A 72089-nucleotide genomic window follows, 5' to 3' on the forward strand; every position below is an offset into this window, starting at 1 on the left:
TACACGTTAGGCTAGCAACGCCCTACTAGCTGAGGTCTGAGCTAGATGCATCTAGGTTAACGTCATAACCGCCGTTAACTACGGTTTTCTAGTCAGAGTCTCCCAAACCAATCCAAATTAACTCGCTTATAAAAATCTCTAATGCTTTAACATATTACTAAATTCCATAGTAAATCAAATATATATAAGAATGCATACTAAAACTTAATTAAAATTCAATAAAGTCAAATAAGAAAACAGATATGCTTTACAAAATATATAAATATCATTTCGTGTGTATTTTTATAAAATTATAGGTTTCACAAATCAATACTTATTTCAAAAATTTAAAAATCACAATAATCAAATATTTTTAAAGTCCAAAGATAATGATCCAATTTAAATATTGATAATAATACACTTAAAAACAATTATAGACATAATATCCACTCACAACTTGGTTCTAAAGAACCGGAAGCAACTTTGAGCGCACCACCGAGATACCAATTGATGTCCAATAACTTTACAACTCTAGAAATATGACAATAATAATATTTGTGAGCTACTAATGTTGTCAATTAACATAATCTTACTCACTTTGACAAAAGCTCCAAATTTTCTAACCCTAATTCAGATTTATATATACCCATAAATATAGAGATGACAAAAATTGGGGATATGGCTAATTATTGAGTCAAAGAGTTACCTTGAAGTCTCAATAATAACCAAAACTCAAAGTTAAATGCTTCTTTCACTCATTAAGTTGAAATTCTCTGATTTGGAGATTTTGAGAAAATAAAATTTTGAATAAATAGAGATATAATAGAGAAGAAAAGGAAGCAAGATGATGAAGGTGAGTTTAATGATATTGAGTGATTGGTTGCAAGGAGAAGAGATGAAGAAATCTAATTGGTAAGAGAAGAGAAATGAGGGTTTTTACATTTTTGATTTTTGAAAGAAAATGAAAGTGAAAGAAGAACCCCGGGGGGGGGGGGGGAATGTCGAAGAAGAGGAGAAGAGAGAAAGAAAATTTTAAGTAGGGGCATGTGCTCCCCACGTGTTCTCCCCTATCTTTTTTTTTTCTCACACTCTCTCGGTTATTACAACACGTTGAACGTGGGAAGGAATGTAAGCCCCTAGAGGTGTGGATTGAAAGCACGTTGGACACACCAAGAGGCAAGTTGAATGTCGAATGCAGCAAGTTGGACGTGGGGTGCAAGTTGAAGCCCCTGGAGGTGTCTTTGAGTGGCACGTTCAACGTGAAACCAAGCAAGTTAAACGTGAGGTTCAACATGTTAAATGTAGGGCTACTCACGTTGGATGTAGGAGTGGTGGAAAGCTTTTGGAGGGTCCCTAGAATGGCACGTTGGACGTGCAAGAAGACAAGTTGAACATGAGAATGGAAGTTGATTTTGTGGTTGGCTTTGAACAGAAGCCACTCTATTTGGCTCTTTCCATCTTCGTTCCTAGTGTTTCTCTTGCTTGCTTCTTTTCATCCTTATTCTTAATTATTTTCAACATTTTTTTATACATACCAAAGCTCAAAGCAACTCCAAGAAATATTGATTAAAGTACAAAAATCTAAATTATAACAAGAAAATCACTAACTTTATTCAAAAATTAATAAAGAAAATAACTAAAGATGCTCATGCATCATAACACCAAACTTAATATCTTACTTGTCCCCAAGTAAGAAAAGAACCATGCACAAAAAATCCTCTAAATTGGAGTAGTTTGAAAAATTGCTTGACCTTTCAGTATGTGAAGTGATAAAGTGGCAGTAGGGTGAACTTTGAATTGTGTGATCATGCATGGATTCCAGTGCTTGCTAGGCTTACAATTGAAAGTCTTAGAATTTAGGAATTTCATTTGGATGATATTATAGAGATCTCTTTATATATTTTCATTTTGAAGACTGATGAGCGGATAATTTATACCCTTTTTGGCATTGTTTTTACATAGTTTTTAGTATGTTTTAGTTACTTTTTATTATATTTTTATTAGTTTTTATTCAAAAATCATATTTTTGGAATTTACTATGAGTTTATGTATTTTTCTGTAATTTCGGGTATTTTCTGGCTGAAATTGAGGGACCTGAGCAAAAATCTGATTCAGAGGCTGAAAAAGGACTGCAGATGCTATTGGATTCTGACCCTCCTGCACTCGAAGTAAATTTTCTAGAGCTACAGAAGCCCAATTGGTTCTCTTTAAATTGCGTTGTAAAATAGACATCCTGAGCTTTCCAGCAATATATAGTAGTCCATACTTTGCTCGAGATTTGATGGTCCAAACTGGCGCTCAAAGCTAGCCTAAAACTTCCTGGCATAAAACGCCCAAACTGGCACCAGAATTGGAGTTAAACGCCCAAACTGGCACCCAAGCTAGCGTTTAACTCCAAGAACAGCCTATGCACGAAAAAGCTTCAATGCTCAGCCCAAGAACACACCAAGTGGGCCCCAGAAGTGGATTTCTGCACTTAGTTATTCATTTTCTGTAATCCCTAGTAATTAGTTTAGTATAAATAGCACTTTTTATTATTGTATTCATATCTCTGGACGTTTAGTCCTTAGATCTTTGAGGCTGGCCTCACGGCCATGCCTAGACCCTTTTCACTTATGTATTTTCAACGGTGGAGTTTCTACACCCCATAGATTAAGGTGTGGAGCTCTGCTGTTTTTCATGAATTAATGCAAGTACTATTATTTTTCTTTCAATTCACGCCTACTTCTTCTCCAAGATATACTCTCGTACTTAATTCAGTTAAGTCAGAATAAAGGGATGACCCGTGACAACCACCCAATCTTCGTTACTCGCTTAGCCACGATCCGCGTGCCTGACAACCACAAAGCGGTCTACATGATGTTCAACGTAGTCATTGGACGACATCCGGAGTATATTCTCTTGGATATCTAATACACGGACCGAGTCCATGAGATTAGTATCTTCGTGGTATAGGCTAGAACCAATTAGCAGCATTCCTGGGATCCGAAAAGTCTAAACCTTGTCTGTGGTATTCCGAGTAGGATCTGGGAAGGGATGACTGTGACGAGCTTCAAACCTGCGAATGTTGGGCGCAGTGACAGTGTGCAAAAGGATCAATGGATTTTATTCTGACGCTAGCGGGAACTGACAGATGATTAGCCATGCGGTAGCTGTGCCTGGTATTTTTCATCCGAGATGAGAAATCCGACAGTTGATTAGCCGTGCAGAAACCGTAGAGGACCATTTTCACTGAGAGGATCCTACAGCTTGCCATGGAAGGGAGCACGCATGGTTGGAAGAAGGCAATGGGAAAGCAGAGGTTCAGAAGCAACAAAGCATCTTCAGACGCTTATCTGAAATTCTCACCAATGAATTACATAAGTAACTATATTTTATTTTATGTTTTATTTATATTTTAATTATCAAAACCCCATAACTATTTGAATCCGCCTGACTGAGATTTACAAGATGACCATAGCTTGCTTCAAGCCGACAATCTCCGTGGGATCGACCCTTACTCACGTAAGGTTTATTACTTGGACGACCCAGTGCACTTGCTGGTTAGTTGTGCGGAGATGTGAAAAGTGTGAATCACTATTTCCCACACCAAGTTTTTGGTGCCGTTGCCGGGGATTGTTCGAGTTTGGACAACTGACGGCTCATCTTGTTGCTTAGATTGAGTAATTTTATTTTATGTTTAAGCTTTTTATTTTTAATTTCGAAAAAAAGTACAAAATTTTTTTTAATAAATCATAAAAACCAAAAAATTTTTATGTTTCTCGTTTGAGTCTAATGTCAAATTTTAAGTTTAGTGTCAATTGCATGTTTTAATTTTTCTTAGATTTTCGAATTTCATGTTTATGTTCTTTCTTGATCTTCAAGTTGTTCTTGATGATTTTCCTTGTTTGATCTTTAATTTTTCTTGTTTTGTGTCTTTTCTTGTTTTTCATATGCATTTTCGAATTATTAGCGTCTAAAGTTTAAAAAATTCTAAGTTTGGTGTCTTGCATGTCTTTCTTTTCTTAAAAATTTTCAAAAATATTTTCTTGATGTTCATCATGATCTTCAAAGTGTTTTTGGTGTTCATATTGACATTCAAAGTGTTCTTGCATGCATTATTTATTTTGATCTTAGATTTTTATGTCTTGTGTCATTTTGTTGTTTTTCTCTTTTTTCATTAATTCAAAAAATAAAAAATAATATCTTTCCCTTGTTTTACTCATAAAATTCGAAATTTTGGGTTGACTTAGTCAAAAATTTTTAAATTTAGTTGTTTCTTATTAGTCAAATCAAAATTTTAATTTAAAAATTCTATCTTTTTAAATCTTTTTAAAATCAAATCTTTTTCAATTTTCTTTCATGTTTTTCAAAAATTTTAAAATTGATTTTTTCAAAATTTTTTTCTTATTTCTACTTCATATTTTCGAATTTATCACTAACAATTAATATTTTGATTAAAAAATTTCAAGTTGTTACTTGCCTATTAAGAAATGATCAATCTTTAAATGCTAGAATCATATCTTTTAGTTTCTTGTTAGTCAAGTAATCAACTTTAATTTCAAAAATCAAATCTTTTTAATCTCCTTTTCAAATCTTTTTCAAAATAAATTTCAATCATATTTCAAAACTTAATTTCAAAATCTCTTTCTAACTTCTTATCTTTTCAAATTTTATTTTCAAATCTTTTTCAATTAACCACTTGACTTGTTTGTTTTGATTTTAAAAAGTTTACTATTTCTTATCTTTTTCAAAACCATTTAACTACTTTTTCACTCCTCATTTTCGAAAACTAACTAACAACTTTTTCAAAAATCTTTTTAATTAATTAATTTATTTAGTTTTCAATTTTATTTTATTTCTTTTCTTAAATTTTGAATTCTAACTTATAATCAAAATAAAAACAAAAATATTTTTCTTTTCTTTTAATTAATAATTCGAACCCTCTCTCGCTCTCTGTGTTCAAATTTATTCTTCTACCTCATTCTTCTATTCTTCTATTCTTATACTCACATAAAGGAATCTCTATACTATGACATAGAGGATTCCTCTTCTTTTCTATTCTCTTCTTTTTCATATGAGCAGAAACACGGATAAAGACATTCTTGTTGAAGCTGATCCTGAACCTGAAAGGACTCTGAAGAGGAAGCTAAGAGAAGCTAAAGCACAACACTCCGGAGAGGACCTGACAGAAATTTTCGAAAAAGAAGTAGACATGGCAGTCGAACCCAACAACAATGGTGGAGATGCAAGGAAGGTGCTTGGTGACTTTACTGCACTAACTTCCAACTTCAATGGAAGAAGTGAATTACATGGGAGAATCCTATGGAAACACTTACAATCTTTCATGGAGGAATCATCCTAATTTCTCATGGAAGGATCAGCAGAAGCCTAATCAAAGCTTCAATAATAATAATAATGGTGGGAGAAATAGGTTTGGCAATAGCAAGCCTTCTCCATCATCTTCTGAACAACAGACAGAGAATTCTAAGCAGAGCCTCTCTGACTTAGCAACCATAGTCTCTGATCTATCTAAGACCACTCTCAGTTTCATGACTAAAACAAGGTCCTCCATCAGAAATTTGGAGTCACAAGTGGGTCAATTGAGTAAAAGAGTGACTAAAACTCCTCCTAGTACTCTCCCAAGCAATACAGAAGAGAATCCAAAAAGAGAGTGCAAGGCCATCAATATACCCAACATGGCCGAACCTGGAGAGAGTCAAAAGGCAGTGATTTCCAGTGAGGAAGACCTCAACGGACGTCCACTGACCACTAAGGAGTTCCCTCCTGAGGAACCAAAGGAATCTGAGGCTCATACAAAGACCATAGAGATTCCACTGAACTTACTGTTGCCATTCATGAGCTCTGATGAGTATTCTTCCTCTGAAGAAGATGAAGATATTATTGAAGAGCAAGTTGCTCAATATCTAGGAGCAATCATGAAGCTGAATGCCAAGTTATTTGGTAATGAGACTTGGGAGGATGAACCTCCATTGCTCATCAATGAACTAAATACCTTGGTTCAACAGAAATTACCTCAGAAGAAACCGGATCCCAGAAAGTTCTTAATACCTTGCATCATAGGCACCATGACTTTTAAGAAGGCTCTGTGTGACCTTGATTCAAGTATAAACCTCATGCCACTCTCTGTAATGGAGAAACTAGGGATCTTTGAGGTACAAGCTGCAAGAATCTCACTAGAGATGGCAGACAAATCAATGAAACAGGCTTATAGATTTGTAGAGGATATCTTAGTGAAGGTTAAAGGCCTGTACATCCCTGCTGACTTCATAATCCTAGACACTAGGAAGGAAGAGGATGAATCCATCATCCTTGGAAGACCCTTCTTAGCCACAGCAAGAGCTATGATTGATGTAGATAGAGGAGAGCTAGTCCTTCAATTGAATAAGGACTACCTTGTGTTTAAGGCTCAAGGATCGTCTTCTGTAACCATGGAGAGGAAGCATGAAAAGCTTCTCTCAATACAGAGTTAAACAGAGCCCCCACACTCAACTTCTAAGTTTGGTGTTGGGAGGCCATCATTAAGCTCTGAGTCTCTATGAAGCCCTCTAAGAGCTCACTGTCAAGCTATTGACATTAAAGAAGCGCTTGTTGGGAGGCAACCCAATGTTATTTAATTATATTTATTTATATTCCATTGTCATTTTTTGTTTTCTTTAGGTTGATGATCATGTGAAGTCATAAAAACAACAGCAGAATTAAAGCAGAATCAAAAATAGCATAAAAAACAGCACACCCTGGAGGACAGGCTTACTGGCGTTTAAACGCCAGTAAGGATAGCAGAATGGGCGTTTAACGCCCATGCAAGCAGCATTCTGGGCGTTCAGAAAAACACCCAGTAAAGAAGGAATCCTGGCGTTTAACGCCAGCCAGGATATCTGGCTGGGCGTTTAACACCCAAATAGGCAGTCCAGTGGGCGTTAAATGCCAGAATGGATAGCATTCTGGGCGTTTAACGCCAGAATGACACAAGGGAGGTAATTTTGTTTCCAATTTGATTTTTTTTCAATTTTTCATGTTTTAATTCATAATTTTTTGCATCAAACATATTCTAAACGTTCATCTTTCAATTTCTATTTTAAAAAATTAATAATTTTTCCAATTTCTTTCTCTTTTTTTCTAATTCTTTTTCAATTCCTTCCAAAACGTTTTCAAAACTTACATTTTTTTTCCAAATTCTTTTCAACTCTTTTTAAATTTTCTTGTATACATTCATAAGTTTTCAAAATAAATTGCATCATTCTTCTTCTACTCCCTTCTATCTTATTTTGCTCGAGGACGAGCAAAGCTTTTAAGTTTGGTGTGGAAAAGCTCAGCTTTTTGCTTTCCATAACCACTAATGGCACCTAAGGCCGGAGAAACCTCTAGGAAGAGGAAAGGGAAGGCAGTTGCTTCCAACTCTGAGTCATGAGAGATGGAGAGATTCATCTCAAAAGCCCATCACTAGAAAGAGGATGGAGCAAACAAGAGAACCCACTCATGGACCTTAACAAGAGCACTCCATTATCCTCAATTAAATCAGAGAGGACCAAAAGGCCATCAGAGAGGAGCAACAAAGGCAAGGAAGAGACATAGAGGAGCTCAAGCACTCCATAAGATCTTCAAGAGAAAGAACTAGCCGCCATCACTAAGGTGGACCCGTTCTTTAATCTCCTTGTTCTTATTTTTCTGTTTTTCAGTTTCTATGCTTTATGTTTTATCTATGTTTGTGTCTTTATTACATGATCATTAGTGTTTAGTGTCTATGTCTTAAAGCTATGAATGTCCTATGAATCCTTCACCTTTCTTAAATGAAAAATATTTTTAATTGCAAAAGAATAAGAAGTGCATGAATTTCGAATTCTATCTTGAAATTAGTTTAATTATTTTGATGTGGTGGCAATACTTTTTATTTTCTGAATGAATGCTTGAACAGTGCATATTTTTGAATTTGTTGTTTATGAATGTTAAAATTGTTGGCTCTTGAAAGAATAATGAAAAAGGAGAAATGTTATTTGATAATCTGAAAAATCATAAAATTGATTCTTGAAGCAATAAAAAGCAGTGAAAAGCAAAAGCTTGCGAAAAAAAAAGAAAAAATACAAAAAATAAAGAAAAAAAGAAAGAAAAAGAAAAAGCAAGCAGAAAAAGCCAATAGCCCTTTAAACTAAAAGGCAAGGATAAAAAAGATCCAAGGCTTTGAGCATTAATGGATAGGAGGTCCCAAAGGAATAAAATCCTGGTCTAAGCGGCTAAATCATGCTGTCCCTAACCATGTGCTTGTGGCATGAAGGTGTCAAGTGAAAAGCTTGAGACTGAGCGGTTAAAGTCGTGGTCCAAAGCAAAAAAGAGTGTGCTTAAGAGCTCTGGGCACCTCTAACTGGGGACTCTAGCAAAGCTGAGTCACAATCTAAAAAGGTTCACCCAGTTATATGTCTGTGGCATTTATGTATCCGGTGTTAATACTGGAAAACAAAATGCTTAGGGTCACGGCCAAGACTCATAAAGTAGCTGTGTTCAAGAATCAACATACTGAACTAAGAGAATCAATAACACTATCTGAATTCTAAGTTCCTATGGATGCCAATCATTCTGAACTTCAAAGGATAAAGTGAGATGCCAAAACTATTCAGAAGCAAAAAGGCTACTAGCCCCGCTCATCTAATTGGAACTAAGTTCATTGATAAGTTTGGAATTTATTGTATTTTCTATTCTTTTTATCCTATTTTGTTTTTAGTTGCTTGGGGACAAGCAACAATTTAAGTTTGGTGTTGTGATGAGCGGATACTTTATACCCTTTTTGGCATTATTTTTACATAGTTTTTAGTATGTTTTAGTTACTTTTTATTATATTTTTATTAGTTTTTATTCAAAAATCAAATTTCTATACTTTACTATGAGTTTGTGTATTTTTCTGTAATTTCAGGTATTTTCTGGCTGAAATTGAGGGACCTGAGCAAAAATCTGATTCAGAGGCTGAAAAAGGACTGCAGATGCTATTGGATTCTGACCCTCCTGCACTTGAAGTGGATTTTCTAGAGCTACAAAAGCCCAATTGGCGTGCTCTTAATTGCGTTAGAAAGTAGACATCCTGGGCTTTCCAGCAATATATAATGGTTAATATGTTGCCCGAGATTTGATGGCCCAAACTGGCGCTCAAAGCCAGCCTAAAACTTCCTGGTGTAAAACACCCAAACTGGCACCAGAATTGGAGTTAAAGGCCCAAACTGGCATCCAAGCTAGCGTTTAACTCCAAGAATAGCCTATGCACAAAAAAGCTTCAATGCTCAGCCCAAGAACATACCAAGTGGGCCCCGAAAGTGGATTTCTGCACTATCTGTACTTAGTTATTCATTTTCTGTAATCCCAAGTAATTAGTTTAGTATAAATATCACTTTTTACTATTGTATTCATATCTCTGGACGTTTAGTCCTTAGATCATGGAGGCTGGCCTCACGGCCATGCCTAGACCCTTTTCACTTATGTATTTTCAACGGTGGAGTTTCTACACCCTATAGATTAAGGTGTGGAGCTCTGCTGTTCTTCATGAATTAATGCAAGTACTATTGTTTTTCTTTCAATTCACGCCTACTTCTTCTCCAAGATATACTCTCGTACTTAATTTAGTTAAGTCAGAATGAAGGGGTGACCCGTGACAACCACCCAATCTTCGTTACTCGCTTAGCCACGATCCGCGTGCCTGACAACCACAAAGCGGTCTACATGATGTTCAACGTAGTCATTGGACGACAGCCAGAGTATATCTCTTGGATATCTAATACACGGACCGAGTCCATGAGATTAGTATCTTCGTGGTATAGGCTGGAACTAATTGGTAGCATTCCTGAGATCCAGAAAGTCTAAACCTTGTCCTTGGTATTTCGAGTAAGATCTGGGAAGGGATGACTGTGACGAGCTTTAAACATGCGAATGTTGGGCGTAGTGACAGTGTGCAAAAGGATCAATGGATTATATTCCGATGCTAGCGGGAATCGACAAATGATTAGCCATGCGGTAGCTGTGCCTGGTATTTTTCATCCGAGACGAGAAATCCGACAGTTGATTAGCCGTGCAGAAACCGTAGAGGACCATTTTCACTGAGAGGATCCTACAGCTTGCCATGGAAGGGAGCACGCATGGTTGGAAGAAGGAAATAGGAAAGCAGAGGTTCAGAAGCAACAAAGCATCTTCAGACGCTTATCTGAAATTCCCACCAATGAATTACATAAGTAACTTTATTTTATTTTATGTTTTATTTATATTTTAATTATCAAAACCTGATAACCATTTGAATCCGCCTGACTGAGATTTACAAGATGACCATAGCTTGCTTCAAGCCGACAATCTTCGTGGGATCGATCCTTACTCACGTAAGGTTTATTACTTGGACGACCCAGTGCACTTGCTGGTTAGTTGTGCGAAGATGTAAAAAGTGTGAGTCACGATTTCCCACACCAAAGACAGCTTCCCCCCTTTTTTTTATTGGGTGCTTTGCACCTTGAGTTTAGCCATGACTCTAAAGTTTTGTCTCAAGCTTTGCTCGACATAGAAACACCTTAAGCACTTAACTGGAGAACTCTTTGAGTCTGTGCTTCTTTTTATTCTTCCCAATCAGTGGTGCTCAGAGCCTTTGGCTTCTCTTTTATGGGTTTATTTGCACTTGGCTTTGACTCTCAATGTTCTGTCTCAAAATTTTCTTGACACAGTCACACTACAAGCACATAACTAGGAAAACAACTCTTTGAACTTTGCTTCTTTTTAACTTTCTTAGCCATTTGTGCTTAGAGTTTTGGGCCTTACTCTTTGCTTTTCTTTTTTTTCTTTTCTTGCTGCTTCTTGGTTTTATTGATTTTTGAGATCCTCCATAATACTTCTCTAAACTTCATTCCATGTTTTAGAGCTCCTATGTAAGTTTCCAGAAACATGCAACCTCATGACATACTCACATTATCCGAACCTCCACTTTTCTTAATCTTACTTATCCCATTTTTTTTTAAACAATTTCTTAAACTTTTTTCATTCAAAACCTCTTTGTTGCTTGATTAAAGATATTGAGTGCAAGCAATTTTAAAAGTAAGGTGGTATGAAATATGAATGAATTATGATTATTAACTAATAACAAAAACAGATGCAAGATATAAGAATAAGAGCTCAAGAATAGAGTTACTTCCCTCTTTATAATCTTCAAGGCTGTGTAGAGCATTGCTTCCAATACCAAACTTAGAATAATTGCTTGTTGGTGCACGAAATTGTGATCATCAATGGCGCCAACAACTTGGTACGCACAATTGTAATTCCAACTCTTTTTCACAATTCTGCACAACTAACCAGCAAGTGTACTGGGTCGTCCAAGTAATAAACCTTACGTGAGTAAGGGTCGATCCCATGGAGATTTTCGGCTTGAAGCAAGCTATGGTCATCTTGTAAATCTCAGTCAGGCGGATTCAAATGGTTATGGAGGATTGATAATTAAAAGATGAATAAAACATAAAATAGGATAGAGATACTTATGTAATTCATTGGTGAGAATTTCAGATAAGCGTATGAAGATGCTTTGTTCCTCCTAAACTTCTACTTTCCTATTGCCTTCTTCCAATCATTCATACTCCTTTCCATGGCAAGCTTTATGTTGGGCATCACCGTTGTCAATGGCTACTTTCCGTCCTCTCAGTGAAAATGGTCCAAATGCGCTGTCACCGCATGGCTAATCATCTGTTGATTCTCGATCATGTTGGAATAGGATCCATTGATCCTTTTGCGTCTGTCACCCAACACTCGCGAGTTTGAAGCTCGTCACAGTCATCCCTTCCCAGATCCTACTCGGAATACCACAGACAAGGTTTAGACTTTTCGGATCTCAGGAATGGCCGCCAATAATTCTAGCCTATACCATGAAGGTTTTAATCTTACATTTGAAACCCAAGAGATACACATTCAAGCTTGTTTGCATGTAGAACCGAGGTGGTTGTCAGGCACGCGTTCATAGGTGAGAATGATGATGAGTGTCACGGATCATCAAATTCATCAAATTGAAGAACGAGTGTATATCTTAGAGAAGAAGTAGGCATGAATAGAATAGAAAACAGTAGTACTTTGCATTAATTCATGAAGAACAGCAGAGCTCCACACCTTAATCTATGGTGTGTAGAAACTCCACTGTTGAAAATACAAAAGTGATAATGGTGGTCATTGGCTTCGGCCCCAGAGAGGGAACCAGAAGAACCAAGATGATCCGAAGATAGATGAAAATACAATAGCAAAAGGTCCTATTTATAGAGAACTAGTAGCCTAGGGTTTACAGAAATAAGTAATTAATGCAGAAATCTTCTTCCAGGCCCACTTGGTGTGTGCTTGGGCTGAGCATTGAAGCTTTCACATGTAGAGCCTTTTCTTGGAGTTAAACGCCAGCTTTTGTGCCAGTTTGGGCATTTAACTCCAGTTTTTATGCCAGTTCTGGCGTTTTGACGCCAGAATTTTTATGCTGACTTGGAATGCTGGTTTGGGCCATCAAATCTCGGGAAAAGTATGTACTATTATATATTGCTAGAAAGCCCAGGATGTCTACTTTCCAACGCAATTGAGAGCGTGCCAATTGTGCTTCTGTAACTCCAGAATATCCACTTCGAGGGCAGGGAGGTCAGAATCCAACAGCATCTGCAGTCCTTTTTCAGCCTCTGAATCAGATTTTTGCTCAGGTCCCTCAATTTCAGCCAGAAAACACCTGAAATAAAAAAACACACAAACTCATAGTAAAGTCCAGAAATATGATTTCTCAGGTCCCTCATTATGTTGATGGCCTTGCACTCTCTTTTTGGATTCTCTTCTGTATTGCTTGGGAGAGTACTAGGAGGGAGTTCAGTAATTTTCTTACTCAGCTAACCCACTTGTGCCTCTAAATTTCTAATGGAGGACCTTGTTTCAGTCATGAAACTTTGAGTGGTTTTAATTAGATCAGAGACTATGGTTGCTAAGTCAAAATGGCTCTGCTTAGAATTCTCTGTCTGTTACTGAGAAAATGATGGAAAAGGCTTGCTATTGCTAAACCTATTTCTTCCACTATTACTGTTGTTGAAGCCTTGTTGAGGCCTCTATTGGTCCTTCCATGAAAGATTTGGGTGATTTCTCCATGAAGGATTATAGGTGTTTCCATAGGGTTCTCCCATGTAATTCACCTCTTCCATTGCTGGGTTCTCAGGATCATAAGCTTCTTCTTCAGATGAAGCTTGTTTGGTACTGCCTATTGCTGCTTGCATTCCAGACAGACTCTGAGAAATCAGATTGACTTGTTGAGTCAATATTTTGTTTTGAGCCAATATGGCATTCAGAGTGTCAATCTCAAGAACTCCTTTCTTCTGATTCGTCCCATTATTCACAGGATTCCTTTCAGAAGTGTATATGAATTGGTTATTTGCAACCATTTCAATGAGTTTCTGAGCTTCTACAGGCGTCTTCTTCAGATGAAGAGATCCTCCAGCAGAGCTGTCCAATGACATCTTGGACAGTTCAGACAGACCATCATAGAAGATACCTATGATGCTCCATTCTGAAAGCATGTCAGAAGGACACCTTCTGATCAATTGCTTGTATCTTTCCCAAGCTTCATAGAGTGATTCACCTTCCTTCTGTCCGAAGGTTTGGACTTCCACTCTAAGCTTACTCAATTTTTGAGGTGGAAAGAACTTTGCCAAGAAGGCATTGACTAGCTTTTCCCAAGAGTTCAGGCTTTTCTTAGGTTGTGAATCCAGCCATATCCTAGCTCTATCTCTTACAGCAAAAGGAAAGAGCATAAGTCTGTAGACCTCAGTGTCAACCCCATTGGTCTTGACAGTGTCACAGATTTGCAAGAATTCAGCTAAGAACTGATGAGGATCTTCTAATGGAAGTCCATGAAACTTGCAATTCTGTTGCATTAGAGAAACTAATTGAGGCTTAAGCTCAAAGTTGTTTGCTCCAATGGCAGGGATTGAGATGCTTCTCCCATAGAAGTCGGGAGTAGGTACGGTAAAGTCACCAAGCACCTTCCTTGCATTGTTGGCATTGTTATTGTTTTCGGCTGCCATGGCTTCTTCTTGTTTAAAAAGCTCTGTTAGGTCTTCTACAGAGAGTTGTACTTTAGCTTCTCTTAGCTTTCTCTTCAAGGTCCTTTTAGGTTCAGGATCAGCCTCAACAAGAATGTCTTTGTCCTTACTCCTGCTCATATAAAAGAGAGAGAAGAAGAAAGTATGGAATCCTTTATGTCACAGTATAGAGATTCCTTGAGGTTTCAGAGGAAAAGAAGAATAGAAGGAGGAGGTAGAGAGGAGACAATTCGAACTTATAGAGAGAGAGTCCGAATTGCTGATAGTGGAGGAGTGTTAGTCCTTAAATAGAAGGATGTGAGAAGAGGGGAAGAATTTTCGAAAACAAATTAAAAAGATTTTGAAATAATTAAAAGAAATTTTTTAAAAAAATGGTTGATGATTTTCGAAAATTGAAATTGAGGTAATAGTTAATTGATTTTGAAAAATATTTTGAAATTAGAAATAAAAAAGATATAATTGAAAATTATTTTGAAAAAGATGTGATTGAGAAGATATGATTGAGAAGATATGATTGAAAATCAAATTAAAAAAACAAGAAAGTTTTAAAATTAAAGTTGATTACTTGACTAACAAGAAATTAGAAGATATGATTCTAGAATTTTAAAGTTTGATCCTTTCTTAATAGGCAAGTAACAACTTGAAAATTTTGAATTAAATAATTAATTATAGCAAGGATTTTCGAAAATAGTAAAAAAAAAATATAAAATGGAAGGAAATTGATTTTGAAAAGATATGATTGAAAAGATATGATTTGAAAAAGATTTGATTTTGAAAAATTATGAAAATTTGCAAAAGATTTGAATTAAAAACAAAATTTTACCTCTTGTGCCATCTTGGCGTTAAACGCCCAGAATGGTATCCATTCTGGCGTTTAACGCCCAAAATACTACCTTTTTGGGCATTTAATGCCCAGCCAGGTACCCTGGCTGGCGTTTAAACGCCAGTTTTCCTTCCTCACTGGGCGTTTTGAACGCCCAGCTTTTTCTGTGTAATTCCTCTGCTGAATGTCCTGAATCTTCAATTCTCTGTATTATTGACTTGAAAAGACATAGTTTTGAAATTTTTTTTTGAATTTTTAGAGAATAATAACAAAATGAAACTACATCATGAAGAACTAAGATCAAATAAACAAAGCATGCAAGACACCAAACTTAGAAATTTTCATATTAGAAACACCAACAGATTGAGAATGCATATGAGAAACAACTAAACACACAAAACAAGAGAATTTAAAGATCAGAGCAAGGAAATCATCAAGAACATCTTGAAGATTAATGAAGAACATAATGCATGTAATTTTCGAAAATTAGAAGAATGCAATTGACACCAAACTTAAAATTAGACACTAGACTCAAACAAGAAACATAAAATATTTTTTATTTTAAGATTTAAAAAAAAATTTTCTGTGATTTTTCGAAAATTATATGGAAAAGAAAAATAAGGTTTTCAAAATTTTTAACAAGAATTCCAGGAATCATGCAATGTTAGTCTAAAATCTTCGGTCCAGGAATTAGACATGGCTTACTAGCCAGCCAAGCTTTCAGTGAAAGCTTCGGTCCAAAACACTAGACATGGCCAATGGCCAGCCAAGCTTCAGCAGATCATTACTTTCAACAGCAAGATTGATAGAAATCATCAAGCTCTTGTGATGATAAGTTGAAACCTCGGTCCAAAAGATTAGACATGGCTTCACAGCCAGCCAGACTTCAACAGATCATCATGAAACTCTAGAATTCATTCTTAAAAACTCTGAAGAACAGAATAGAAAATTTTTTAATATTTTTTTCGAAAATTAAAAGAAAAACAAGCTTAAAAATAAAATAAAATTACCTAATCTGAGCAACAAGATGAACCGTCAGTTGTCCAAACTCGAACAATCCCTGGCAACGACGCCATAAACTTGGTACACGAAATTGTGATCATCAATGGCGCTAACAACTTGGTACGCACAATTGTAATCCCAACTCTTTTTCACAATTCTGCACAACTAACCAGCAAGTGTACTGGGTCGTCCAAGTAATAAACCTTACGTGAGTAAGGGTCGATCCCACGGAGATTGTCGGCTTGAAGTAAGCTATGGTCATCTTGTAAATCTCAGTCAGGCGGATTCAAATGGTTATGGAGGATTGATAATTAAAAGATGAATAAAACATAAAATAGGATAGAGATACTTATGTAATTCATTGGTGAGAATTTCAGATAAGCGTATGAAGATGCTTTGTTCCTCCTAAACTTCTGTTTTCCTATTGCCTTCTTCCAATCATTCATACTCCTTTCCATGGCAAGCTTTATGTTGGGCATCACCGTTGTCAATGGCTACTTCCCGTCCTCTCAGTGAAAATGGTCCAAATGCGCTGTCACCGCATGGCTAATCATCTGTCAGTTCTCGATCATGTTGGAATAGGATCCATTGATCCTTTTGCGTCTGTCACTACGGCCAACACTCGCGAGTTTGAAGCTCGTCATAGTCATCCCTTCCCAGATCCTACTCAGAATACCACAGACAAGGTTTAGACTTTCCGAATCTCAGGAATGGCCTCCAATAATTCTAGCCTATACCACAAAGGTTTTAATCTTAGATTAGAAACCCAAGAGATACACATTCAAGCTTGTTTGCATGTAGAACAGAGGTGGTTGTCAGACACGTGTTCATAGGTGAGAATGATCATGAGTGTCACAGATCATCACATTTATCAAGTTGAAGAACGAGTGTATATCTTAGAGAAGAAGTAGGCGTGAATTGAATAGAAAACAGTAGTACTTTGCATTAATTCATGAAGAACAGCAGAGCTCCACACCTTAATCTATGGTGTGTAGAAACTCCACCGTTGAAAATACAAAAGTGATAATGGTGGTCATTGGCTTCGGCCCCAGAGAGGGAACCAGAAGAACCAAGATGATCCGAAGATAAATGAAAATACAATAACAAAAGGTCCTATTTATAGAGAACTAGTAGCCTATGGTTTACAGAAATAAGTAATTAATGCAGAAATCTTCTTCCGGGCCCACTTGGTGTGTGCTTGGGCTGAGCATTAAAGCTTTCACACGTAGAGACTTTTCTTGGAGTTAAACGTCAGCTTTTGTGCCAGTTTGGGCATTTAACTCTAGCTTTTATGCCAGTTCTGGCATTTTGACGCCAGAATTTTTATGCTGACTTGGAACGCCAGTTTGGGCCATCAAATATCGGGCAAAGTATGGACTATTATATATTGCTGGAAAGCCCAGGATATCTACTTTTCAACGCAATTAAGAGCGCGCCAATTGTGCTTCTGTAGCTCCAGAAAATCCACTTCGAGTGCAGGGAGGTCAGAATCCAACAGCATCTGCAGTCCTTTTTCAGCCTCTGAATCAGATTTTTGCTTAAGTCCCTCAATTTTAGCCAGAAAACACTTGAAATCACAGAAAAACACACAAACTCATAGTAAAGTCCAAAAATGTGATTTTTATTTAAAAACTAATAAAAATATAATAAAAACTAACTAAAACATACTAAAAACATACTAAAAACAATGCTAAAAAGCGTATAAATTATCCGCTCATCACTTGTCCTCAAGCAAAAAAAAAAATTGTGGTGATAAAAATATGAATAATCTTGATTATCTAGAGAAAGCAATTAAGTGATGCAAACGCTTATTTAAATTAAACAAATAAAATTAGAAATAAAATAAAATTAGAGACAAAATAAAAGGTTACCAACAGTTGGGTTGCCTCCCAACAAGTGCTCTTTTAACGTCATTAGCTTAACGGTTGATTCTTGCTAAGGTGGAGGTTGATTATAATGCTTCAATGCCTCCTCTCTCACTGTGAATTTTCATCTTGTTTCTTCATTTATGAGCTCAATATGCTTAAGAGAAAGAATTTTGTTTACTGTATATGATTGCAATGGATGGTGAGTTAACATCACTTTCTCCCCTGGCTTATTTTTTCATTTCTTGGGTACCTTCTTGAGAACTTTCTTTTCTTCATTTTGTGATACACTCCCAGCACCAAACTTAGGTTTGATGTCAGGAGGTATTTTGTTGATTTCAAAAGAAGACTTTGGTTGCAAATTCTTATTAGCTTCATCAGAGAGTTCTTGGAGGTTTGGATCAATTGATTCAACCTTTATGCAATCCTCCTTGTCACTTGAGTGATGCATGATTTTGAAAACACGAAAAACTAAATGCTCATTATGCACCCTCAACATTGATTCACCCTTTTCAACATCAATGATGGTTCTCCCAGTGGCTAAGAAAGGTGTTACTAAAATAATAGAGGTATTCTCATCTTCCTCCATGTCAAGAATAACAAAATCTACTGGGAGAAAAAAACTTTTTCACTTTGATCAAGATATTTTCAACTATTTCATGTGCATGTTTTATTGATTTGTCTGCCATTTGTAGAGCTATTCTTGTGGAGTTCATCTCTTGAATTTGTAGTTTCTTGATAACAGAGAGAGACATCAAATTGATGTTTGCCCCTAAATCACGCAATGCTCTTTCAAAGAATGTGTTTCTAATGGTGCATGGAATTTGAAAAGTCCTTGGATCTTACATTTTTCTTGGCAAATTTTTTAGAATAATTGCACTACATTCCTTAGTCATTACCACTGTTTCATCTTTCTTCAACATCCTTTTCTTGGATAGAAACTCCTTTATGAATTTAGCATAAAGAGGTATTTTTTGCAAGACTTTTATGAATGGGATATTGATGTGAAACTTCTTGAACACCTCTAAGAATTTGGAGTATTACTTCTCTTGGTTCTCCTTCTGAAACCTTTGAGGAAATGAAAGTTTTGGTTGATAAGGGGTTAACGTTTCCTTTTTCTTTGGAGTTTTAATTATTGGTGCATGAATAGTGCTCTCCTTTTCTTGTTTTTCTTTTTCCACGTGGGCTTCCTTTGATGCCTCTGTTTGAGTTTCATTTTATTGCTAACCACTCTTCTACTTCTCAAGCTAAATGACCTTACATTTTTCTCTTAGATTGAAAATCGTATCACTTGAAAAATTATTGGATGGTGGTCTCTCTATGAGTTGCTTGACAATTTGTCCTACTTGCACTTTCAAGTTTCTAATGGATGCATATTGATTTTGGAAGTTGTATCTTGTGTAACACCCTAGTTACCATCAACCTTACCTCTAGCCGTAAAGCAAAGGTTAATCAAAGATTATGACAAGTCTAAGGCTTAATACAATAAAATATATAGAAAGGAGTAGTAATTCTAGAAGCCCGATGAAGAAATAAGCTCAAAAACAGAGTTTTAAAAGTGCAAAACGTTCACACAAAACTACAAGATTATGGCACAAGATATAGATACAAGATAGAAAGACATATGTTTACATAAGAGTATAATAATCATAAGATACTAGTCTCGGCCTGCGGAGTTTAGGCCAACTAGTTATATATTGACATACAGAGTCTTTGAAAGTTAAAACAGAATACAATATATCTCTCTCAAAGTTAGCCTCTAAGGCAAAAATAAATACAAAAGTGAGAGAACTAATCAAAATAACCAAAAAGAAAACAAAATGGAGTAAGGTCCTCCGCTCTGCCACCATCAAACAACTCACTGGGGTGGGTTGCGACCTGCATCTGAAAAAGAATAACAAAGTATGGAATGAGAACCGGAGATTCTCAGTATGGTAACAGTGCCCAGTAATATAAGATATAAGACTCCGGGATGCCAGAGGCAATCCTAGAGCTTTGTATCAATCATGAGATTCAACTTAAAGTATAACTAAATATAAAACCATCACTTTAAAACCATAACTAAACAGGGGTAATCTAACTTAGGGAATTCTAAACTATCATTTCACTGCTGTCCCACAGCCTTCACCGGCCTAACCGCCATGCGATCCCATCACCACCTCCTAACGAACCTCCTCAATCCCAGTAGAAAACATAAGTAATTCATACAAGTAAAGCACAAGTAATTATTATGTATAACAAGTAAATCAAGAAGCAATTAAGCATGTTATACAATTAGTCATAATATGCAAGTAAACAAAGCAAACAACCATATAGGAAATGCACATGATGAATGTCTGTCCTATTGGCTATGATATCACATTGTTGGTTCAACTGCCAACCTGACACATCGCCCCGGGATGTTGCCTTTCGGTCACGAATAAAATGGGTACCCCCAGGGATATCGTGCCCGGTACACGATCCAGTGATATAGTGCCCGCGCACACTCTTATGATTCCAAAAGGATGCGAGCGGGATATACTCAGCCACAGACCTCACATCTCAACGTAAGCGGGATGAGCCACCTCCCTTATGCCGCCGACGCGACCTCGATAGGCGGATTAACCTACCGTCCCTACCAAGCGCAGAGCATCTCAGTAATACCAGTAGAAAACAATATTTTAGTTGTTTTCAAAAATTAGTTTCAGTAAGACCATTACCAAATCCATAACTCCCCAATTCATTACACCAATCGTCTTTACAACACTCTACCACCTCACTCAACTAATCCACCCTCAGTACTCCAGAAACCTAAAGCTCCATCTTCTAAACTTTTTACCAGAAAATATCTAGTTAAACTCACTTAGGGTATTCTCTATACTTCAAAGTCTAAAAACAAGTTAAGACACCTTAGATAAGCATTACGGAAGTTTACAAGCTTGCTAGGAAGATAAAATGGTTAAAAACAAAGTTTTCATTGAAAAATAGGACAATGTGCATACGCACGCCCAGAAGAATTTCACAAAGTGTGCGTACGCATAGAGGTGTGCGTACGCACAGCAGATAAAAGTTTTCATTTTAAATGCATGCATAGATACGTGCGAACACCATCAACAGGAGGCACTTCTCCTAGCATGTGCGTGCGCACGATGTTGTGCGTACGCACAACTTGCAAATTTCGCAGGGTGTGTGTTGTGTTTGGTGATGAATGAGATGAATGGGGCTCATTTAATGAACTTATATATGTTGGGCCTGGGCCCAACTTGGGCCCGATCCAACCCGTTAGTATTTTGGGCCCATTTGGCCCAACTTTGGGCCAAACCCTTAAAATTAGTGCCAGATTTTCAATTTTAATTTATTTCCTAACTTTTTCTACTGTTTTTATCTTTCTCGTACAGTAACGGACAGATTTAAGCCGATACTGTCGGTTAATTTACTAGTACGTATTTTTACGCAATTTTTCAAAGAAAATTATATTTTTTAACTCAGAGAAATCTACTGAGTCCAAATATCATATTTATGTTTTCTAATTAATATTCTAAATTTTTGGATCCTATTTTGGGTAATTAAATTATTATTATTTTACGTTAATTAATCGTTAATTATTTCTAGTTCTTACATCTTGTCTCATCCATAAAATTTTATGTTTACTGAATGAAGGTGGAGGTAATTTGGACTAGTGTGGTAGTAGATTGGGATAGTTTTTCAATAGTGGTTTCAAGGGAGAAAAATTTAGTTTCTGAAGAAGAGAATTTGGTTTTCAGAGAAAAACGTCTTTAGTGAATTTGTGGTTGTATGGGTTGAGATTGTTGTTGGTGAGATGCGGTAAATTTGTTTGGCTTTTGGTTGTCCCAATCAAAATTGGGTGGTTCCTCCATCCTGGATTACAAGTTTTTGAGAAGTGGTCACTGGATGGTGGCTTTTAAAAATTTTTCATGTAATTTACTTGTTCTTCCTTGAGCAACTCACATTCTTCCTCCTTGTAAGCTCTTCCACACAAGTTATAACTCACTTGTGTAGTCATTGTTGAGACTTGCGTATGTCCCATTTACTTTGTGAGTGAGACAATTTATTGAGATATCATCTTATTCTGTGCCAAAATAGTGTCCAAAGTGTCAAGTTCTATTACTCCTGTCTTCATGGTTCTTTCAGAGGAATACAAGTACTAATTGTTGGCTACAATCTCAATCAATTTCAAAGCTTCTTTAATAGTCTTCATATGCATGGATCCTCCAGCTGAGAAATCCAATGTTCTAAAAGCATCAGTGAGTCCATCATAGAAGATTTAGAGTTGCATCCAATCAGCAAACATATTTAGAGGGCACTTTCTCAATATTTTTTTGTACCTTTTTCAAGCTTCATAGAGAAATTTTCTATCTTTCTGAATGAAAGTCTGAGTATCATGTTTCAGCTTTGTCAACTTCTGTGGTGGGAAGAACTTGATTAAGAACTTATTGACTAAATCATCCCATGTTATAATACTCTCCTTTGGTTGAGTTTCAAGCCATCACTTGGCTCTGTCCCTTACAGAGAATAGGAACAACATCAAGCGATAACCTTCAACAGAGAAGCCATTGGATTTGACTGTGTTACATATTTGTAGGAAGTTAGAGATGAACAAATTGGGATCTTCTTTAGGAATCCCACTGAATTGGCAATTTTGTTGCATCAAAGTGATGATTTGAGGCTTCAACTCAAAGTTGTGTTGCCTCTACAGTGGGCCTTACTATGCTACTCCCACAACTATTGCTTGTGGGGGGGGGGGGAGGGGAGGTAACAAAGTCTCCAAGAGTCATCCTAGCATTGGCATTATTATTGTTGTTTGTCAAGCTTTCTGACTCCTTAATTTCTTCTAACAGCCTTTGATTTTGAGACTTCTTTCTCAATTGGTTGAGTGTTCTTTCAATTTCAAAATCAAAGAGGAGTGGTTTCTTGTCTTTATCCTGCATGCAAAATAGAAAAAAACAGAAAAAAGGTAGAATCCCCAACGTCAAAGTGAAAAAAGTTCTAGTGAGTAGCAAAAGAAAATAAAAAGGTCTAATTTAGAGAATCAATTAATGTGGTAGTTGTTAATCTCAATTAATCCCCAGCAACGGCGCCGAAAACTTGATGTAGAATTTTACAAAACTACAACTCGATAAGTGTACCGAATCGTATCAAGTAATATTATGGTGAGTGAGTTATCGTTCCCATGAGCATTAAGGAACGAAGCAATAATGATTAATTGATTATTCTAACTAGACAAATCAAATAAACAGAGGAATGAATGGGAAATTCAAAACATGTAACAAAAACCAATAAAAATGATGGTGAGAATGTTAAGGTTTTAGAGATGTTCACCCTCTAGAAAAACAATCTTTATGTTCATTTATTTGAAGCGTGCAATGATCAATCACAACAAATCACAATAAATCAAATTCCAATTCCTTGGTAATTCAATTTCTCTTTAACCTAATTAATCGTTAATTCTTTAGTCAATTATTTAAGAAAAGAGGTGAAGTGTAAATCTGATTTAATTTCAAATAAGATTCAAGAATAGTCCTTAGGTTGAATTATATGTCACATATCCAAGCTAGTCCTAAACAAGGAAAACTTACAAAAAAGAATAATTTTCAAAAGTTTTCTAATCCGAATTTTATGTCACTTATTCAAACTAGAGCAATTGAAAATCAATACGTGTCTCACATTCTTTGAAATACTATTCCTAGTTAAATAAAAAAGTAGTGAGAAATAGTTTTTAAGCTATTTCCAATATTACTTTTTCCAAAACAATATTTAGAATTTAAAATAGAGTTAGAATATTTTTCAACAATTCTAAATCTTTAGGAATGAAGAACGAAAACTCAATCATGAAATAGATCAAAGCATAAACCTCAAATAAAGTAAAACACTTAGATTAATAATCCATAAAAAAAGTTGAACAAAGCTCCTAACCTTAACAAAGGAGATTAGTTGCTCATGATGAAAAAAATGCTAAACTGTAAAGTGGTGTATTGTGATGTCCCTCCCCCAAAGTCTTCGGACTTTTTTTTTTTGAAAGGAAAAGCTCAACACACAAGTGGAGCAAAGTAAGACAAATACAAGAACGATAAAGACATAACAACACCTATATCATCTCTGGCATAGCCATCGACAATATGAGTTATTTACCACACCACTATGTAGCGCATAAAAATGATTGTTCCACATAGTCGCCAATTCCTGTTGTCTTACTGCGAAAAATGACATCATTTCGGTGTAACCAAATAATCCATATAACTGAGAAGAACCCAATTAGCCAATACTTGCACCTCTCTTTTCTCATCGGCACGGATCTCTAGCTCTTAAAGTGGTCTTTCAAAGTACCAGGGACAATCCACGCCTGTCTAAACGCCGAGAACCAAGCACACCACACCTGCCAAGAATACTCACAATTTATAAATAAATGTTGTATATTTCCAACATCTTTCTTACACAGTATGCACAAATTATCATTTTGTTGTACGATTCCCAATCTATTCAGCCGGTCTTTTGTATTGACCCGGCTCATCAATACAAACCACGCGAATAACTCCACTCGAGGCGGAACTAGGCCTTTCCAGATTGCGTTTGTGAACTTTTATCTCAGAAGCTCCTCATCCAAGGTCTCTTCCTGCAGAACCTGCACAAACGAATTAGTAGAATAAACGCCTTCCTTGTCAAATTTTCACACCACTCTATCTTGCACATCTGCTATCAATCTAACCGATTGCAAGACATGAAATAGTTGGTTCAATGTATCTGTCTCCTATTGTCATAGTTTCCTTCTCCATTGGAAGTGCCAAACCCACTCTATCCCATCCCATAACCCACAATCCCCAATTACTGATCCTTTTTGGTTTGAAATCAAGAAGAGTCTCGAAAAAGAGTCTTTCAGCATCCCCACTTGAAGCCATGTATCCTCCCAAAATCTGGTGGATCTTCAATCTCCTACTTCCATAGCAAGGCCATCAATCATCTTTTGCCTGACATGTTGCTCCCTTATTTGCACTTGACATATGTCCTTCCACAGACCACCCCTCCTTGGTAATGTCTGAGTTGACAACAAGTAATTTGGGTTCAAGTTATTGCAGGAGCATACAATCTTCTTCCATAAAGGACAGTCCTCCTTAGAGAATCGCCACCACCATTTAAACAGTAAAGCCGTATTATGGATCACCGTATCACCCACCCCCAAACCTCCTAGTTTCCTTAGTGCCTGGATCAACTCCCACTTCACAAGGGCCATACCAGGTCTACCATCATCCTTCCCCCAAAAGAACCTTCTTTGCAAGGAGATAATTCTTCGTGCAACCACATTAGGCATCTTATACAAACTCAGGTAATAAATAGGTAGGCTGTTAATTACCGACTTAATAAGTACCAGCTTACCAGCCTTACTAAGGATCTTTGCTTTCCACAAACTGAGTTTCTCCTCCACCTTATCTATAACCGGCTTCCAAGTTTTTACCAACCGCAAATTTGCTCCTAGGCTAATACCAAGGTACCTCACCGGTAGAGCTACCTCTTGACAACCTAGTGGCTGACACATCCGGTTAACCCACTCCTGGCTGTAGTTCACTGGTATCAAGTTAGACTTCTCAAAGTTGATGCTCAAACCAGACATTATTTCAGAGCACCTCAGAAGCCTCTTATAATTTCTCACTGTCTCCTCCTCCGACGGACAGAATAATATAGTGTCGTCAGCAAATTGTAGATGTGATAACTCTATATTATCCCTACCGACTAAGAGTGACAATATCTGACCATTTCTAACTGCCTCCTCGATCATCCTGTTAAGCACATCTACCACCAGCACAAACAAAAATGGCGATAATGGGTTGCTTTGACGTAGTCCCCTCTCCATTTTGAATGGTTTCGATGGAGACCCATTAACCAGAACAGAGATAGAATGCCGATGTAACACACTCTCTAACCCACGCCCTCCATTTTCTTCCGAAACCCATCTTCTCTAGCACAGTATCAATAAAGCACCACTTAACTCTGTCATAGGCTTTCTGAAAATCCAATTTAATAATCACTGACTCCTTCTTCTTCAATTTCAGCCATTGTACCGTTTCACATGCAATTAAAGCTCCATCATGTATCTTTCTCCCCTTCACAAAGGCACTCTGTGATTCCCCAACTAAGCCTGGCATTACACTCCTCATTCTTCTTGTCAACAATTTAGAGATAACCTTATAGACACACCTAATCATACTGATAGGTCTGAGATCTTTTATCTCCCTAGCCCCCATGAATTTCGAAGCCAAAGTGGTGCACGAAATTGTGATCTCAGGCAACGGCGCCAAAAACTCTGTACGCACGTCTTAATAAATCGTTTTTCATTCACAACTTCGATACAACTAACCAGCAAGTGCACTGGGTCGTCCAAGTAATAAACCTTACGTGAGTAAGGGTCGATCCCACGGAGATTGTTGGTATGAAGCAAGCTATGGTCACCTTGTAAATCTCAGTTAGGCGGATATCAAATGGTTATGGAGTTTTCAAAATTAATACTAATTAAACAGAAAATAAAGATAGAAATACTTATGTATATCATTGGTGAGAATTTCAGATAAGTGTATGGAGATGCGTTCGTTCCTCTGAACCTCTGCTTTCCCGCTGTCTTCATCCAATCAGTCTTACTCCTTTCTATGGCTGGCTTTATGTAAGGACATCACCATTGTCAATGGCTACTTTTCATCCTCTCTGGAAAATGGTCCGATGTACTGTCATTGCATGGCTAATCGTCTGGAGGCATCACCGTGATCAATGGCTGCATCCTATCCTCTTGTGAAAATGGTCCAAATGCTCTGTCACAGCACGGCTAATCATCTGAGGTTCTCGATCATACTGGAATAGGATTCACCCTCCTTTTGCGTCTGTCACTATGCCCAGCACTCGCGAGTTTGAAGTTCGTCACAGTCATTCAATCCCAGAGTCCTACTCGGAATACCACAGACAAGGTTTAGACTTTCCGGACTCTCATGAATGCCGCCATCAATCTAGCTTATACCACGAAGATTCTGATTAAGAGATCCAAGAGATACTCATTCAATCTAAGGTAGAACGGAAGTGGTTGTTAGGCACGCATTCATAGGGAATGATGATGATTGTCACGTTCATCACATTCATGTTGAAGTGCGAATGAATATCTTAGAAGCGGAATAAGTTGAATTGAATAGAAAAACAGTAGTACTTTGCATTAATTCTTGAGGAACAGCAGAGCTCCACACCTTAATCTATGGAGTGTAGAAACTCTACCATTGAAAATACATAAGTGAAAGGTCCAGGCATGGCCGAATGGCCAGCCCCCATGACCTAAGAACCAGACGTCCCAAGATGTCTAATACAATAGTAAAAAGTTCTATTTATAATAAACTAGCTACTAGGGTTTACAGAAGTAAGTAATTGATGCATAAATCCACTTCCGGGGCCCACTTGGTGTGTGCTTGGGTTGAGCTTGAATGTTACACGTGCAGAGGTTCTTTCTGGAGTTGAACGCCAGGTTGTAACGTATTTCTGGCGTTCAACTCTGGCTTGTGACGTGTTTCTGGCGTTTAACTCCAGACAGCAGCGTAGAACTGGCGTTCAACGCCCTTTTACGTCATCTAAACTCGGCCAAAGTATGGACTATTATATATTGCTGAAAAGCCCTGGATGTCTACTTTTCAACGCAATTGAAAGCGCGCCATTTTGAGTTCTGTAGCTCTAGAAAATCCACTTTGAGTGCAGGGAGGTTACAATCCAACAGCATCAGTAGTCCTTCTTCAACCTCTGAATCTGATTTTTGCTCAAGTCCCTCAATTTCAGCCAGAAAATACCTGAAATCACAGAAAAATACACAAACTCATAGTGAAGTCTAGAAATGTGAATTTAACATAAAAACTAATAAAAAATCCCTAAAAGTAACTAGATTCTACTAAAAACATACTAAAAATAATGCCAAAAAGCGTATAAATGATCCGCTCATCACAATACCAAACTTAAATTGTTGCTTGTCTCCAAGCAACTGAAAATCAAATAGGATAAAAAGAAGAGAATATACTATAAATTCCAAACTATCAATGAAACATAGCTCCAATCAGATGAACGGGACTTGTAGCTTTTTGCCTCTTGAATAGTTTTGGCATCTCACTTTATCCATTGAAGTTCAGAATGATTGGCATCTATAGGAACTCAGAGTTCAGATAGTGTTATTGATTCTCCTAGTTCAGTATGTTGATTCTTAAACACAGCTACTTTATGAGTCTTGGCCGTGGCCCTAAGCACTTTGTTTTCCAGTATTACCACCGGATACATAAATGCCACAGACACATAATTGGGTGAACCTTTTCAGTTTGTGACTCAGCTTTGCTAAAGTCCCCAATTAGAGGTGTCCAGGGTTCTTAAGCACACTCTTTTTTTGCTTTGGACCTTGACTTTAACCGCTCAGTCTCAAGTTTTCACTTGACACCTTCACGCCACAAGCACATGGTTAGGGACAGCTTGGTTTAGCTGCTTAGGCCAGGATTTTATTCCTTTAGGCCCTCTTATCCACTGATGCTCAAAGCCTTGGGATCCTTTTTATTTACCCTTGCCTTTTGGTTTTAAGGGTTATTGGCTTTTTGCTCTTGCCTCTTGGTTTTAAGAGCTTTTGGCTTTTTCTGCTTGCTTTTTCTTTTTTTTTTTCGCCTATTTTTTTTTCTGCAAGCTTTGTTCTTTGCTGCTTTTTCTTGCTTCAAGAATCATTTTTATGATTTTTCAGATTATCAAATAACATGTCTCCTTGTCATCATTCTTTCAAGAGCCAACGTATTTAACATTCTTAAACAACAACTTCAAAATACATATGCACTGTTCAAGCATTCATTCAGAAAACAAAAAGTATTGTCACCACATCAATATAATTAAACTAAGTTCAAGGATAAATTCGAAACTCATGTACTTCTTGTTCTTTTGAATTAAAACATTTTTTTCATTTAAGAGAGGTGATGGATTCATAGGACATTCATAACTTTAAGACATAGTTACTAATTATTAATGATCATGTAATAAGACACAAACATGGATAAGCACTTAACATAAAGAAAACAAAAAACAGAGAATGTAAGAACAAGGAATGAGTCCACCTTAGTGATGGTGGCGTTTCCTTCTTGAGGAACCAATGATGTCCTTGAGCTCTTCTATGTCTCTTCCTTGCCTTTGTGGCTTGATCCCTAGTAATTTTTGGTATTTCTATCCTCAGTTGCTTCCAATAATTATGTGGAGGGAAGTGCATCCCCTGAGGTATCTCAGGGATCTCTTGATTTGCAGCCACATGTTCTACCACTGAGCTATAGATCCTTGAGATGAATCTTTCCATCTCCCATGACTCGGAGGTGGAAGCCTTTGTCTTCCCTTCCCCTTTTCTAGAGGTTTCTCCGGTCTTAGGTGCCATCAATGGTAATGGAAAAACAAAAAGTTTATGCTTTTACCACACCAAACTTAGAATGTTGCTCACCCTCGAGCAAAAGAAGAAAGAATAGAAGAAGAAGAAGAAGATATGGAGGAGATGGAGGGATGTGTGTATGGATGTGAGTGGTGAATGGAAAACAGAAGGGATGACCATGAATGGAGAGAGAGAGAGGGTGAGGTGGGTGGGGATCCTGTGAGATTCACAGATCCTGAGATGATCCTGTGGTGTCCACAGATCCTGAGGTGTCAAGGATTTACATCCCTGCACCCATTAGGCATGTAAAATGCCTTTGCATGCAATTCTGGCGTTTAAACGCCGAATTGATGCTTGTTTTGGACGTTCAACGCCCAAATGCTTGTTTCTGGCGTTCAGCGCCAGCTCTTCCTCAGTGTGCATTTCTGGCGTCTGAACGCCAGGATGCTGCTTGTTTCTGGCGTTCAACGCCAGAAACATGCTCTGTTCTGGCGTTGAACGCCAGACAGATGCTCCTTACTGGCGTTTAAACGCCAGTGAGATCCTCCTCCAGGGTGTGATTTTTCTTCTACTATTTTTTGATTCCGTTTTCAATTTTTATATTTATTTTGTGACTCCACATGATCATGAACCTAATAAAACATGAAATAACAATAAAAATAAATTAAAATTAGATAAATAAAAATTGGGTTGCCTCCCAACAAGCGCTTCTTTAATGTCAATAGCTTGACAGTGGGCTCTCATGGAGCCTCACAGATGTTCAGAGCATTGTTGAGACTCCCCAACACCAAACTTAGAGTCTGGATATGGGAGTTCAACACCAAACTTAGAGTTTGACTGTGGGGGCTTTGGTTGACTCTGTTTTGAGAGAAGCTTACTGTGCCTCTTTTCCATGTTTACAGAAGGATGTCCTTGAGTTTTAAACTCAAGGGAGTCCTCATTCAATTGAAGGACTAGTTCACCTCTGTTAACATCAATCACAGCTCTTGCTGTGGCTAGGAAGGGTCTTCCAAGGATGATGGATTCATTCTCATCCTTCCCAGTATCTAAGACTATGAAATCAGCAGGGATGTAAATGCTTTCAACCTTTACTAGTACGTCCTCTACTTGTCCATAAGCCTGTTTTCTTGAATTGTCTGCCATCTCTAATGAGATTTTAGCAGCTTGCACCCCAAAGATTCCCAGTTTCTCTATTACAGAGAGGGGCATGAGGTTTATCCCTGAACCAAGGTCACACAGAGCCTTTTCAAAGATCATGGTGCCTATGGTACAAGGTATTAGGAATTTTCCAGGATCCTGTTTCTTCTGAGGCAATGTCAGTTGATCCAGATCACTTAGTTCATTGGTGAACAAGGGAGGTTCATCTTCCCAAGTCTCAATACCAAATAATTTGGCATTCAGCTTCATGATTGCACCAAGGTACTTGGTAACTTGCTCCTTAGTAACATCCTCATTCTCTTCATAAGAGGAATACTCATCAGAGCTCATGAATGGCATAAGGAGGTTCAATGGAATCTCTATGGTCTCTAGATGAGTCTTAGATTCCCTTGGTTCCTCAGAGGGAAGCTCCTTATTGATCACTGGACGTCCCAGGAGGTCTTCCTCCTTGGGATTCACGTCCTCCCCTTCCTCTCTAGGTTCGGCCGTGTTGACTATGTCAATGGCCTTGCACTCTCCCTTTGGATTTTCTTCTGTATTGCTTGGGAGAGTACTAGGAGTAATTTCAGTGATCCTTTTACTCAGCTGGCCCACTTGTGCCTCCAAATTTTTAATTGAGGACCTTGTTTCATTCATGAAACTTACAGTGGCCTTAGATAGATCAGAGACTAAGTTTGCTAAATTAGCTGTATTTTGTTCAGAGTTCTCTGTCTGTTGCTGAGTGGATGATGGAAAAAGTTTACTATTGTTAAACCTATTTCTTCCACCACTATTAAAGCTTTGTTGAGGCTTTTGTTGATCCTTCCACAAGAAATTTGGGTGATTTCTCCATAAGGGATTATAGGTGTTTCCATAGGGTTCACCCATGTAATTCACCTCTGCTATTGCAGGGTTTTCAGGATCATAAGCTTCTTCTTCAGAAGATGCCTCTTGAGTACTGTTGGATACAGCTTGCATTCCATTCAGACTCTGAGAAATCATATTGACTTGCTGAGTCAATATTTTGTTCTGAGCCAATATGGCATTCATAGTATCAATTTCAAGAACTCCTTTCTTCATAGGCGTCCCATTACTCATAGGATTCCTCTCAGAAGTGTACATGAACTGGTTATTAGCAACCATGTCAATGAGTTCTTGAGCTTCTGCAGGCGTTTTCTTTAGGTGAATGGATCCACCTGCAGAAGTATCCAATGACATCTTAGCTAATTCAGACAGACCATCATAGAATATATCCAGGATGGTCCATTCTGAAAGCATGTCAGAAGGACACTTTTTGGTCAGTTGCTTGTATCTCTCCCAAGCTTCATAGAGGGATTCACCTTCTTTCTATTTGAAGGTTTGAACATCCACTCTAAGCTTACTAAGCTTTTGAGGAGGAAAGAACTTAGCTAAGAAAGCTGTGACCAGCTTATCCCAAGAGTTCAGGCTATCTTTGGGTTGAGAGTCCAACCACACTCTAGCTCTGTCTCTTACAGCAAAAGGGAAAAGCATGAGCCTGTAGACTTCAGGATCTACTCCATTAGTCTTAACAGTATCACAGATCTGCAAAAATTCAGTTAAGAACTGAAAAGGATCTTTAGATGGAAGTCCATGAAATTTGCAGTTCTGCTGCATCAGAGAAACTAATTGAGGTTTAAGCTCAAAATTGTTTGCTCCAATGGTAGGGATGGAGATGCTTCTTCCATGTAAATTGGAATTAGGTGCAGTAAAGTCACCAAGCATCCTCCTTGCATTATTATTATTTTCGGCTGCCATCTCCTCTTCTTGTTCGAAAATTTTTGAAAGGTGCTTGCTGGATTGTTGTAATTCAGCTTCTCTTAGTTTCTTCTTCAGAGTCCTTTCAGGTTCTGGATCTGCTTCAACAAGAATATTCTTGTCCTTGCTCCTGCTCATATGAAAAAGAGGGAACAGAAAAATAATAATAATAGGGATCCTTTTTGCCCAAGTATAGAGGTTCCTGTGTGAGTAGAAGAAAAGAAGAGTAGAAGAAAAGAAGAGAAAAAATCTGAACTCAGAGAGAGAGAGGGGGTTCGAATTTTTAGTGAATGAGGAGGAGATGTTAGTAAATAAATAAATAAATAGAAGAAGATGAGAGGGGGAAGTGTTTTCGAAAATTATTTTTGAAAAAGGGTTAGTGATTTTCGAAAATAGTTTTTGAAAAAAGGTTAGTAATTTTCGAAAATTAAAATAAAAAATTAGAATAATTAGTTAATTAGGAAGAAATTTTGAAAAAGAGGGAAGATATTTTCGAAAATTAGAGAGAGAGAGTTAGTTAGGTAGTTTTGAAAAAGATAAGAAACAAACAAAAGTCAATGAGTTAGTTGAAACAAATTTGAAAATCAATTTTGAAAAGATAAGAAGATAGGAAGTTAGAAAGGATATTTTAAAATCAAATTTTTTGAAAAAGATATGATTTTGAAAAAGATAGGATAAAAAGATATTTTTGAAAAGATATGATTGAAATTAGTTTTGAAAAAGATTTGATTCTTAAAATCACAATTAATGACTTGATTCACAAGAAATCACAAGATATGATTCTAAAACTTAAAGTTTGAATCTTTCTTAACAAGTAAGTAACAAACTTGAAATTTTTGAATCAAAACATTAATTGATGATGTTATTTTCGAAAATTATGTGATAAAGATAAGAGAAAGATTTTTTAAAAAGATTTTGAAAAAGATAAGATTTTTAAATTGAAAAATTGATTTGACTCATAAGAAACAACTAGATTTTAAAAATTTTTTAAGAAGTCAATTCAAATTTTCGAAATTTATGAGAGAAAAAAGGAAAGATATTTTTTTGATTTTTGAATTTTTAATGAAGAGAGAGAAAAACATGAAGAACAGATGCAATGCATGAGAATTTTGGATCAAAACATGTGATGAATGCAAAAATGCTATGAATGTCAAGATGAACACCAAGAACACCTTGAAAATCAAGATGAACATCAAGACTTATTTTTGAAAATTTTTTCAAGAAAAGAAAACATGCAAGACACCAAACTTAGAAATCTTTCATGTTCAGACACTATGAATGCAAAAATGCACATGAAAAATAAGAAAAGACACAAAACAAGAAAACATCAAGATCAAACAAGAAGACTTACCAAGAACGACTTGAAGATCATGAAGAACACCATGAATGCATGATTTTTTTCGAAAAATGCAAGATGAACATGCAATTGACATCAAACTTAAAAATTGACTCAAGACTCAAACAAGGAACACAAAATATTTTTGATTTTTATGATTTTATAAATTTTTTTGGATTTTTGTATATTATTTTCGAAAAACATATAGAAAAAAGAAAATAAGGATTTCAAAATTTTTAATATGAATTCCAGGAATCTTGTACTCTTAGTCTAAAGCTCCAATCTGAGGGTTAGGCATGGCTTAATAGCCAGCCAAGCTTTAGTATGTAACTCAGACATGCCACAGCTGACATTCCAATTAACTTGCCTCTATGCTGATGGTTGGAAGCCCCTATCCAAAAGAATTAGACATGGCTTTACAGCCAGCCAGGCTTCAACATGCTTCATGAAACTCTAGAATTCATTCTTAAAAATTTTAGAATAATTTTCGAAAACAGATGAGAAATTTTTGAAAGAATTTTGAAAAATTTTTAAAAATAAAACAAAAAGAAAATTACCTAATATGAGCAACAAGATGAACCGTCAGTTGTCCAAACTCGAACAATCCCCGGCAACGGCGCCAAAAACTTGGTGCACGAAATTGTGATCTCAGGCAACGGCGCTAAAAACTCTGTACACACGTCTTAATAAATTGTTTTTCATTCACAACTTCGATACAACTAACCAGCAAGTGCACTGGGTCGTCCAAGTAATAAACCTTACGTGAGTAAGGGTCGATCCCACAAAGATTGTTGGTATGAAGCAAGCTATGGTCACCTTGTAAATCTCAGTTAGGCGGATATCAAATGGTTATAGAGTTTTCGAAATTAATACTAATTAAACAGAAAATAAAGATAGAAATACTTATGTATATCATTGGTGAGAATTTCAGATAAGTGTATGGAGATGCGTTCGTTCCTCTGAACCTCTGCTTTCCCGCTGTCTTCATCCAATCAGTCTTACTCCTTTCTATGGCTGGCTTTATGTAAGGACATCACCATTGTCAATGGCTACTTTTCATCCTCTCTGGAAAATGGTCCGATGCACTGTCACTGCATGGCTAATCGTCTGGAGGCATCACCGTGATCAATGGCTGCATCCTATCCTCTTGTGAAAATGGTCCAAATGCTCTGTCACAGCACGGCTAATCATCTGAGGTTCTCGATCATACTGGAATAGGATTCACCCTCCTTTTGCGTCTATCACTACGCCCAACACTCGTGAGTTTGAAGTTTGTCACAGTCATTCAATCCCAGAGTCCTACTCGGAATACCACAGACAAGGTTTAGACTTTCCGGACTCTCATGAATGCCGCCATCAATCTAGCTTATACCACGAAGATTCTGATTAAGAGATCCAAGAGATACTCATTCAATCTAAGGTAGAACGGAAGTGGTTGTCAGGCACGCATTCATAAGGAATAATGATGATTGTCACATTCATCACATTCATGTTGAAGTGTGAATGAATATCTTAGAAGCGGAATAAGTTGAGTTGAATAGAAAAACAGTAGTACTTTGCATTAATTCTTGAGGAACAGCAGAGCTCCACACCTTAATCTATGGAGTGTAGAAACTCTACCGTTGAAAATACATAAGTGAAAGGTCCAGACATGGCCGAATAGCCAGCTCCCATGACCTAAGAACCAGACGTCCCAAGATGTCTAATACAATAGTAAAAAGTTCTATTTATAATAAACTAGCTACTAGGGTTTACAGAAGTAAGTAATTGATGCATAAATCCACTTTTGAGGCCCACTTGGTGTGTGCTTGGGCTGAGCTTGAATGTTACACGTGTAGAGGTTCTTTCTGGAGTTGAACGCCAGGTTGTAACGTATTTCTGGCGTTCAACTCTGGCTTGTGACGTGTTTCTGGCGTTTAACTCCAGACAGCAGCGTAGAATTGCCGTTCAACGCCCTTTTACGTCGTCTAAACTCAGCCAAAGTATGGACTATTATATATTTCTGGAAATCCCTGGATGTCTACTTTCCAACGCAATTGGAAGCGCGCCATTTTGAGTTCTATAGCTCCAGAAAATCCACCTTGAGTACAGGGAGGTCAGAATCCAACAGCATCAACAGTCCTTCTTCAACCTCTGAATCTGATTTTTGCTCAAGTCCCTCAATTTCAGCTAGAAAATACCTGAAATCACAGAAAAACACACAAACTCATAGTGAAGTCCAGAAATGTGAATTTAACATAAAAACTAATAAAAACATCCCTAAAAGTAACTAGATTCTACTAAAAACATACTAAAAACAATGCCAAAAAGCGTATAAATTATCCGCTCATCACAAAGCTACCCATGTGACATTAGCGTCTGGTGGTAATTTTGCTGTCTCAAAGAAATCCATCACAGCTGTAGTGAATTCCGCTCCAATCATATTCCAACATTTCTTTATAAAATTCATGTTGTACCCATCACTCCCTGGAGCCTTAGAAGATTCACAATCCCAAACTACTTCTTTCACTTCCTCTACTGATGGTAGCGCCTCTAAGGTTTCCGCTTCCTCCCTCTCTAATCGATTAACTAATCCATCCCTAAAGCTCACCCTTGGAGACGCTTCCTGGTGGTACAGGTGTTTGTAAAAGTCCCGGACCACAACCTTGATTCTTGCTTGATTCCTCACTAGCCTCCCATTAACCACCAAAGACTCAATTCGATTATTCCTTCTTCTTGCTGAAGCTATATTATGGAAATACCTTGTGTTCCGATCCATCTCATTGGCATGCCAAGATCTTGACATTTGCTTCCAATGCACATCCTGCCTTAGATACCACTTTTCGCAGCACCTCACTAAAGCCTTCCTCTTCGCCTCTATTGTACCGTCATACTGTCCTCTACTAACCATATCATTCACTTTCCTGATTTCTTCCTCAAACTTCTTAATCTGCTCAGCCATATCTCCAAAATGCTATTTATGCCATCTACGTAGTGGTTCGGACAGTGCCTTCATCTTCTGTAAGAATTGTATATCGCCTAGTTTCCCCCATTCTTCTTTCACCATTCTCAAGAACCCTTCATGCGTAAACCACGAGTCCAAGCTACGGAATGGTCTTGGACCCTCATATCTTCTGTTGTCTTCCATAACCCAGGGACAGTGATCCGATAGACCTCTCAGACCGCTCCTTAGACGCGTCTCCGAGTACACGTTAAGCCATCCCAAGGAGACTAGGCTCCTGTCGATACGACTGCATGACTGTCCCCTAAACCATGTATACTTTCAATCATTTAGTGCCAAATCAATCAACTCCATATCATCTATCCATGTTCTAAAATCTGCCGCCGACGCTGATAATGTAGTCGCATCTTTCCTTTCCTCCAAAGGCAAAACTTCATTAAAATCCCCCAAAAAACAGAACGGCACTTGACACAATCCTGCAATATAACTCAATTCTTTCCACATGGAGATCTTTTTAGCTCTCTCATGTGGTCCATATACTAAGCAGATAGCACAATAAAAGTTATCTTTTACCACAACCCCTTCTAGACACATCCATCTATCCCCTTTATAGCAATTATTCAGTTTAAAAGCCGCTTCGTCCCATATTAGCAACAAACCTCTAGAAGCCCTAATAGCACTTACATACTCCCAACATGCTCTGTCACTTCCCCAGATACGCACAATATCAAATTTAGTTACTAACTCCTTTTTTGTTTCTATCAAACCCAACATTTCCAACCTAAAATTATTTTTGAAAGACTTTAACATACTAATTTTTGCACCACCTCCCAACCCCCGTATATTCCAAGCACTAAAAATCATTTAACCAAACTATTACACACTTATTTACGGTTTTTTTGCCGACTTCTTCGAACTTTTTTCTTTTTGCTTAGCCTATCATCGTTTCAAAGCAATAGCTTCATTCTGCTCTTGCAAAATAGCCATAATATCCTCCTCATCACTGCACTGAGCACCTAACTCTACATCTAGCTTCCAAGCCTCTTTGTTCTCAGCCATCTCCTCTTCCCAACTCGGCCTTTGCTCCTCAGGGTCTAATTTCCTACCACTGTCCAATTGATCCCCTCTCTCTGAACCCAATTCTGCACCATCCTCTCTTGCTTCCTGTTGTATGTTACCATTCTGAACCGACACCTCCAACAAGAGCTCCCCTTCCCCCAGTCCCAGCCCAGAATTGCCACGAATTTTCCGGTCCGCTTCTGCAATCCGTGTCCTCATCGATTCGTCGGAGTCGCAGGAATTTCGTTGTGTATGTTTTGGTTCAGTGATCACTATCGTCTCCTTTCTCATATGCCATCGTTCACTCTCGTCAATGGTGACTTGCATTGCGGAGGTCAACCCTTCATCATGCCCGCTAGTTGCTGCCTCCGTTGCATCCTCCACCGTCTCGCATCTCTGCACACATCCTTCATCTACCTGGTGTCGCGGCTCGCCCCCTGTACCGTTCAGACGTTCTAGCTCATGGCACGCGGTTGCTTTCCTCCTACCTTGCTGGGTTGGCACAGCGGAAGCCCTCCTTACCACCGACGCGGGACGTCCATGCCCCTGATCTCCCTCATGTCGCGTCGCAGTATCTTCGTTCCCAAAGGTTAGCGCCGTCGTGTTCAAGGGAGCCTGATTCAGGGGAATCAGATCATGCCGGGTCGAGGTTGCAGCCGGGTCAGACACAACCCGGATTGGGAGTCCAGCTGTAGCCCTAGTCCTACGGGCCCTGCTTCTTGCCCCATAATCTTGCTTCATAGTAACCTTGTTGGGCCTAAGAGTTCCCAGCCCACTATCATGCCTTGTGCCATCAAATATTTGAAAACGTTCTTCATAATTATTAGATACAGTTTCTTCTGAGTCAATATCGTTATTAATTTTATATGATCCCTGAAAATCTTCCTTGTCCATTAATGCCGCATAATTACCGTTCCCTTCACAGGAATTTGAACTTTTGTATTTCCATTCATTCAAATCAAGACATGATATTACCGGCTTGCCCTTGTCTTATTCGTCGTTCTTACAGTCTACCGTCATCAGTACCGCCACCAGATCCCAATCAACCGCCCTCCGTTCATCTGTATGATTCAAGATGCAACTAGAGTCCCCATGCTCTGTCTATTCTATATTTATCCTGTGCCTGTCTCCTGCCTTTGCTTTACTCTTTCTAAAGCATTCCTTCCAATACACCTCTCCACCGACTTCTCTTACAAGGACGTCAAACCCACTTGCCCCTATTGTAACGTGAATCCAGTTGTTAATCGCATCAAAAACACACGTATCGATTAGAACTTTACCCATACTGAATGAATTATACGATTCCGTTAGTTCATCACATTCCACCACTTCTCCCCATTGCTCCCCTAATCTACGGAAGGTATTCCTTGACCATGCATGTAATGAAACTCCATAACACTCCAACCAAACTCTTCTAGACTCGCTTTTAATAAATCGTTCATTCTAAGGGTGTAAGCTTCTTCAGTGCTAAGCACAATATCAAACGTTAGCATTGCTTTATATTCCCCTAGTTCCCTTACCTGTGTTACACATGGCCAATCCCTATGGATCTTTTGCTGCAGTGCACGAAAGTCAATTGCCGACTTCGTACCTCCAACAATGCTTCTCTGTAGCCAGGCAACATTCTCACTTGCTATCGGTACTTCTAATTTCTTAGTCCATCTATTACTATTTAGATCTTTGACAGGCGCATTTGACAGCTGCCTACTCACTTTCTCTTCGGCTGCTCCCTTACTCTTTGTCTGTGGATGGCTTCCTCCGGTATCTTGCCTGGTGCTCACCTTGACTCCTTTACCCTTTGTATTTTGCAACACAGCTGCTCTTCTATATTTTTCTTCTCCGATAAAAAATCTTTTACGTCTCAAAACCAAACCATTCATATCTGCAACAGCCTTCAAAGATCCTCCTTTTGTAGTGTACCGTACAAAAGCAAACAGATATATCTGGCCATTTTTATTCTTTCACGACAGATATATGTTGATGATTCTACATGTCCATTTGAACGTATTAAATAGCTCTCTTTTTGATATATTCTCTGGCAAATTGTCGACGAAAATGGAGAAAGAATCAAGCTCCAATCGTTGATACTCTTCTTTGTTCCAAACCCTAGGATCTTTACCATGGATGTTTACCCTGGGTAGTTGTCCCCCCATGTATTTCCCCACCTCACAAGCTCTCGATCCCTCTCTCGCACTCTTATTCTCTTTTTTTATTTCACGGATTTTTTTATTTTAGTTATTTTGACTATTGGTATGTGCTTCCAATAAGGTGTGTATTATTCTTTTTGTGCCGTCAATCAGCTCAATCTTCGGACTTATTAAAACTTAAAAACCAAACCTATAATCAAACTCAAACTAAACAAAACCTAAACTAAATCTAATCAAATCAAATATTTTCTAACAGCTCTTAATTAATTAATGTTCTTCCTTGTAATTAAAATTCAGAATTTGATGTGCCTTGTTGAAATCATGGACTTGAAACTAAATCTTGGACCAACCAATTAAGTGCTTGAAAAATTGAAGAATTAGTAAAGAATTTGGAAGGATCAGAAAGTCCTTGGGAGTGGCCCATTGTTGGTGCGTCCAATGCACAAGGAGCACATTGGACGTGAGAATGAGGAGCAGTCCTAGAAGGTTTGTGTTGAAGGCACGTTCAACGCATAGCATAGCACATTGAATGCGGGGAGGAATGCAAGTCCTTGGAGGTGTGGATTGAAGGCACGCTAGACGCACCAAGAGGCAAGTTGAATGTGGAATGCAACAAGTTAGACGTGGGGTGCAAGTTGAAGCCATTGGAGGTGCTTTTGAGTGGCATGTTCAACGTGAAACCAAGCAAGTTGAACGTAGGGCTGCTCATGTTGGACGTGGGAGTGGTGGCAAGCTCCTGGAGGGTCCCTGGAATGGCATGTTGGACGTACAAAAATGCAAATTGAACTTGGGAATGGAAGTTGGTTTTGTGGTTGGCTTTGAACAGAAGCTTCTATGTTTGGCTCACTCCATCTTTGCTTCTAATGTTTTTCTTGCTTGCTTCTTTTCATCCTTATTCTTGCTTATTTCCAAAACTCAAAACAACTCCAAAAAATATTATTTAAAGCACAAAATCTCAATTATAACAAGAAAATCACTAACTGTATTCATAGAATTAAAAATGAAAATAACTAAAGATGCACATGCATCAGTAAACAACCAAAACTTTAGTCTATGTCTCCAACATTGATCATTGCACATCCACAGACTGTATTTCTGTTTCAATATCGAAGTATCCTAACTTTAAGTTTCTAAATTTTATGTCTAAATGTTGCCTTGAGATTCTTAATAAGATCATACCTGAAAAGAAATTAAGATAAAATAAAAGGACAAAAGAATATAAATAAAAAACATAGAAAAAAACTACATTTAACAATATTTTAAACTCTAGATAGAATATAACTTAGTAACCATAATAAGTATTAAGAAAAATATAAGACTCAAATATAAAAATTTATAATCACGTAATACACTAAAAGGGCATATATATAGTGTATGATTGATCTACTTTAAATTAGGAATAGAAATATTCAATTAATACTAAATTAATTTGATCATCTATTTTTAGAATAAATCATTCTAATTATATGCGATTGATTTGTAAAATCTACTATAATTTTTTAATTAATAATTTTTTTTATTTACGTATATGTTTATATTAATTGTTTAATTAATAATTTTCATATTTTTATGATATATTATTTGGTTTAAATAATTCTAAATATTTTTTATTTATGTATACATATATATTAATTGTACGTAAATATATTTAAGTCACATATATTAATTATTTTTTTATTATAATTATTTTCTTATATATATATATTATAACACCCTAACTATCAAAGCCCACGCTTCCGGCTGCACGACTCTGATAGCTCGGACATTACGACGACTCTTATACTATTTAATATTAAAATATGAGCCTGTTTAAAACTTTAAACCGTAATACCGCTCCAAAATACTTTTGCTAGGTAACGTACGTCCATAAATACCATACAACTTACCAAACTCACAAGGAATACATACATACATATATATATAATAAAATTACAAGCATTAACCAATACAATTTTCTATCCCTCTTACAGAATGTATAAAGATAAAGGTGAGGGAACAATAAATACTAAAAACAATACAAAAATATCGTCTGACAGAAAATAAATAATATCTTCTGAACTTTGTCATCTGTAACCTGAAAAGAGAAGATCTGTAGGGGAGTGAGAACATCATCCTCGAAAGAGTTTTTACTAGAGGGTTGCAGAATTACTATGATAGGATGCGCGAGATAAAATCGTTACAGTGATCAATAACTGTCTTATGCATCTTTTCAAAAGCAAGGTTTATGGTGCACGAAATTGTGATACATATCCATGGCTTCAAAGGCCTGGTGCTCTGATCTAGTTTTATTGTCTGTCACAACTTCGATACAACTAACCAGCAAGTGCACTGGGTCGTCCAAGTAATACCTTACGTGAGTAAGGGTCGAATTCCACGGAGATTGTTGGTATGAAGCAAGCTATGGTCACCTTGTAAATCTCAGTCAGGCAGATATAAAGTGATAATGGTGTTTTCGAATATTATATAATAAAATAGGGATAGAGGTACTTATGTAAATCATTGGTAGGAATTTCAGATAAGCGAATGGAGATGCTTTTCGTTCCTCTGAACCTCTGCTTTCCTGCTATCTTCATCCAGTCAGTCTTACTCCTTTCCATGGCTGGCTTTATGCAAGGGCATCACCGTTGTCAGTGGCTACATCCCCTCCTCTCAGTGAATAATATGCTCACGCACCCTGTCACGGCACGGCTATTCATCTGTCGGTTCCCGATCATGCTGGAATAGGATTCACCCTCCTTTTGCGTCTGTCACTAACGCCCAGCACTCGCGAGTTTGAAGCTCGTCACAGTCATTCAATCATTGAATCCTACTCAGAATACCACAGACAAGGTTTAGACCTTCCGGATTCTCTTGAATGCCGCCATCATTCTAGCTTACGCCACGAAGATTCTGGTTAGGAAATCTAAGAGATACTCATTCTAGCTTAATTTATGTAGAACAGAAGTGTTTGTCAGGCACGCGTTCATAGGGGAGAATAGTGATGAGCGTCACACATAATCATCACCTTCATCACATTCTTGGGTGCGAATGGATATCTTAGAAGCGAAATAAGAAGAATTGAATAGAAAACAGTAGTACTTTGCATTAATCTTTGAGGAACAGCAGAGCTCTACACCTTAATCTATGGAGTGTAGAAACTCTACCGTATGAAAATACATAAGTGAAGGTCCAGGCATGGCCGAGATGGCCAGCCCCCTAAAACGTGATCAAAGGATCATAAGGTAATCCAAAGATACCTAATACAATAGTAAAAGGTCCTATTTATAATAAACTAGTCACTAGGGTTTACATGAGTAAGTAATTGATGCATAAATCCACTTCCGGGGCCCACTTGGTGTGTGTTTGGGCTGAGCTTAAGTGTGGCACGTGTAGAGGTCCTCCTTGGAGTTGAACGCCAGTTTTAGTGCCAGTTTGGGCGTTCAACTCTGGTTTTGGCTCCTTTTCTGGCGCTGGACGCCAGATTTGGGTAGGAAGCTGGCGTTTGAACGCCAGTTTATGTCATCTATTCTTCGCCAAAGTATGGACTATTATATATGGCTGGAAAGCCCTGGATGTCTACTTTCCAACGCAATTGGAAGCGCTCCATTTCGAGTTCTGTAGCTCCAGAAAATCCACTTTGAGTGCAGGGAGGTCAGAATCCAACAGCATCAGCAGTCCTTTTTCAACCTCTGAATCTGATTTCTGCTCAAGTCCCTCAATTTCAGCCAGAAAATACCTGAAATCACAGAAAAACACACAAACTCATAGTAAAGTCCAGAAATGTGAATTTAACATAAAATCTATTAAAAACATCCCTAAAAGTAACTAGATTCTACTAAAAACATACTAAAAACAATGCCAAAAAGCGTATAAATTATCCACTCATCACAACACCAAACTTAAATTGTTGCTTGTCCCCAAGTAACTGAAAATCAAAATAGGATAAAAAGAATAGAATATACTATAAATTCCAAACTATCAATGAAACATAGCTCCAATCAAATGAGCGGGACTTATAGCTTTTTGCCTCTTGAATAGTTTTGACATCTCACTTTATCCATTGAGGTTCAGAATGATTGGCATCTATAGGAACTCAGAGTTCAGATAGTGTTATTGACTCTCCTAGTTCAGTATGATGATTCTTGAACACAGCTGTTTTATGAGTCTTGGCCGTGGCCCTAAGCACTTTGTTTTCCAGTATTACCACCGGATACATAAATGCCACAGACACATAATTGGGTGAACCCTTTCAGATTGTGACTCAGCTTTGCTAAAGTCCCCAATTAGAGGTGTCCAGGGTTCTTAAGCACACTCTTTTTTTGCTTTGGACCTTGACTTTAACCGCTCAGTCTCAAGTTTTCACTTGACACCTACACGCCACAAGCACATGGTTAGGGACAGCTTGGTTTAGCCGCTTAGACCAGGATTTTATTCCTTTAGGCCCTCCTATCCACTGATGCTCAAAGCCTTGGGATCCTTTTTATTTCCCTTGCCTTTTGGTTTTAAGGGTTATTGGCTTTTTGCTCTTGCCTCTTGGTTTTAAGAGCTTTGGCTTTTTCTGCTTGCTTTTTCTTTTTCTTTCTATAATTTTTTTTTTCGCCTATTTTTTTTTTCTGCAAGCTTTGTTCTTTGCTGCTTTTTCTTGCTTCAAGAATCATTTTTATGATTTTTCAGATTTATCAAATAACATGTCTCCTAGTCATCATTCTTTCAAGAGCCAACATATTTAACATTCTTAAACAACAACTTCAAAAGACATATGCACTGTTCAAGCATACATTCAGAAAACAAGAAGCATTGCCACCACATCAATATAATTAAGCTAAGTTCAAGGATAAATTCAAAACTCATGTACTTCTTGTTCTTTTGATTTAAAACATTTTTCATTTAAGAGAGGTGATGGATTCATAGGACATTTATAACTTTAAGACAAAGTTGCTAACTACTAATGATCATGTAATGAAGACACAAACATAGATAAGCACATAACATAGAAAACGAAAAGCAGAAGAATTAAGAACAAGGAATGAATCCACCTTAGTGATGGTGGCATTTCCTTCTTGAGGAATCAATGATGTCCTTGAGCTCTTCTATGTCTCTTCCTTGCCTTTGTTGCTCCTCCTTCAGTGCTTTTAGATCTTCTCTGATTTCATGAAGGATGATGGAGTGCTCTTGATGTTCCACCCTTAGTTGCTTCCAATAATTGTGTGGAAGAAAATGTATCCCTTGAGGTATCTCAGGGATCTCTTGATTTGCAGTCAAATGTTCTACCACTGAGCTATAGACCCTTGATGGAAGCTTTTGTCTTCCCTTTCCTCTTTCTAGAGGTTTCTCTGGCCTTAGGTGCCATCAATGGTTATGGAAAAAACAAAAAAGCTATGCTTTTACCACACCAAACTTAGAATGTTGCTCGCCCTCGAGCAAAAGAAGAAAGAATAGAAGAATAAGAAGAAGATATGGAGGAGATGGATGGGAGTGTGTATTCGGCCATATGGGTGGGATTGGGTGGGAGAGAGATGTTGAATTTTTGAAGGTAGTGGGTGTATGGATGTGAGTGGTAAATAGAAAAAAAGAAGGGATGATCATGAATGGAAAGAGAGATGATGAGGTAGGTGGGGATCCTGTGGGGTCCACAGATCCTGAGATGATCCTGTGGGGTCCACAAATCCTGAGGTGTCAAGGCATTTACATCCCTGCACCAATTTAGGCATGTAAAATGCCCTTGCACACAACTCTGGGCGTTCAGCGCCAGGTTGGTGCCCATTTTGGGCGTTCAACGCCCCCTTGCTGCCATTTCTGGCGTTGAACGCCAGAACCATGCTTGTTCTGGGCGTTCAGCGCCAGGATGCTCCCATTCTGGGCGTTCAGCGCCAGAACTATGCTCCTCCAGGGTGTGATTTTTCTTCTGCTGTTTTTGATTCCGTTTTCAATTTTTATATTTATTTTGTGACTCCTCATGATCATGAACCTATAAAGACACATAACTAAGAAAAATATAGTTAGATAAATAAACATTGGGTTGCCTCCCAACAAGCGCTTCTTTAATGTCAATAGCTTGACAGTGGGCTCTCATGGAGCCTCACAGATGTGCAGAGCTTTGTTGAGACTCTCCAACACCAAACTTAGAGTTTGGATATGGGAGTTCAACACCAAACTTAGAGTTTGGTTGTGGCCTCCCAACACCAAACTTAGAGTTTGACTGTGGGGGCTCTGGTTGACTCTGCTTGGAGAGAAGCTTTTTCTGCTTCCTCTCCATGGTTGCAGAGGGGGATCCTTGAGTTTTAAACACAAGGGAGTTCTCATTCCATTGAAGGAATATTTCACCTCTATCAACATCAATCACAGCTCTTGCTGTGGCCAGGAAAGGTCTTCCTAGGATGATGGATTCATCCTCTTCCTTTCCAGTATCCAGGACTATGAAATCAGCAGGGATGTAAAGGCCTTCAACCTTTACTAACACGTCCTCTACTTGTCCATAAGCCTATTTTCTAGAGCTGTCTGCCATCTCTAATGAGATTTTAGCAGCTTGCACCCCATAGATTCCCAGTTTCTCTATTACAGAGAGGGGCATGAGGTTTATTCCTGAACCAAGGTCACACAGAGCCTTAAAGACCATGGTGCTTATGGTGCAGGGTATTATGAACTTTCCAGGATCCTGTCTCTTCTGAGGCAATGTCAGTTGATCCAGATCACTTAGTTCATTGATGAACAATGGAGGTTCAACTTCCCAAGTATCAATGCCAAATAGTTTGGCATTCAGCTTCATGATTGCACCAAGAAACTTGGCAGTTTGCTCTTTAGTAACATCCTCATTCTCTTCAGAAGAGGAATACTCATCAGAGCTCATGAAGGGCATAAGGAGGTTCAATGGAATCTCTATGGTCTCTAGATGAGCCTCAGAGTCCTTTGGTTCCTCAGAGGGAAGCTCCTTATTGACCACTAGACGTCCCAGGAGGTCTTCCTCCTTGGGATTCACGTCCTCTCCTCTCCTCACAGGTTCGGCCATGGCGCTTATGTCAATGGCCTTGCACTCTCCTTTTGGATTCTCTTCTGTATTGCTTGGGAGAGTACTAGGAGGGATTTCAGTGATCCTTTTACTCAGCTGGCCCACTTGTGCTTCCAGATTTCTAATGGAAGATCTTGTTTCATTCATGAAACTTACAGTGGCCTTAGATAGATCAAAGACTAAGTTTGCTAAATTAGAAGTATTTTGTTCAGAGTTCTCTGTCTGTTGCTGAGTGGATGATGGAAAAGGTTTATTATTGTTAAACCTGTTTCTTCCACCATTATTAAAGCCTTGTTGAGGCTTTTGATCCTTCCATGAGAAATTTGGATGATTTCTCCATGATGAGTTATAGGTGTTTCCATAAGGTTCACCTAAGTAATTCACCTCTGCTATTGCAGGGTTCTCAGGATCATAAGCTTCTTCTGCATAAGAAGCCTCTTGAGTACTGTTGGATGCAGCTTGCATTCTATGCAGACTCTGAGAGATCATATTGACTTGCTGAGTCAGTATTTTATTCTGAGCCAATATGGCATTCAGAGTATCATCTTCAAGAACTCCCTTCTTCATAGGCGTCCCATTACTCACAGGATTCCTTTCAGAAGTGTACATGAACTGGTTATTAGCAACCATGTCAATGAGTTCTTGAGCTTCTGCAGGCGTTTTCTTTAGGTGAATGGATCCACCTGCAGAAGTGTCCAGTGACATCTTTGATAGCTCAGATAGACCATCATAAAATATATCCAGGATGGTCCATTCTGAAAGCATGTCAGAAGGACACTTTTTGGTCAACTGTTTGTATCTTTCCCAAGCTTCATAGAGGGATTCACCTTCTTTCTGTCTGAAGGTTTGAACATCAGCTCTAAGCTTGCTCAACTTTTGAGGAGGAAAGTACTTGGCTAAGAAATCCGTGACCAGCTTATCCCAAGAGTTCAGGCTGTCTTTGGGTTGAGAATCCAACCATAATCTAGCTCTGTCTCTTACAGCAAAAGGGAAAAGCATGAGCCTGTAGACTTCAGGATCTACTCCATTAGTCTTAACAGTATCACATATCTGCAAGAATTCAGTTAAGAACTGAAAGGGATCTTCAGATGGAAGTCCATGAAACTTGCAGTTCTGCTGCATCAGAGAAACTAATTGAGAATTCAGCTCAAAGTTGTTTGCTCCAATGGCAGGAATGGAGATGCTTCTTCCATGTAAATTGGAATTAGGTGCAGTGAAGTCACCAAGCATCTTCCTTATATTATTATTATTTTCGGCTGCCATCTCCTTTTCCTGTTCGAAAATTTCTGAAAGGTTATCTCTGGATTGTTGTATTTTAGCTTCTCTTAATTTTTTCTTCAGAGTCCTTTCAGGTTCTGGATCTGCTTTAACAAGAATGTTCTTGTCCTTGCTCCTGCTCATATGACAAAGAAGATGGCACAGAAAAAATAGTAATAATAATATGGATCCTTTATACCACAGTATAGGGATCCTTGTGTTAGTAGAAGAAAAGAAGGGAAGAAAATCTGAACTCAGAGAGAGAGGGGGTTCGGATTTTTGGAGAGTTGAAGGAAAGATGTTAGTATATCAATAAACAAATAGAAGAAGATGAGAGGGGGAGGTGAATTTTCGAAAACAATTTTTGAAAAAGAGTTAGTGATTTTTGAAAATAGTTTTTGAAAAAGGTTAGTATTTTTTTCGAAAATTTTTTTTTTTAAATAAAAATAATTAGTTAATAAAAAAGAAATTTTTGAAAAAGAGGGAAGATATTTTCGAAAATTAGAGAGAGAGAGTTAGTTAGGTAGTTTTGAAAAAGTTAAGAAACAAACAAAAAGTTAGTTAGTTAGTTGAAACAAATTTTGAAAGGATAAGAAGTTAGGAAGTTAGAAAAGATATTTTGAAAATCAAATTTTTGAAAAAGATAAGATGAGAAGATATTTTTGAAAAGATATGATAGAAATTAGTTTTGAAAAAGATTTGATTTTTAAATTCTCAATTAATGACTTGATTCACAAGAAATCACAAGATATGATTCTAGAACTTAAAGTTTGAATCTTTCTTAACAAGCAAGTAACAAACTTGAAATTTTTGAATCAAAACATTAATTGTTTATGTTATTTTCGAAAATTTGATATAAAAATAAGAAAAAGATTTTTGAAAAATATTTTTGGAATTTTCGAAAATAACTAAGGATTTTGAAAAAGATTTGATTTTTGAAAAAGATTTTGAAAAAGATAAGATTTTCAAATTGAAAATTTGATTTGACTCATGAGAAACAATTTGATTTTAAAAATTTTTGAAAAAGTCAACTCAATTTTCGAATTTGATGAGAGAAAAAGGGAAAGATATTATTTTTATTTTTGAAATTTTTATGAAAAACATGAAAAATATGCAATGAATGAAATTTTTAGATCAAAACAATGAATGCATGCAAGAATGCTATGAATATCAAGATGAACACCAAGAACACTATGAATGTCAAGATGAACATCAAAGACACAATTTTGAAAAATCTTTTAATGCAAAGAAAACATGCAAGACACCAAACTTAGAATTCTTTAATGCTTACGCACTAAGAATTCAAGAATGCATATGATAAACATGAAAAGACACAAAACAAAAAAATTATCAAGATCAAACAAGAAGACTTACCAAGAACAACTTGAAGATCATGAAGAACACTATGAATGCATGAAATTTTCGAAAAAATGCAAGATGCATATGCAAGTGACACCAAACTTATGATATGACTCAAGACTCAAACAAGAAACATGAAATATTTTTTATTTTTGTGATTTTCTAAATTTTTTTGGATTTTTATTTTATATTTTTCGAAAAATTATTTTGAAAAAGAAAAATAAGGATTCCAAAATTTTTAATATGAATTCCAGGAATCTTATGCTCTAAAGCTCCAATCAAAGGGTCAGGCATGGCTTAATAGCCAGCCAAGCTTTAGCATATAATTACATGGACTGGAGTGATTAGTTGAATACCAATCCCAAAGCAGTTTGGGTATGGCTTTACAGCCAGATAGGATTCAACATGTTTCATGAAACACTAGAATTCATTCTTAAAAATCTTGAAGCCATAGAATAATTTATTTTTGAAAACATTATTTTTATTTTATTTTTTTTTTTTTCGAAAACAAAAGAAAAATTTTTGAAAGCTTTTTGAAAAATTTTTGAAAACAACAAAAAGAAAATTACCTAATCTGAGCAACAAGATGAACAGTCAGTTGTCCAAACTCAAACAATCCCCGGCAACGGCGCCAAAAACTTGGTGCACGAAATTGTGATACATATCCATGGCTTCAAAGGCCTGGTGCTCTGATCTAGTTTTATTGTCTGTCACAACTTCGATACAACTAACCAGCAAGTGCACTGGGTCGTCCAAGTAATACCTTACGTGAGTAAGGGTCGAATCCCACGGAGATTGTTGGTATGAAACAAGCTATGGTCACCTTGTAAATCTCAGTCAGGCAGATATAAAGTGATAATGGTGTTTTCGAATATTATATAATAAAATAGGGATAGAGGTACTTATGTAAATCATTGGTAGGAATTTCAGATAAGCGAATGGAGATGCTTTTCGTTCCTCTGAACCTCTGCTTTCCTGCTATCTTCATCCAGTCAGTCTTACTCCTTTCCATGGCTGGCTTTATGCAAGGGCATCACCGTTGTCAGTGGCTACATCCCCTCCTCTCAGTGAATAATATGCTCACGCACCCTGTCACGGCACGGCTATTCATCTGTCGGTTCCCGATCATGCTGGAATAGGATTCACCCTCCTTTTGCGTCTGTCACTAACGCCCAGCACTCGCGAGTTTGAAGCTCGTCACAGTCATTCAATCATTGAATCCTACTCAGAATACCACAGACAAGGTTTAGACCTTCCGGATTCTCTTGAATGCCGCCATCATTCTAGCTTACGCCACGAAGATTCTGGTTAGGAGATCTAAGAGATACTCATTCTAGCTTAATTTATGTAGAACATAAGTGTTTGTCAGGCACGCGTTCATAGGGGAGAATGGTGATGAGCGTCACACATAATCATCACCTTCATCACGTTCTTGGGTGCGAATGGATATCTTAGAAGCGAAATAAGAAGAATTGAATAGAAAACAGTAGTACTTTGCATTAATCTTTGAGGAACAGCAGAGCTCCACACCTTAATCTATGGAGTGTAGAAACTCTACCGTATGAAAATACATAAGTGAAGGTCCAGGCATGGCCGAGATGGCCAGCCCCCTAAAACGTGATCAAAGGATCATAAGGTAATCCAAAGATACCTAATACAATAGTAAAAGGTCCTATTTATAATAAACTAGTCACTAGGGTTTACATGAGTAAGTAATTGATGCATAAATCCACTTCCGGGGCCCACTTGGTGTGTGTTTGGGCTGAGCTTAAGTGTGGCACGTGTAGAGGTCCTCCTTGGAGTTGAACGCCAGTTTTAGTGCCAGTTTGGGCGTTCAACTCTGGTTTTGGCTCCTTTTCTGGCGTTGGACGCCAGATTTGGGTAGGAAGCTGGCGTTTGAACGCCAGTTTACGTCATCTATTCTTCGCCAAAGTATGGACTATTATATATTGCTGGAAAGCCCTGGATGTCTACTTTCCAACGCAATTGGAAGCGCTCTATTTTGAGTTCTGTAGCTCCAGAAAATCCACTTTGAGTGCAGGGAGGTCAGAATCCAACAGCATCAGCAGTCCTTTTTCAACCTCTGAATCTGATTTCTGCTCAAGTCCCTCAATTTCAGCCAGAAAATACCTGAAATCACAGAAAAACACACAAACTCATAGTAAAGTCCAGAAATGTGAATTTAACATAAAATCTATTAAAAACATCCCTAAAAGTAACTAGATTCTACTAAAAACATACTAAAAACAATGCCAAAAAGCGTATAAATTATCCGCTCATCAGTTTACCATCAAGAAAATCTGAAACCTTTTCTGAAAGAGGTAACTTTTCATTAAAACAAAATTCAAAAGCCTTTTAAAAGGTTTATCTATGCTGAACCAAATTAGCCTTTCATATATTGCCAAACAAGAATTATCAACTAGACATGGCCTTCGGCCCACCTCATGATCAACCACGGCTCTAGGCCCAAACAACCCAAACTACAACCAATCACCACAGTCCAACAGAGTCTCAGTCGCAAACACAAATAGGAAGGTTCAAGCACAAATAAACAGTTACTGCAAGTAGAACAATTAGCAGTTAATCACAAGTAATCACAAAGGCAAACCAAATACAATATGCATACCCAAACAATGTCACATAGATGCATATGATGCATGCCTGTCCTAGTGGCTAATGATATCATCTGTCGGTTATAAACCCAACCCGACAAGTCCTGGTAGCTAACCATTGGACTGTCCCTCTGTCGTGCATCCCCAACTCGAGTTATACTCAACATAAATCATAATCTCATATATATCCAACACCCTCACTGGTGTATATTTACGGGGGTGAGCTCATCCAGGACTTTTACAGTGCCTGGCCACACTTACGACATAGGGTCAGCAGAGTATCGAGTCTCAACCTGGAGCACGTGGTGGCTAGCCACTGCTTTCACCCAGAAAAACTCGTATCTCGGATAATTGGAAGTGCAACAATCACTTTATCATCTCAAAATCATTCATACTCATATACAGCCATTCCGGCTCATAACATATTTCACAATCAGCCATAATTCATTATTATATACAGCCATTCCGGCTCATAACATAAAGCACTTCCACCATCCAACATCATCAAACTCATAAAATCATCATTCAAGCTATAAATCACTTTTTCTCAATTCAATTTACTTTGAAATCGAAAATCAATTCTTTCCAGCCTTGGCTTTAAAATCCCCATTTCACAAATAAAAACAGGGTTTATTATAAAACCAGATCGTATAAAGTCACAAGTCCCAACCCAATCCAAAGTCAATTCACTTGAAACAGAACCGATTCTTTTAAATCAAAATCACTTTCAGGTTCCTCCTTAAAACTAATTCTCTAATTTCTTCCAAAATGTCACAAACGCAATTATTCAGTCAAAGTCCAATTTCCTTTAAAATCACTAAAAGCTTCTTTGAACGAAACCTTTAAGTCTAACCAAAAGCAAAAGCCCTCTTTATATTAAAACCAATATTAGAACATAATACTCTCTTTCAGTGATTCAAATGGTAAAATAGTTCATTTCTAAATAAATCAAACTCGAGACATATGGTTTACTTAAATAAATTAAGCTCGAAAACATAAATATTTTCTTAATAAATCAAATAATACAATTTCCTAAATTCAAACCTTTCTAAATAACTTTTCAAACAAAGTCTAGGAGTTTTATAGAAATTTCGGCAGCACCTCCCCTAAGACTTGGACTTTGCCACCCGGTTCGAGTCCCAACTAAACCGTTTCACAATCCTTTTCAACAGTCTAAAATCCAAAAATCAATTCAAAAGCAAGCTAAATCCAACAGTCATCTCATTTTCATATCTCAAGGAAACCGTTTCCAAATCAAATCCTTTATCAAACTAAATTAATTAAAGCAAACCAAGCTGAATCCAAAGGAGTATTCTATTTTTCACATTATCAAGAAAATCAACTCAACTCAATGAGATTCCCAACGGATTAAACTCGATCTCAAATCTTTAAAAGAATCAACTTCAAAAATATTCTGTTTCACAAAGCCGTACAACAATCCAGTCAAACAAACGTTCATAATCATTCAAGGCAACCAAACAATACATAAGACTGACACAATCACCAAATAGACATTGTCTCACATCAGTATCCATATGTAATAATTCCGATATATAAGACATAGTTTTAGGAAAAAGCCCCTACCTCGACACGCGAAACCACAGCCCAAGCGCCTCACAGCGTCCTTTCCGCCTCGACCCGAAATCAACAACCGAAATCCCAGCTTCGCTTGTTTTTCTCAATAGTAGAAACAGCCTCAACGCCACATATAAGCTTAGTTACTACTTCCTAACACATCAATATCGCGGAAATCTTAGAACTCATTACTGAAAACAAATGGCGAGGATTCCGAGATAAAAACACTTACTGAAATAAAAGGAATGGCACAGCAGCCTCCGCAACACTTATGCAACACGCAATCATCAAAACTCAAACCTACATTACCAAGCCTCAAGGTCTTTAACCAAACACAACCAAACGCTAAAGCAGGGGTTTTCGAAGCATGAAATACTCACTGAATTAACAAAACGAAGCAGCGGCAGTAGTAAGGATGGTTATAGCAGCAGCGGGGAAAAATGGCCTTCTCCTCTACCTTGGTCCGTGATTCCAACAACGGCAGCTGCAAGAAAATTTACAATAATCACCTTATCCCATACAAACAATTTCAGTGACAAGCTCCAAGGTAGAAACAAATTGGCAGAACCAGGAAGCAGAAACAGGGGAGAGCTTACCCAACACAGCAGTGGTTCCAATGGTGGTTTCCTGGGCAGCTCAGATGTTGGTTCCCGGTGGCAGAGGGTTCCGGTAGCTCACCTCTAGCAATGGCAAAGGAACATGTGGTAGTAGTAGCTAGACGTGACAGCAATGGCAACGCCATTCGCGACGGTGATGGCAACTGGACTCGCGGCTCCACACGGCAGCGTGCCTCCTCTCTCGTTCGCAGTTCTATCCCCGGCGTGGCAAATCGACGATCGACGGTGAAAATCTGACGAAGCTGGCGGCGACGTACGAAACTCCCCTAGCGGCGGCAACGGCGCGGTGACAAGTTTGGTGTGTAACCTTTCCAAAGTTCATAAAGGGTTTTCTTCAAAAATTTCCTTATGATAGTTCTGTTCAAAATGTGGCAAGTTGTATTAACCGCTTCAGCCCAAAAGAATTTCGGAACATTGCTTTCACAAAGCATAGCTCTTGTCATTTCTTGTAAGCTTCTATTTCTTCTTTCCACCACACCATTTTGTTGTGGTGTCCTTGGACAAAAGAAGTTGTGAGATATTTCAAATTCCTCACAAAAGGATTTAAATAAATTGTTTTCAAATTCAGTTCCATGATCACTTCTTATAGAAGAGATCTTAAAATCCTTTTCATTTTGAATTTTCTTGCAAAAAGGTTCAAATGCCGAAAAGGCTTCATTTTTGTATACAAGAAATAAAACCCAACCAAACCTAGTATAGTCATCCACAATCACTAAACCATAATGTTTACCACCTAGGCTTTGAGTTCTTGTTGGACCAAGTAAATCAATGTGTAGCAAATCAAGTGGCCTTTTAGTAGAGATGTCTTCCTTTGGTTTAAATGAATATTTTGTTTGTTTTCCCATTTGGCAAGCATCACAAGTGATGTCTTTGTCAAACTTTTTCAAAGGAAGACATCTTACTAACTCTTTCTTTACAAGTTTGTTTATTTGAAACATACATGCATGGGTAAGTCCATACACATTATTACAACACTTGGCAACAAAAAGCACTTCATTTATCTTTTCAGATTCAACACAACATTCAAGTCTTTTGAAAGTCACTAAATATCCTAAGTCACACAACAGACTTATACTCAAAACATTGTGCTTTAAACCACATACCAAAAATACATCATCAATGAAAGTAGATTGTTCATTACCTACTTTTCTAACTGCAATAATTTTACCTTTACCATCAGCTCCAAAGGTCACAAAACCTCCATCATACTTGTTTAGTTTAATGAAGTAAGTTGACCTTCCAGTCATGTGCCATGAGCATCCACTATCCAAGTACCACATATCCCTTTTGTTCTTGGATGCTAGGCAAATCTGCATGAAAAACTTCAAGTAACCTTAGGTATCCAAAATAATTTGGATCATTTGAAGTTAATCCACCTTGGTTGCCCAAGTGCATCGAAATCACAAACAACATTATAAATTTTGTTTCCCACAACTCTCTTTTCAATGAAACATTGTGCATATGAGTAACCAAATTTTTTGCAATTAACACACTGATTTTCTTATGTATATCGCTGAAATTGAAGTGAGTTATTTTGTTGGAAATGATTATAGGGTTGAAATTTTCTGGTTTTTGGAAGAGGTGCATTTCTTTTGACAAATTGATTTTTGTTAAACTTGTTCCTCTTTGCAAAAGCATTTTCACCAGAAATTTTTTTGAACCTTTGGACTTTTCGAATATGAGATTTTGTTATAAAATGATGTTTTCTTGAAAGCAACCTCATTTTTCGAAATGTACCCCAAACCTGGCCTGTTTGAACTAGGTTCGGTTCTTGGTGAAGGCTCAGTTTCACTTGCGTATACTTCATCAATTTTTTTTAAATGTTGAAACATATTCAATACTAGATTTGTTTGGTGTGGATTTAGTATTTGATGAAGAAGCCACAAATTTCATAGAGGAATCATTTAAAACTGCACTTTCCTTGGCTATATAACCTAAACCAGATTTTTCAAATAGTGGTCTTTGGCTTGCAAGTAATTTGTCCAAGCTACTTGAGCTTCGAGAAAATTTTGCTAAGTCACTATTCTTCCTTTTAATCATATTATTTAGTCTTTCATTTTCAGCAATTAACTCATGAGAAGGATCCACAATGTGCTTTTCTTTTAATTTTTTAAGTTTAGATTTTAGAAATCTGTTTTCTTTAATAATGTCCAAAGTACATTCAGTTTCCTTTACTTTTTCTTTTAAAAAATCATTTTCAACTTTTAATACATCTCTTTCAGATCTGCACCCATTGTACTTATCTAGCAATTTTGAGATGTTTAGAGTAAGATCATCAATAATCGCATGTAAATCATATATGGACAGATCATAGAAATTTACCTCATCAAGATTATTGTTTCCAGCCATGAAACAGTCTTTATCTTCACCTTCAGAGTCTTCTTCCTCATTGGAGTCGTTCTCAAGATCCTCCCAAGCTGCCATGAGTACTCTCTTCTTTTCCTTCTTTCCTTTGTCCTCCTTTTTGAGCTTTGGACAGTTTAGCTTGAAGTGTCCAGCCTCCTTGCAATGATGACACGTCACCTTGCTCAAGTCCATCTTGTGTTCCTTTGAGCTTGAACCTTTGTATTTTCCCTTGTTCTTCATCATCCTTCTAAATCTCCTAGCAAAAAACATAAGCTCATCATCTGAAATACCATCACTAGACTCACTCTCTTTTGGTTCTATTTTTGACTTGAGGGCTATTCCCTTTTTCTTTGAGTTCAGGTTTGTGTGTGTGGTTTCATATGGAAGGAGTTTTTCTCTCAGCTCATCATAGGTTATAGGGCTTAGGTTGTTGCTCTCGGTTAGGACAGTGGCAGTGGTTTCCCATTCTTTTGTGAGGCTTCTAAGGAGTTTTCTCACTAAGGTTTGTTCTGAGTAGTTTGTATCCATAGTATCAAGGTTGTTGATTATGATTGAGAATCTCTCAAACGCTTCATCAATGCTTTCTCCATCCTTCATGTTGAACATCTCGTATTCTTTTCGCAGCATATCAATCCTCGTTTCTTTGAACTGTTTAGTACCTTCGTGTATAACCTGGAGTTGTTCCCATATTTCTTTGGCTGTCTTGCATCTAGACACCATTCGGTACTCTTCAAAGCTGATAGCACAATGAAGAAGGTTGATGGATTTAGCATTCAACTCCATCTTCTTCTTGTCGTCCTCATTCCATTCAGCTTCTTCTTTTGGAGTCACCACTCCATCAGCACTTGTTTTTGTTGGAATCTTGGGACCGCTCATAACAATCTTCCATAAGTTGTAGTCAATGGATTGGATGAAGATCCTCATCCTCTCTTTCTAGTAGGCATAGTTCTTCCCGTTGAAGAAAGGAGGACTATTGTTTGACTGGCCTTTAGTAAGGTTGTAGGCAACTGTGGTTGTGCCCAAGTTATTCGCTATTGGATCTTTGCTCCAAGCGGTTAAGCTTGATTCTTGAGACCTTAGCTCTTGATACCAATTGAAGGTTGTAGTAGGCTTAGAGAAGGGGGGTGATGAGCGGATAATTTATACCCTTTTTGGCATTATTTTTACATAGTTTTTAGTATGTTTTAGTTACTTTTTATTATATTTTTATTAGTTTTTATGCAAAAGATCATATTTCTGGACTTTACTATGAGTTTGTGTATTTTTCTGTGATTTCAGATATTTTCTGGCTGAAATTGAGGGACCTGAGCAAAAATTTGATTCAGAGGCTGAGAAAGGACTGCAGATGCTGTTGGATTCTGACCCTCTTGCACTCGAAGTGGATTTTCTGGAGCTACAGAAGCCAAATTGGTGCTCTCTAAATTGCGTTGGAAAGTAGACATCTTGGGCTTTCCAGCAATATATAATAGTCCATATGTTTTCCGAGATTTGATGGCCCAAACTAGTGTTCAAACGCCCACCATTGACCCTTTTCTAGAGTAAAACGCACAAACTGGCACCAAAACTGGAGTTAAACGCCCAAAATGGCACCCAAGCTGGCGTTTAACTCCAAGAGTGGCCTATGCACGTGAAAGCTTCAATGCTCAGCCCAAGCATATACCAAGTGGGCCCCAGAAGTGGATTTCTGCACTATCTGTACTTAGTTACTTATTTTCTATAATCTCTAGTAACTAGTTTAGTATAAATAGCACTTTTTACTATTATATTAGAGAGCTTATGCCATTTTTCACATTTGGAGAGGCTGGCCATTCGGCCATGCCTAGACCTTCTTCTCTTATGTATTTTCTACGGTGGAGTTTCTACACCTCATAGATTAAGGTGTGGAGCTCTGCTGTTCTTCATGAATTAATGCAAGTACTATTATTTCTCTTTCAATTCACGCTTACTTCTTCTCTAAGATACACTCTCGTACTTAATTCAGTTAAGTCAGAATGAAGGGGTGACCCGTGACAATCACCCACTATCTTCGTTACTCGCTTAGCCAAGATCTGCGTGCCTGACAACTACAAGCGGTCTACATGATGTTCAACGTAATCATTGGACGACAGCCGGAGTATATTCTCTTGGGTCTCTAATACACGGACCGAGTCCGTGAGATTAGGATCTTCGTGGTATAGGCTAGAACCAATTGGCAGCCATTCCTGAGATCCGGAAAGTCTAAACCTTGTCTGTGGTATTCCGAGTAGGATCTGGGAAGGGATGACTGTGACGAGTTTCAAACTTGCGAATGTTGGGCGCAGTGACAGTGTGCAAAAGGATAAGGCTCCTATTCCGACGCTAGTGAGAACTGACAGATGATTAGCCGTGCGGTAGCTGTACCTGGTATTTTTCATCCGAGACGAGAAATCTGACAGTTGATTAGTTGTGCAGAGATCGTACCTGGTATTTTTCATCCGAGAGGATCATACAGCTTGCCATGGAAGGGAGCACGCATGATTGGAAGAAGGCAATAGAAAGCAGAGGTTCAGAAGCAACAAAGCATCTCCAAACGCTTATCTGAAATTCCCACCAATGAATCACATAAGTATCTTTATTTTATTTTATGTTTTATTTATCTTTTAATTATCAAAACCTCATAACCATTTGAATCTGCCTGACTAAGATTTACAAGATGACCATAGCTTACTTCAAGCCGACAATCTCCGTGAGATCTACCCTTACTCACAAAAGGTATTACTTGGACGACCCAGTGCACTTGCTGGTTAGTTGTGCGGAGTTGTGAAAAGTGTGAATTACAATTTCGTGCACCAAGTTTTTGGCGCCGTTGCCAGGGATTGTTCGAGTTTGGACAACTGACGGTTCATCTTGTTGCTTAGATTAGGTAATTTTATTTTATGTTTAAGTTTTTTATTTTTATTTTCGAAAAAAATACAAAAAAATCAATAAAATCATAAAACCAAAAAAAAATTGTGTTTCTTGTTTGAGTCTTGTGTCAAATTTTAGGTTTTGTGTCAATTGCATGTTTTTAATTTTTCTTGAATTTTTGAAAATTCATCATGTGTTCTTCTTTGATCTTCAAATTGTTCTTGATGATTTTCTTTGTTTGATCTTTACATTTTCTTTTTTTTGTGTCTTTTGTTATTTTTCATCTGCATTTTTGAATTATTAGTATCTAAACATTAAAAATTTCTAAGTTTGGTGTCTTGCATATCTTTCTTTTCTCAAAAATGTTCAAAAATATATTCTTGATGTTCATCTTGACATTCAAAGTGTTCTTGGTGTTCATCTTGACATTCAAAGTGTTCTTGCATGCATTATTTGTTTTGATCTTAAATTCTTATGTCTTGTGTCATTTTGTTATTTTTTCTCTTTCTTTATTAATTCAAAAAAAATAAAAAATAATATCTTTCCCTTATCTCACTCATAAATTTCGAAATTTTGGGTTGACTTAGTAAAAAAATTTTAAAATTTAGTTGTTTCTTGTTAGTCAAGCCAAAATTTCAATTTAAAAACTCTATCTTTTCAAATCTTTTTTAAAAATCAAATCTTTTTCATTTTTCTTTCCTGTTTTTCGAAAATTCTTCAAATTAAATTTTTCAAAAATCTTTTTCTTAATTTTATTTCATAATTTTTGAAAATATTGCTAACATTTAATTTTTTGATTCAAAAAATTTCAAGTTTGTTACTTTCCTGTTAAGAAAGGTTCAATCTTTAAATTCTAGAATCATATCTTTTAGTTTCTTGTTAGTCAAGCCATCAACCTTAATTTTCAAAATCAAATCTTTTTAAATTTCTTTTTCAAATTTTTTTAAAATAAATTTCAATCATATCTTTTTCAAAATTTAATTTCAAAATCTTTTTCTAACCTCTCATCTTTTCAAAATTTATTTTCAAATCTTTTTCAATTAATAAACAAGTCAAGTGGGATTTTTCAAGTGTTTGTTTTCACTTGTTTGTTTTAATTTTAAAAGTTTACTATTTCTTATCTTTTTCAAAACCACCTAACTACTTTTCTCTCTCTAATTTTTGAAAACCACTAACAACTTTTTCAAAATTCTTTTTAATTAACTAATTATTTTAAATTCTAATTTTATTTTATTTCTTTTAATAAATTTGAATTCTAACTGATAATTAAAATAAAAATAAAAATATTTTTCTTTTCTTTTAAATTAATATTCGAATACTCTCTCTCTCTCATCTCTTTCTATTTATTTATTTAATTACTAACACTTCTCTTCTTCTTAAAATTCGAACCCTCTCCCTCTCTCTGTGTTTGAATTCTCTTTATTCTCTCTCTACCTCATTCTTCTATTCTTCTCTTCTTCTACTCATATAAAGGAATCTCTATACTATGACATAGAGGATTCCTCTTCTTTTCTATTTTCTTCTTTTTCATATGAGCAGAAAAAAGGATAAAGACATTCTTGTTGAAGCTGATCCTGAACCTGAACGGACTCTAAAGAGGAAGCTAAGAGAAGCTAAAGCACAACACTCTGGAGAGGACCTAACAAAAATTTTCGAAAAAGAAGAAGACATGGCAGCTAAAAATAATAACAATGGTGGAGATGCACGGAAGATGCTTGGTGACTTTACTGCACCAACTTCTGACTTCTATGGAAGAAGCATCTCAATTCCTGCAATTGGAGCAAACAACTTTGAGCTTAAGCCTCAATTAGTTTCTCTAATGCAGCAGAATTGCAAGTTTCATGGACTTCCACTGGAAGATCCTCATCAGTTCTTAGTTGAATTCTTGCAAATCTGTGACACTGTTAAGACCAATGGGGTTAATCCCGAGGTCTAAAGACTTATGCTTTTCCCTTTTGCTGTAAGAGACAAAGCTAGGATATGGTTGGACTCACAACCTAAAGAAAGCCAGAACTCTTGGGAAAAGTTAGTCAATGCTTTCTTGGCCAAATTCTTTCCACCTCAAAAGTTGAGCAAACTTAAAGTGGAAGTCCAAACCTTCAGACAGAAGGAAGGTGAATCCCTCTATGAAGCTTGGGAAAGATACAAGCAATTGATCAGAAGGTGTCCTTCTGACATGCTTTCAAAATGAAGCATCTTATGTATATTCAATGATGGTCTGTCTGAATTGTCCAAGATGTCATTGGATCACTCTGCTAGTGGATCTCTTCATTTGAAGAAAATGCCTACAGAAACCCACGAACTCATTGAGATGGTTGCAAATAACCAGTTCATGTATACTTCTGAAAGAAATCCTTTGAATAATAGGATGACTCAAAAGAAAGGAGTTCTTGAGATTGATACTCTGAATACCATATTGGCTCAGAATAAAATATTGACTCAGCAAATCAATATGATTTCTCAGAATCTGACTGGAATGCAAGCTGCATCCGGCAGTACTAAAGAAGCTTCCTGTGAAGAAGAAGCTTATAACCCTGAGAATCCTGCAATGGAAGAGGTGAATTACATGGGAGAATCCTATGGAAACACCTATAATCCTTCAGGGAGAAATTATCCAAATTTCTCATGGAAGGATCAACAGAAGCCTCAACAAGGCTTCAATAATAATAATGGTGGGAGAAATAGGTTTGGCAATAGCAAGCCTTTTCCATCATCTTCTGAGTAACAGATAGAGAATTCTAAGCAGAGCCTCTCTAACTTAGCAACCATAGTCTCTGATCTGTCTAAGACCACTCTCAGTTTCATGACTGAAACAAGGTCCTCCATCAGAAATTTGGAGGCACAAGTGGATCAGCTGAGTAAAAGAGTTACTGAAATCTCTCCTAGTACTCTCCCAAGCAATACAGAAGAGAATCCAAAGAGAGAGTGCAAGGCCATCAATATAACCAAAGTGGCCAAACCTATAGAGGAGGAAGAGGCAGTGATTTCCAGTGAGGAAGACCTCAATGGACGTCCACTGACCACTAAGGAGTTCCCTACTGAGGGACCAAAGGAATCTGAGGCTCATATAGAGACCATAGAGATTCCACTGAACTTACTGTTGCCATTCATGAGCTCTGATGAGTATTTCTCCTCTGAAGAGGATGAAGATATAGTTGAAGAGCAAGTTGTTCAGTATCTAGGAGCAATTATGAAGCTGAATTCTAAGTTATTTGGTAATGAGACTTGGGAGGATGAACCCCCATTGCTCATCAATGAACTGAATGCCTTGGTTCAACAGAAATTACCTCAGAAGAAATCGGATCCCAAAAAGTTCTTAATACCTTGTACCATAGGCACCATGACCTTTGAGAAGGCTCTGTGTGACCTGGGGTCAGGAATAAACCTCATGCCACTCTCTGTAATGGAGAAACTAGGGATCTTTGAGGTACAAGCTGCAAAAATCTCATTAGAGATGGCAGATAAATCAATGAAACAGGCTTATGGACTTGTAGAGGATGTCTTAGTGAAGGTTGAAGGCCTGTACATCCCTGCTGATTTCATAATCCTAGACTCTAGGAAGGATGAGGATGAATCCATCATCCTTGGAAGGCCCTTCCTAGCCACAGCAAGGGCTGTGATTGATGTGGACAGAAGAGAGTTAGTCTTTTAATTGAATGAGGACTACCTTGTGTTTAAGGCTCAATGATCTTCTTCTGTAATCATGGAGAGAAAGCATAAAAAGCTTCTCTCAATACAGAGTCAAACAGAGCCCCATACTCAACTTCTAAGTTTGGTGTTGGAAGGCCACCATCATGCTCTGAGTCTCTGTGAAGCTCTCTAAAGAGCTCACTGTCAAGCTATTGACATTAAAGAAGTGCTTATTGGGAGGCAACCCAATGTTATTTAATTATATTTATTTTTATAGACATTTGTTTTCCATTGCCATGTTATGTTTTCTTTAGGTTGATGATAATGTGGAATCATAAAAACAGCTGCAGAAATAAAGCGAAATCAAAAACAGCATCAAAAACAGCACACCCTGGAGGAAAAGCTTACTGGCGTTTAAACGCCAGTAAAGATAGCAGAATGGGCGTTTAACGCCCATGTAGGCAGCATTCTAGGCGTTCAGAAAAATGCCCAGTAAAGAAGGAATCCTGGCGTTTAACGCCAGCCAAGGTATCTGGCTGGGCGTTAAATGCCCAAATAGGCAGTCAAGTGGGCGTTAAACGCCAGAATGGATAGCATTCTGGGCCTTTAACGCCAGGATGACACAAGGGAGGTAATTTTGTTTCTAATTCGAATTTTTTTCAATTTTTCATGTTTTAATTCATAATTTTTTGCATCAAACATATTTTAAACGTTCATCTTTCAATTTCTATTTTCAAAAATTAATAATCTTTCCAATTCTTTTTAATTCTTTTTTAATTCTTTTCAATTCCTTCCAAAACGTTTTCAAAACTTACATATATTTTCAAATTCTTTTCAACTCTTTTTAATTTTTCTTGTATGTAGTAATAAGTTTTAAAAATTAATTGCATCATTCTTCTTCTACTCCCTTCTATCTTATTTTGCTCGAGGACGAGTAAACCTTTTAAGTTTGGTGTGAAAAAAGCTCTGCTTTTTGTTTTTTCATAACTATTAATGGTACCTAAGGCCGGAGAAACCTCTAGAAAGAGGAAAGAGAAGGAAGTTGCTTCCAACTCCGAGTCATGGGAGATGGAGAGATTCATCTCAAAAGCCCATCACTAGAAAGAGGATGGAGCAAACAAGAGAGCCCACTCATGGACCTCACCAAGAGCACTCCATCATCCTCCATGAAATCAGAGAGGACCAAAAGGCCATGAGAAAGGAGCAACAAAGGCAAGGAAGAAATATTGAGGAGCTCAAGCACTCCATAGGATCTTCAAGAGGAAGAACTAGCCGCCCTCACTAAGGTGGACCCGTTCTTTAATCTCCTTGTTTATTTTATTTTTCTGTTTTTGTTTCTATGCTTTATGTTTTGTCTATGTTTTTGTCTTTATTACATGATCATTAGTGTTTAAGTGTCTATGTCTTAAAGCTATGAATAATTCCATGAATCCTTCACCTTTCTTAAATGAAAAATATTTTCTGAAAAAGAAAAAGAAGTACATGAGCTTCGAATTCTATCTTGAAAATAGTTTAATTATTTTGATGTGGTGGCAATACTTTTTGTTTTCTGAATGAATGCTTGAACAGTGCATATTTTTTTATAGTGAAGTTTATGAATGTTAAAATTGTTGGCTCTTGAAAGAATAATGAAAAAAAGAGAAATGTTATTGATAATCTGAAAAATCATAAAATTAATTCTTGAAGCAAGAAAAAGCAGTGAAAAACAAAGCTTGCGAAAAATAAAGAAAGAAAAAGAAAAAGCAAGCAGAAAAAGCCAGTAGCCCTTTAAACCAAAAGGCAAGGGTAAAAAAAGGATCCAAGGCTTTGAGCATTAATGGATAGGAGGGCCCAAAGGAATAAAATCTTGGCCTAAGCAGCTAAATCAAGCTGTCCCTAACCATGTGCTTGTGGCATGAAGGTGTCAAGTGAAAAGCTTGAGATTGAGCGGTTAAAGTCGTGGTCTAAAGCAAAAAGAGTGTGCTTAAGAGCTCTGGGCACCTCTAACTGGGGACTCTAGCAAAGCTGAGTCACAATCTGAAAAGGTTCACCCAGTTATGTGTCTGTGGTATTTATGTATCCGGTGGTAATACTGGAAAACAAAATGCTTAGGGTCACGGCCAAGACTCATAAAGTAGCTGTGTTCAAAAATCAACATACTGAATTAAGAAAATCAATAACACTATTTGAATTCTGAGTTCTTATAGATGCCAATCATTCTGAACTTCAAAGGATAAAGTGAGATGCCAAAACTGTTCAAAAGCAAAAAGGCTACTAGCCCCGCTCATCTAATTGAAACTAATCTTCATTGATAATTTTGGAATTTATTGTATATTCTCTTCTTTTTATCCTATTTTGTTTTTAGTTGCTTGGAGACAAGCAACAATTTAAGTTTGGTGTTGTGATGAGCGGATAATTTATACCCTTTTTGGCATTGTTTTTACATAGTTTTTAGTATGTTTTAGTTACTTTTTATTATATTTTTATTAGTTTTTATGCAAAAATCACATTTCTAGACTTTACTATGAGTTTGTGTGTTTTTCTGTGATTTCAGGTATCTTCTGGCTAAAATTGAGGGACCTGAGCAAAAATCTGATTCAGAGGCTGAGAAAGGACTGCAGATGCTGTTGGATTCTGACCCTCCTGCACTCGAAGTGGATTTTCTGGAGCTAAAGAAGCCCAATTGGCGTTCTCTTAATTGCGTTGGAAAGTAGACATCTTGGAATTTCCAGCTATATATAATAGTCCATACTTTGTCCGAGATTTGATGGCCCAAACTGGCATTCAAACGCCCACCATTGACCTTTTTCTGGAGTAAAACGCCCAAACTGGTACCAAAACTGGAGTTAAACGCCCAAACTGGCACCCAAGCTGGCGTTTAACTCCAAGAGTGGCCTATGCACGTGAAAGCTTCAATGCTCAGCCCAAGCACACACCAAGTGGGCCCCGGAAGTGGATTTCTGCACTATCTACACTTAGTTACTTATTTTCTGTAATCCCTAGTAACTAGTTTAGTATAAATAGCACTTTTTACTATTGTATTATAGAGCTTATGCCATTTTTCACATTTGGAGAGCTTGGCCATTCGGCCATGCCTAGACCTTCTTCTCTTATGTATTTTCTATGGTGGAGTTTCTACACCTCATAGATTAAGGTGTGGAGCTCTGCTGTTTTTCATGAATTAATGCAAGTACTATTGTTTCTCTTTTAATTCATGCTTACTTCTTCTCCAAGATATACTCTCGTACTTAATTTAGTTAAGTCAGAATAAAGGGGTGACCCGTGACAATCACCCACTACCTTCGTTACTCGCTTAGCCAAGATCCGCGTGCCTGACAACCACAAGCAGTCTATATGATGTTCAACGTAGTCATTGGACGACAGCCAGAGTATATTCTCTTGGGTCTCTAATACACGGACCGAGTCCGTGAGATTAGGATCTTCGTGGTATAGGCTAGAACCAATTGGCAGCTGATGAGCGGATAATTTATACGCTTTTTGGCACTATTTTTAGTATGTTTTTAGTAGAATCTGGTTACTTTTAGCGATGTTTTCATTAGTTTTTATGTTAAATTCACATTTCTAGACTTTACTATGAGTTTGTGTGTTTTTCTGTGATTTCAGGTATTTTCTGGCTGAAATTGAGGGACTTGAGCAAAAATCAGATTCAGAGGTAGAAGAAGGACTGCTGATGCTGTTGGATTCTGACCTCCCTGTACTCAAAGTGGATTTTCTGGAGCTACAGAACTCAAAATGGCACGCTTTCAATTGCGTTGGAAAGTATACATCCAGGGCTTTCCAGAAATATATAATAGTCCATACTTTGACCAAGTTTAGACGACGTAAAAGGGCGTTGAATGCCAGTTCTATGCTGCTGTCTGGAGTTAAACGCCAGAAACAAGTCACAAACCAGAGTTGAACGCCAGAAATACGTTACAACCTGGCGTTCAACTCCAGAAAGAGCCTCTGCACGTGTAACATTCAAGCTTAGCCCAAGCACACACCAAGTGGGCCTCGGAAGTGGATTTATGCATCAATTACTTACTTCTTAAACCCTAGTAACTAGTTTAGTATAAATAGGACTTTTTACTATTGTATTAGACATCTTTGGATTATCTTTTGATCCTTTGATCATCTTTGGACGCCTGGTTCTTAGATCAGAGGGGCTGGCCATTCGGCCATGCCTGGACCTTCATCACTTATGTATTTTCAAACGGTAGAGTTTCTGCACTCCATAGATTAAGGTGTGAAGCTCTGCTGTTCCTCAAAGATTAATGGAAAGTACTACTATTTTTCTATTCAATTCAACTTATTCTGCTTCTAAGATATTCATCCGTACTTCAACCTGAATGTGATGAACGTGACAATCATCATCATTCCCTATGAACGCGTGCCTGACAACCACTTCCGTTCTACCTTCGATTGAATGAGTATCTCTTGGATCTCTTAATCAGAATCTTCGTGGTGTAAGCTAGATTGATGGCGGCATTCATGAGAGTCCGGAAAGTCTAAACCTTGTCTGTGGTATTCCGAGTAGGACTCTGGGATTGAATGACTATGACGAACTTCAAACTCGCGAGTGCTGGGCGTAGTGACAGACGCAAAAGGAGGGTGAATCCTATTCCAGTATGATCGAGAACTTCAGATGATTAGCCGTGCTGTGACAGAGCATTTGGACCATTTTCACAAGAGGATAGGATGCAGCCATTGGTAAGGGTGATGCCTCCAGACGATTAGCCATGCAGTGATAGCGCATCGGACCATTTTCCAGAGAGGATTGAAAGTAGCTAGTGGCACCGGTGACATCCTTACATAAAGCCAGCCATAGAAAGGAGTAAGACTGATTGGATGAAGACAGCAGGAAAGCAGAGGTTCAGAGGAATGAATGCATCTCCATACGCTTATCTGAAATTCTCACCAATGATTTACATAAGTATTTCTATCCTTATTTTAGTATTAATTTCGAAAACTCCATAACTATTTTATATCCGCCTGACTGAGATTTACAAGGTGACCATAGCTTGCTTCATACCAACAATCTCCGTGGGATCGACCCTTACTCACGTAAGGTTTATTACTTGGACGACCCAGTGCACTTGCTGGTTAGTTATGCGAAGTTGTGAAGATATGTTTAGACCATGGTTCTGTGCATCCGTTTTTGGTGCCATCGCCAGGGAATCAATTTCGAACAATAATTCACAACCTGAGTAACAATTTCGCATACCAGCAGCCATTCCTGAGATCCGGAAAGTCTAAACCTTATCTGTGGTATTCCGAGTAGGATCTGGGAAGGGATGACTGTGACGAGATTCAAACTTGCGAATGTTGGATGCAGTGACAGTGTGCAAAAGGATAAGGCTCCTATTCCGACGCTAGTGAGAACTGATAGATGATTAGCCGTGCGGTAGCTGTACCTGGTATTTTTCATCCAAGACGAGAAATCTGACAGTTGATTAGCTGTGCAGAGATCATACCTGGTATTTTTCATCCGAGAGGATCATACAGCTTGCCATGGAAGGGAGCATGCATGATTGGAAGAAGGCAATAGAAAGCAGAGGTTTAGAAGCAACAAAGCATCTCCAAACGCTTATCTGAAATTCCCACCAATGAATCACATAAGTATCTTTATTTTATTTTATGTTTTATTTATTTTTTAATTATCAAACCTCATAACCATTTGAATCTGCCTGACTAAGATTTACAAGATGACCAAAGCTTGCTTCAAGCCGACAATCTACGTGGGATCGACCCTTACTCACGTAAGGTATTACTTGGACGACCCAGTGCACTTGCTGGTTAGTTGTGCGGAGTTGTGAAAAGTGTGAATCACAATTTCGTGCACCAGGGAGGTTGAATCTATGCCTTTCTTTAAGTTACTGAAATAACCTCTTTTAAATAATCTTGCAATTTTGATTCTGTTTGAACTCAGCAGTGAAAATTTATGAGACAATTTATTTTTGTCTCATGAATATCAAAAAACAGAACAGAGCAGAAAAGGGAAGAGCTTACACCATCATGTATCTTGGTTCGGTTGCTTTGTGCAATGCAACCTACGTCCAGTCTCCACCACAACAGTGGTGGAATTTCCACTATAGTTAAAGTATTACATACACCAATTCCACAGGATTGACACAATCCTCTCACACTCAAGTTATAACCTAACTTGACGTTGGCTATGCTAATACCTAACTCTTCACTCTTAGTGCTAACCCAACTAAGAAAGGGATACCTCACAGGTACAAGATACAAGACACAGACTTACCTAAAGAAATCTAAAAATAACACTAGGCTTTTCTCTCAAGTGTATCACTCAGCCTTTTTCCACTCATTGGCTTTTACTTGAGCTCTCTCGATATGCCTTTTCACTCAAGAAATTACAGAAAAATAAACATAGAAAAGTAAATAACAATCTGTAAAACATGAAGGAGATTGACTCTACAACAGCCTCTTTGCTATGTGATAAACCAGATTTGCATGTCTCTGATTCAGTTCTTCATTTTTGGCGAAATGCTTCTTTGAAAGAAAATACTGTCCAAGTAGAGGAACTTCTTCACAGAACTTCTTCACAGAACAAAACCTCAATACACTGGGTTATCTCTCCTTGTCTTCTGAATGAACAAAAATCTTCTTTTATCTCCTTGCATGTTGCTGGGTTCTTCTTCCTAGGTCAAACTTTGAGCAGTGTGCTTCACCAACCCACTATCTCACCTTTTTCCCATTAATCCTCAGAAAGGAAATTGTGCTCTGATCTTTTCTTGTTGACCAAAAACCATAGAAAATCAGAAAACAGATATCCTCAATGGTAAACCCAGATCTTGGCCATTGAGAAGATACTTGCTCCCTAAGACTTACTTATGACCTTAGATACACAGCAAATTAGGGCAGAAATCAACTTTTCCTTGTAACCCATTTTCGGAATGGCAGAGAGTTGAGAAGAAGAGAAGAACGCAGTATTCATGCAATAGGAAATGGTTTACCTTTAACCTTTGCCTAAGCTTGATTTGGTTTGAACTTGCTGATTTGACCTCAACCTTTCTTGCCTATCCTTCTCTTTCTTTCTTCTTCTGTGAATAGCTTAAGAACTAAGCACTTTCTCTTACTTCTGTGATTTGACTGAGACAAAGAAAAATGAACATTGCTTTGGAAGCAAGATGGAAGGATTTGCTGAAATCAAATCGGGCTTGGATCAAGTCTTGATTTGCTTGGCCCGCCTGATCTCTTGCTTTGTTTTTCTTTGGGCTTCTATTTATATTATAACCCACCAGCCCTGTTTCTAGTTTTCATCCACTTGGGCTGCTTGCTTTTATATTGAGTTGTTGCAACAATTCATTTTAGCCTGCAACACTTAATCACAAATAATTAACATTTTTTAGATAATTTGTCCAATAAAATAATGTTTGACATCATTAATTAATTTAGTTAATTTCTTAACTCAACAATCTCCCACTTGATGATAAACATATTTAAAACAAAAATCAAAGGAAATGAATTTGAGTAAGATTAAGAAACTTTCCTTTGAATGAGTTTACTTGCTTTTATGTTGCTCCCCCTTTCCTTTTCAAGAGTAGCTCCCCCTGGATTTATGCTCTTGTCTTCTTTCCTGTTTATATATGCTTATTTGGAACCAAATAAATACCATATACAAACCAAAGATGCAGCAGACAGTGATAGTTTTTAATAGCTCATGACAGATCATACTTGAGTCAAAATAGAGCATTAAAACTTCAGGGTCAAGATTAAAATAGCAACATATCATAAAGCAAGTTTCCAAACTCATGCCAGATTGATCAAGTATATACACAATTCTACTACTTCATCATGCGCTATTACTCCCCCTTTTGTCATCAAGGGTGAAAAATAGGCAAACTTAATCAAAACATCACCTTAAATCCTGCAGGAAATTGTTAGTGCAGAGTTCAAAAGACCCAATAAATTAAAATTAAGTGTTGCAGTTGTTAAGATATTACAATCATCCAAGACAACAAAAAAAAACTAGTTCAAAAGGAACAAAAGAAACAGTTTTTATGAGATAAAACAAGAGCAAACAGCAGGTATTTCATGAGACAAAACTAGGCATCAGAACCATTTTCCTCCGAATCAGCTTCCTCTTCAACATCAGTGGCAGGATCTTCATCTTGGTTAAGATTATCAATGAACTTCATAAACACATCCACTCTATCCCTTGATTTTCAGAGGAAATTCTCATGTTTGCTGGCTAGCTTTCTTTGCTCCTTGCTCATGGCAATCATGTGATTAGATTGGGAGACAAACTCCTGAACAACATCCTTGACAACATTCAGCAGAGCATATTTTTTGCCAGTAGAGATGGAAGTTCCCTCGGTGGAAGGAGGAGGAGATTCCTCAGGAATGAACTCTTCATCATCATCATCTAGAACCACTCTTTCAGATCGAGTAGGTCCTTTTTGCTGTTTCACTGCACCACCTCCCTTTAGATATGAATGTCTATTGTCATAATCCTCATTGGTCAAGTCAACACCAAAATACTCAAATATGCAAGTTAGAAACATGCCATAAGGAAGTGCTTTGTCTTTTTCACTCCTAACAGAGTCAAACATGTATCTAACCATCAAATATGCAAATGAAATTTCTGTTTTGGTGAGAAGGGCATATAAAACAAGAGTGTCAATGTAGGAAACCCTTTGATATGAACCACTTTGAGGAAGTATGATGTGATTGATGATTCGGTGCAACTGAGCACGTTCATATCCTAGGACTTTGTGAGTGGGTGTAATACCATCAATCAAGGAGACATGTTAACAAATATAAGCCAAAGCATCATTGTAAGAAACACCAACTCCTTCATCTATCTCACTTAACAGAAACATAAGCACAAGGCCCAACATCATTATACTTCAATGAATCACTGATAGTTTCATTATTTAAAACTATGTCTCAGCCCTTTACATATGAGTGAACAGTGCCTTCATGATATGTCATGTTGGCATAAAACTCTTTGACCAAAAGAGGATAAACAGGCTTTTTTATGTTAAAAAGATGATTCCAGTCCAGAAATTCCAAGTTTTCAACAAAAGGAAAGCCTTTCTTTTTCAAAGTGGGTAAATCAGCAAGAAAAGAGGGACACAGGGTACGGTACTTAATAACTCCATCATAAAAGTCATTATTCATGGCAGACCTAAATCTATAAGGATTGTAGTTGGAATGAGATGTCATAAAGTGGGATTTATGAGCAAAAGGATCAATGTCAGGTTCTTTAACAGATTTAAGAGGAACTCGAGTTTTACCTCGCTGAGAACGTAATGGAACAGACCTAGACTTTGGTTGTGTGCGCTCAGAGGCTGGTTCGGGTGCTGCTGGTCCTGGTCACTTCCCTT

At 37.5% G+C, this 72089-nt stretch overlaps 1 protein-coding gene and 2 non-coding genes across 3 annotated transcripts; 2 read left to right on the plus strand and 1 right to left on the minus strand.

Annotated features, from left to right (window-relative positions):
• Positions 1-31524: 31524 nt before the first annotated feature.
• LOC148574981 (small nucleolar RNA R71) lies at positions 31525-31632 on the plus strand. Its single transcript, XR_015906006.1, has one exon. It is a non-coding gene; the product is annotated as a small nucleolar RNA R71 (small nucleolar RNA).
• A 4061-nt stretch (positions 31633-35693) lies between these two features.
• Positions 35694-36305, minus strand: LOC107627508 (uncharacterized). Its single transcript, XM_016330337.1, has one exon. It carries the CDS (start codon positions 36303-36305, stop codon positions 35694-35696), a length of 612 nt encoding a protein of 203 aa, XP_016185823.1.
• Positions 36306-47255: 10950 nt separating this feature from the next.
• On the plus strand, positions 47256-47363 carry LOC148574982 (small nucleolar RNA R71). The gene has a single exon (XR_015905732.1). It is a non-coding gene; the product is annotated as a small nucleolar RNA R71 (small nucleolar RNA).
• The last annotated feature ends 24726 nt before the right edge of the window (positions 47364-72089 follow it).

Source organism: Arachis ipaensis, chromosome B2 (assembly GCF_059453495.1).
Source record: "Arachis ipaensis isolate K30076 ecotype BB chromosome B2, ASM5945349v1, whole genome shotgun sequence".
Classification (NCBI taxonomy): domain Eukaryota; kingdom Viridiplantae; phylum Streptophyta; class Magnoliopsida; order Fabales; family Fabaceae; genus Arachis; species Arachis ipaensis.

Excerpts from the sequence above, each read along its gene's own strand:
- LOC107627508 (XM_016330337.1), bottom strand. The coding sequence starts at position 36,305 with ATGGCTGAGCAGATTAAGAAGTTTGAGGAAGAAATCAGGAAAGTGAAT.